General features: G+C 39.2%; 1 protein-coding gene, 1 non-coding gene and 2 pseudogenes across 2 annotated transcripts; 1 reads left to right on the top strand and 3 right to left on the bottom strand.

Annotated features, from left to right (window-relative positions):
• Nucleotides 1–8,297: 8,297 nt before the first annotated feature.
• Nucleotides 8,298–8,402, bottom strand: LOC139030978 (U5 spliceosomal RNA; annotated as a pseudogene).
• Nucleotides 8,403–10,759: 2,357 nt separating this feature from the next.
• Nucleotides 10,760–15,892, top strand: LOC110148166 (lysozyme C, milk isozyme-like; annotated as a pseudogene).
• Nucleotides 15,893–29,331: 13,439 nt separating this feature from the next.
• LOC110148164 (lysozyme C, tracheal isozyme) lies at nucleotides 29,332–34,677 on the bottom strand. Its single transcript, XM_020910075.2, has 4 exons — nucleotides 34,482–34,677; nucleotides 33,131–33,295; nucleotides 31,375–31,450; nucleotides 29,332–30,211 (listed from the first exon to the last, which is right to left on the bottom strand). Exons 1-4 carry the CDS (start codon nucleotides 34,615–34,617, stop codon nucleotides 30,145–30,147), a joined length of 444 nt encoding a protein of 147 aa, XP_020765734.2. The 5' UTR covers nucleotides 34,618–34,677; the 3' UTR covers nucleotides 29,332–30,144.
• Nucleotides 34,678–58,241: 23,564 nt separating this feature from the next.
• On the bottom strand, nucleotides 58,242–58,345 carry LOC139031004 (U6 spliceosomal RNA). Its single transcript, XR_011483434.1, has one exon. It is a non-coding gene; the product is annotated as a U6 spliceosomal RNA (small nuclear RNA).
• Nucleotides 58,346–60,953: the final 2,608 nt, after the last annotated feature.

Raw genomic sequence — 60,953 nt, 5'->3', positions numbered from 1 at the left:
TTGTGTGTGTATACCACAGCTTTCTTATCCATTCATCTGCCAATGGACATCTAGGTTGCTTCCAGGTCCTGGCTATTGTTAACAGTGCTGCGATGAACATTGGGGTACACGTGTCTCTTTCAATTCTGGTTTCCTCAGTGTGTATGCCCAGCAGTGGGATTGCTGGGTTGTATAGCAGTTCTATTTCCAGTTTTTTAAAGAATCTCCACACAATTCTCCATAGTGGCTGTACTAGTTTGCATTCCCACTAATACTGGTTTTAAGTCATGAAAAGACTCACTGGTTTGAAGTCAGAACTGAAATAGTTATACTGAAGATTTGGAGTTTTATACCTAAAACGATTTTTAAATTTTTATTTATTTATTTATTTATTCATTCATTTATTTATTTATGGCTAAACTGGGTCTTCGTTGCTGCAAGCAGGCTTTCTCTGGTTGCTGCGAGCAGGGGCTACTCTCTAGTTGTGGGGGGTGAGCATCTCATTGCAGTGGCTTCTCTTGTTGCCAAGCGTGGGCTCCAGACCCCCGGGTTCCGGAGTTGCAGAGTGTGGCCTCGATAGTCGTGGTGCAAAGGCTTAGCTGCCCCTCAGCATGTGGATTTTCCCAATCAGGGATCAAACCCATGTGCCCTGCATTGGCAGGAGGATTCCTAACTACTGGACCACCAGGGAAGTGCCTAAAAGGACTTCTTACAACTAAGTTATTTTATTTCTGGCTGTCCTGGGTCTTCATTGCTGCGCGAGCTTTTCCCTCGCTGTGCAGAGAGGGGGCTACTCTCTGGTGTGTGGGCTTCTCGTTGTGGTGGCTTCTCTTGTTTTGGACCACAGGCTCAAGGGCACACGGGCTTCAATAGTTGGGATTCATGGGCTCAGTATTGCAGGTCCCAGCCTCGAGAGAACAGGCTCAGGCACTGTGGTGCGCAGGCTTGGTTGCTCTGGAGCATGTGGGATCATCCTATATCAGGGATTGGACCCATGTATACTGCATTGGCAGGTGGATTCTTTACCACTAACCTACCAGGGAAGACTGATAAAAGGATTTTTCAAAAAGCTCTAATCTGGACTGGTTCAAAACTGGGAAAGGAGTACATCAAGGCTGTGTATTATCACACTGCTCACTTCACTTCTACACAGAGTGATGTGTGCCTGCCTGCTGAGTCACTTCACTCGTGTCCAGCTCTTTGCGACCCTATGGACTGTAGCCCACCAGACTCCCCTATCCATGGGGATTCTCCAGGCAAGAATACTGGAGTGGGTTGCTATGCCCTCCTCTAGGGAATCTTCCCGACCCAGGGATCAAACCTGTGTCTCTTATGTTTCCTGCATTGGCAGGCAGGTTCTTTACCACTAGTGCCATCTGGGAAGCCCTCTATGCAAAGTACATCATGTGAAATTCTGGACTGGATGAAGCACAAGCTGGAATCAAGATTGCTGGGAGAAATATCAATAACCTCAGATATGCAGATGACACCACCCTAATGGCGGAAAGCAAAGAGTAACTAAAGAGCCTCTTAATGAAGGTGAAAGAGGAGAGTGAAAAAGCTGACTTAAAACTAAAAATTTTAAAAACTAAGATCAGGCATCTGGTCCCATCACCTCATGGCAAGTAGAAGGGGGAAAAAATGGAAACAGTGACAGACTTTATTTTCTTGAGCTCCAAAATTACTGTGGATGGTGAGTGCAGTCCTGAAATTAAAAGACGCTTGTTCCTTGGGGAAAAAGCTATGATAAACCTAGACAGTAAATCCAAATGCAGAGACATTACTTTGCCAATGAAGGTCCATCCAGTGAAAGCTATGTTTTTTCCAGTAGTCATGTATGGATGTGAGAATTGGACCATCCGTCTGAAGGCTGAGCACCAAAGAATTGATGTTTCAAACTGCTGGAAAAGATTCTTGAGAGTCCCTTGGACTGCAAGGAGATCAAACTAGTAGATCCTAAAGGAAATAAACCCTGAATATTCACTGGAAGGACTCATGCTGAAGCTGAAGTTCCAAAAATTTGGCCACCTGATGTGAAGTGTGGGCTCAATGGAAAAGACCCTGATGCTGGGAAAGATTGAGGGCAGGAGGAGAAGAGGGTGACAGAGAATGAGAGGGTGGGATGGCATCATCGACTCAAAGGATGTGAGTTTGAGCAAGCTCTGGGAGATAGTGAAGGACAGGGAAGCCTGGTGTGCACCAGTCCATGGGGTCACAAAGAGTTGGACACAACTGAGTGACTGAACAGCAACGACAATCTTAAACAAATGTCCTCTTGGTACCTATAGGAAGATCAGATTGAAGAAAGAGAGAGAGAGAAAGAAAGAAAAGAGAGAAGTACATACAGAATACCTTGGCTAGTGTGAGAAAAACTAAAACACTTCCTTAGCAAGATTAGGAGGGGAATATCAGAGAAAAACTTCAGGAACTGCAAATGGTACCCAAGTAGGTGTAAAACTTATGTAAATATTGATAGCCAGGAAACAGCTTTGACAAAGGTCCAGAGAATGTACAGAAAGGCTTGATAGATTGTCCCTTACTCTGTAAGCAGACCTCATTAGGTCCAGACCCCCCCATATTTGGGGCTGGCGCTACAAAATAAAAATTATCAAGCTATATTATCCCACCATCAAAGAAAAGAAAAACATTATCGTACTTATCCTAGATTTCCGTTAATAGGCAAATATGTCCCTGAGTTCCTTCTTAGATAAAACCTACAATTCTTTCTCAGTCCCTTGGAAATCCTGACCTTACCATATCTTTAAAGTGTAAGCATCCAAAGAGATAAATGCTGACTAAAGCAAACATGGGACTGGAAAAAAAAAGAGAGAAATTTTATAAAGAATAAGTAAATTGCTATTAGGTATTTCCATAATCTCCCTTGCCCTAGATTTTGTTCACAGCTTCCATAAGATTATCTATTAAAGACAAGTAAAAATCTTCAAAGTGCATTTCCAGAAGTGCTGGTAAAATGCTTCAGCCATATGAATGGGTAAACTTAACTTGTTCCATCTGCCAGAAACACTATTTAGATCCAGCTATTCTTTTATAATAATTATAAGAATATAACTATTCTTTTTGTTTTAATTTACAAATCATAGAAGTTTATTTCTCACGGTTCTGGAGGTTGGAAAGTCCAAGATCAGGGCACTGGCACTGTGAATTCTCCTACAGGTTCTCTTCCTGGTTGCAGCCAGGGCCTTGTTGCTGCTGCTCACGTGGTGGAAGGGTCTTTGCGGGGTCTGTTTTATGAGAATACTAATCCCATTCATGAAGGCTCCACCTTTATGACCTTAGAACTGCGCAAAGCCCTCATCTCCTAATATGTCATCTTTGGGGTTTTAGGATGTCAACATCTAAATTCGAGTGAATACAAACAATATAAATATTCTTTTATAAGTTCATCTCAAGGTTCAGTGGTAATGTTTTGAAATTTATTTCTAAAAGGGAGTTAGCTTCTTGCCCTAGAAATTTGCTGCCAGTAGATAATTGCTTAAATGAATATTCTTATGTTGCAGGATTAGTTCTCAAGAATTTTCAGTGTTCTGGGACTCTGTCAAGTGATCTTAATTAGGAGTTCTGGGTTATTGAGAAAAGGGGAAATCTATTAACAGGTCTTCCTTGATTTACTGTGGGGTTACATTCTGATAACCCATCATAAGTCAGAAATAACGTAAGTCAATAATGCATTCTATACACCTAACCTACCAAACATCATAGTTTTGCCCAGCATACCTTAAACCTCCCTGGGACACATTCATTAGCCTACAGTCAGGCAAAATCATCTGACACAAAGCCTGTTTTAGAATGAAGTGTTGAATATTTCATGCAGTATTGAATATGCTCTTGAAAGTAGAAGACAGAATGGTTGTCTGGGTACAGAATTGTTTTTAAGTATATTGGTTGCTTAGCCTTGTAAACAAAAAGCAACACGAGCCTGGGAAAAGATCACATTTCAAACTCCAGGTATATTTTCTACTGAATGCATACCACTTTTACACCATCATAAAGTTGAAAAACCATAAGCCATGTTGAAGTTGGCAGACCTTCTGTACTGTAACAGCAAATTCAGACACAGTGCATGCCATGTTCCAGGCATTATATTAAAAAGCTTAATATGTATTAACTCACTTAACTCCCCTTGAGAAAGGTATTGTCAACATTGTCATTTTACAGATGAGGAAACAGAAATTCACTGAAGTTCAGCAGCTTGCCCACAGCCCCTCTGGGAGTGAGTAAAAGGCCACCCTGCCTGTCCACCTGCTTTTCCTGTAGGCTCTACCCAATACTTCAGTAAAACTATCTATTAAAGGCCCATCAGAATGCCTCTAACAGGAAGTTCATCTGAAAGCAGGCCAGTTAGTAGAGTTGGGATCTCCGGGAAATGGAAGGACAGGCTTGATGTCAGAGTGCTGTTTCATCCTTTTGTTGTGGCTATTCACTTAGCATTCCATTTAAGTGGCTATACTAAGTTACATAGAAGGAGACGCCTACCTGTGTTTTTGTTTATAGGTTCTGTTGCGTGCAAGAGACTGACAGAGCAGATAATTAAACCTGGTGATCATTGTACTCATTGTTACTAGGGTAATTCCCTGGCTCCACCAGAAGAATAGCTTCAGGGAAAAGTCACAGTTCCCAGGAGCCACCAAATACTTGCAAAGGCTGAAGTTTTACTTCCTTACCAAGAAAGAGCCTCTCCAAAGAAACACGGGAAACTAAGTATGCAAATTCTTGAAAGTATACATTTGCCTAGTGTGAATCACTACTTGCTTAATTAGGTGCTTAGTTAAGAAAACAGCTTTGTATAAGGATGGGAGAGAAATAGGGACAGGAGGTGGTGGTGGAGATGGTGCTGGAAAGGAATGGGCAGGATAAATAACTGTTAGGACAAATGTATTGATTCTATCTACAGAGTTTTTTGGTTTTTAATTTTTATTGGTTTGGGAGTTTTGGAGGGTTTTTCAGGTTTTTGTGTCATTTTGGTTTGTTTTTTGGCAGATCTTTCTCTTTAATTCTACAAGGTAAGAATGACCAAGCAGAAGACAGACCCTCTGATCTTAGTGATAGTTTCCAAAGGTATTTGTTACTCACTTGGGGGCTGTTGAACTCTGAAATCTCCTCTTCTACTTTCTGAGAAAGGTGAGAATTCCATTTTTAAAAGTTTGCACACAGAAAACATCAGGATTCTGTAAACTTCATAAGGAGTTGGGTTTTGGCTTTGTGTCTGGGAGAGAGTTCCTTTATCCAGGAGAGCTGGTGTTGATCCTTCTAGGCAACAAGGCTTACCTTGGATGTTCCTCTGTCTTCAGCAGCCACAGGTCTGCTTGTGGCCCAGTGTGTGCTCCCTCCCCCCGTTTTAGCCACCCTGCGTGGACACGGGAGATTAATTAAACCCTGTGCAGCGCCTTTTCTATCAAGTTCTGCTTGAGAGAACATTCTGATTTTCAAGTGAGAAAATTTGTTTAAGTTCTAGTCATTCTGGAGCAGCACCCTGAGGTGTCTTGCCACAAGTTAGAATCCTTGAATTATGGGCTGGGAGGTGACAGCTTAAATTAGAATCTTTTTCTTGCATGTGTGATCTCTCAAGGAAAATGTTCCAAGTCCATGACTTCAAGGTAAAACTGAGCATGTCATTAAATGATGGAGGCTTAATAAAAAATGGAGGCTTCTCTTTGGGCTCAGTGGTAAAGAATTAGAGTCACTTGGACTTCAAGGAGATCCAACCAGTCCATCCTAAAGGAGATCAGTCCTGGGTGTTCATTGGAAGGACTGATGCTAGAGCTGAAACTCCAATATTTTGGCCACCTCATGTGAAGAGTTGACTCATTGGAAAAGACTGATGCTGGGAGGGATTGGGGGCAGGAGGAGAAGGGGACGACAGAGGATGAGATGACTGGATGGCATCACCGACTCGATGGACATGAGTTTGAGTGAACTCCAGGAGTTTGTGATGGACAGGGAGGCCTGGCATGCTGTGATCCACGGGGTCACAAAGAGTTGGACATGACTGAGTGACTGAACTGAACTGAACTGAAAGAATTAGCCTGCCGATGCAGGAGACGCAGGTTTGATCCCTGGGTCAGGAAGATTGCCTGGAGTAGGAATGGCAGCCCACTCCAGTGTTCTTGCGTGGGAAATGCCACAGACAGAGGTGCCTGGTGGGCTGTAGTTCATGGGGTCATGAAGGAGTCAGACATGACTTAGTGCCTGTAACAACAGCAACAATGAAAGATGCTTGTCTGAGAATTTACGCAGCAGCCTTAGAAATCCAGGAACTTGACTGTCATCCTTCAGAAAAGCCCAAGCCTCAGTGCCCTTGTTCCAGATAAATTTCCTGCAGGCATTTGTGTGTTTGGGGAGGGTACGTGCTTCAAGGAAGACAAGGCGCTAGTGTGCAGAGTGTGGGTGAGGCCAGAATGGTGTCCCTGTCCCTTGTGTCATTCCTGTCTCACCCTCATGCCATTATCCACCTCCAGCTTGCTTTTAAAATTTTTCTTCTTTTTCAAACAAGGCGAGCCAAGCAGAGGCACTGTGGTTCTTGGGGGATAAGTTGTTACAAAGCTCATAGTTGGGGAAGGGTGGTGTTTAAGATCTGTTAGATCATATTTCAAGACAAAAGAGAGATAATTACTCTATTTCTTTACGGACCATCTGCAGAACTACTGGAGGTACTGACTTTTAAAAAGAAGATTTTTTGATACTCCCCAAAGTTGATATTAAGCCCTGAGAATCTGCTACTTTAACAGGCACCCCATATTTTCTCAAATATTAACTGTAAATCTTAGAGCTCTGCAGAGTATTTCATAGACTGAAGGGATATATCCATGTGTACAATTCTCTAATCTTTAAAAAAAATTACTTCCATATTGAGAGTAATGGCCAGCCTGCAGAGAGACTCCGTATCCTGCCTCACTTAGCCCTGGAAAGGATTCAGTCCAGTTCAGTTGCTCAGTCATGTCCGACTCTTTGCAAACCCATGGACTGTAGCACGCCAGGCCTCCCTGTCCAATACCAATTCCTGGAGTCTACTCAAACTCATGTCCATTGAGTCAGTGATGCCATCCAACCATCTATCCTCTGTCCTCCCCTTCTCCTCCTGTCTTCAATCTTTACCAGCACCAGGGTCTTTTCAGATGAATCTGTTCTTCCAATCAGGTGGCCAAAGTATTGGAGTTTCAGCTTCAGCATCAGTCCTTTCAGTGAATATTCAGGACTGATTTCCTTTAGGGTAGACTGATTGGATCTCCTTGCAGTCCAAGGGACTCTCAAGAATCTTCTCCAACTCCACAGATCAAAAGAATCAATTCTTCGGCACTCAGCTTTCTTTATAGACTAACTCTCACATCCATACATGATCACTGGAAAAAGCTTTGACTAGACAGATCTTTGTTGGCAAAGTACTGTCTCTGCTTTTTAATATGCTATCTAGGTTGGTCATAACTTTTCTTCCAGGCAGTAAGCATTTTTTAATTTCATGGCTGCAATCACTATCTGCAGTGACTTTGGAGCCCCCCAAAATAAAGTCTGACACTGTTTTCACTGTTTCCCCATCTATTTGCCATGAAGTGATGGGACCAGATGCCATGATCTTAGTTTTCTGAATGTTGAGCTTTAAGCCAACATTTTCACTCTCCTCTTTCACTTTCATCAAGAGGCTCTTTAGTTCTTCTTTACTTTCTGCCATAAGGGTGGTGTCATCTGCATATCTGAGGTTATTGACATTTCTCCTGGCAATCTTGATTCCAGCTTGTGCTTCTTTCAGCCCAGCGTTTCTCATGATGTACTCTGCATATAAGTTAAATAAGCAGGGTGACAATATACAGCCTTGACGTACTCCTTTTCCTATTTGGAACCAGTCTGTTGTTCTATGTCCAGTTCTAACTGCTGCTTCCTGACCTGGTAAGCAAGAATGTGAAGTCGCTCAGTTGTGTCCGACCCTTTGGGACCCCGTGGACTGTAGCCCACCAGGCTCCTCTGTCCATGGGATTCCCCAGGCAAGAGTACTGGAGTGGGTTGCCATTTCCTTCTCCAGGGGATCTTCCCGACCCAGGGATCAAACCCGGGTCTCCCTCATTGCAGGCAGATGCTTTAACCTCTGAGCCACCAGGGAAGCAAGAATAGTTGGATATAAATGGTGTTTCTGGCAGATGGAACAAGTCAAGTTTACCCACTCAGATGGCTGAAGCCTTTTACCAATATTTGTGGGAAGACATTTTAAGGTTTTTACGTGTCTGTTTTTAACTTTTATTTTTAAATGGGGGAAAATTGCTTTACAATGTTGTGTTGGTTTCTGATGTACAACAGCAGAGATCAGCCATAATTATACATGTATCATCTCCCTCTTGAACTCAGAATTATTCTTCTCCACAGAAATTTTTAGTAAAAGGTGAAAGATTTATATGATAGGAAGAGAAAGAGAATGTTACTTGCCTTTAATAGATAACCTTATGGGGGCTGTGGATAAAATTTGTGGCAGTTACGGAAGTTACGGAAATATCAAGTAGCAGTTTGCTTTTTAAAATCTCTCTCTCTTTTTGTTTGGTTTTTTCCCCAGTCCCAAGGGTGCTTTAGCCAACCATATGGATGCTCTATTTCAAAGATATGATAAGATCAGTATCTCCAAGGGACTAAGAATCTTAACTTTTATCTAAGAAGGAAGTCAGGAACATATTTGCCTGTTATCAGAAATCTAGGGTAAGTACTATCATCTTTTTTATTTTCTTTAATAGCCTGTAGATTAATTCAATATTTTTTGTGTGTGAAGTGCCGTCCCCAAATACACAAAGGTCTGGACCTGGTGGGGTCTGCTTACAGAGTGACGGACAATAAATCAAGCCTTTCTGTACATTTCCCGGACTTCTGTCAAAGCAGTTTCCAGGCTATCAATATTTACATAAGTTTTATACTTGCAGTGCGCCATCTGCAGTTCTTGACATTTGTTCTCTGATCTTCCCCCTCTTAATCTTGTAGAAGCAATATAGGCCCCTTATAATGTCTTTATAAAGACAAACTTCCCTGAGACCCAGCGTAGTTAGTTAGACAAAGAAAATATTGCCTGTTACTTCATGTCTTAGGGTCCTAACTAGTTACTGAGGCAAGCCTGACAGACAACCTGCATCCCTCAAGTGGCAAAAATGAGAAGGAATGTTCTCACTGGTTACAAAAGTTCTCAGTACATGAAACAAGACTATGAGATTCTTGTTTGAACGTTTTTCATTCTTATGACAAATGAGAGAGACAAAGGAAACCATGACTCTTTCTGGGAGGCTAGGAATCAGTAGGTGCTGATGACCAAAAACAAATGAACAAGAGGCATGATTAAAGATCTATTTTCACAAATGTTTTTCTCTTGCCAGCGTGAATTTGGAAAGGAACAGAGAAGGAGAAATTTTTATCCTCTCTTGAGTGCACTACAGAGAGCTGGGAGACGGACATGGTAACAATCCTTACCTTCTGCTGGTCTGTTGTTGATTATCCCATATCTCAACTGCAGTTTGAGGAGAGAGGAGTGTTCTAGCCTTTCCCTGTCCATCCTCATCACTAGAAACTGTACAGGAAGAAACATGTTTCCTTTCACCATTTTAGAGTTTTTGTTTGGGTCTCTGTAACAAAAGATTAGCAAGAGAAAAGTAAACAAGTTCATTAACATGTACATCTCATATATACTTATGAGAAATACTAGTAGGCATAACTCAAAAACGTGGCTAGAACTTAGACTTACAGATTATCTTGACCAAAGAACAACATACTTTTAGAATAGCAACAAGACAGGAAAAGAATGCTAGGCTTCAAGGCTGGCAGATTGTGGGATGATAATAAATACATTTAAAACTAATGGAAGATGCTAGCTACTCAGTAAAGGTTGTTTTGTTGGGTCCTCTGGTGCTGTCTTGGGGCTGATGAGAGTCAAGGGTTGTTGGTTATTAATATCTGCACAAATTTATGTTCTGCTTTCAGGAAATTAGGAGAAGGGTGGAGAATTTTTCCTGGATTTGCTTCTTTTCAATTGCCTCAGCTCAAAATAATCCTTGTGCCAAAGGGGAAGATTTTTGGGTGGCATATATGGTTATCCTTCTGTAAGTTTTACTGTTAAGTTCTTTTGCTTTGCAATGACCCTTTATGTTCTAACATGGAAATGTAAAGTAAGGTATTGTCAGAAAGGAGTTAGGAATGTTGTTCTCATGAGCTTACTTATCATAGTAAAACATTGATTTATAAATTAAGAATTTACAATAGACACCAAAAAAGTTAGTAGAGGAATCTGGTTGAACAACATGGAGTGGCGCTACATGCCTATCAGAACACTGGGCAGGATGTCATGTTGTTCTGTGGAAAATATATATAAAATAATTTTAAGTGAAAAAGAAGACAACAGAGTGAAAGCACATAAAGAAATTTAATGAAAAAAAATTAATGAAATATTAGAGTTCATTTTCAGTTGGATAAAATATTCATTCAGTAATCTTTTTCTTTATAGTTACTCAAATTTGTAATAAAATAGGAGGAAGTTCTTCTTTGGGCTATAGTGCTAGTCCCAGTTCTTCCTGCAAGGTCATTAAGCAATCCCATTTTATCATTTTATTATTTTCATGCTGGCTAATACTTAGGATATCAGTATATTCCTTTAAACAGAAGGAAGAAAAGTTTGGTCAGTGGACCAAAACGCAGGCCCTGCTTTCCACATGTCACGAGGGTGGAGCCCCCAAACTAGTCAGAGAAGAGGGAAGTGAAAAGATGTTAAATACCAAGTGCAGCCTGGATATCTGGCTTGTCAGTCAACATGAAGGCTCTCCTTTTTCTGGGCCTTCTCCTCCTTTCTGTCACTGTTCAGGGCAAGAAATTTCAGAGGTGTGAGCTTGCCAGAACTCTGAAAAGACTTGGATTAGATGGCTCTAAGGGCGTCAGCCTGGTGAACTGTAAGTTAACTCTTCTTCCTCCTTCCAAACAGGTAGCCAGGTGTGGAACAGATACTAATAGAGGATGAATAATAAGAAAGAGATGTTGTGTAATAGACTTTCCTTATTTCTTTGAGGTTTTGTGCATTCACAGTGGTTAAAACATCAATGGTTCCTTTAGAATCGGATATACCAGGTGAAGGAATGAGGCATGGGAGGGTCAAATTCTATACCTTTCTAAGCATGCCAGGTACCGCTATACTCCTCTAGAGCCACTGAATTTGCCAGCTGGCATATGGAGGCTGACTATAAGATATATTTCAGCACCTGAGATATGTCTGTCAAGCCCTGGGTATTTGACTCTAGCCATTTCCAGTTTGGAACTTGAGTTCTGCAAGCCTGAGTGAGGCAGTATTTTTCTCATTTTTAATCCCCCTACCATGACGTTGAGCAAAGTTTTTAAAAAATTTCATTGAACTCTTAAAACAGGGGCAAAAGGAACCTATTTCCCCTCAATCAATATCTATATAAGGACCCATGAAATGCAGTATGAAATGACATTTTATTATTCTGACTCTAGTTGATGAATTATTTTTCATTTTCTTCCACAAAATTCAAGATGTGTCCGAAGGAAAAGTGACTCTGTATTTGAGTCCATATTTGTCAGTCATCACTGTATTTTTCAGATTGAATTCAGACATTTCTCCTCCATAACTATTTTTAAATGAATGAGTAACTGGCTAGAAGGATGGATGGATAACATAGTCTTTCCTATTCTATGACTCTTTTCAGTATTCTAATTTGATATCCAAATTCAACTTTAAGCATCATAAGAAATTATTTTTTCGCCCAGAAAAAAATACTTAAGAATGTTTTTCCCTAATAAAAGTATTTTTCCATTAGCATATGTATATGCCACTAATTGGGATTTCCAGATGGCTCAGTAAAAAGAAACCATCTGCTGATGCAGGAGACTCAAGAGACGTGGGTTCAAGACCTAGGTTGAGAGGAGGACATGGCTACCCACTCCAGTATTCTTGTGTGGAAAATCCCATGGACGGAGAGCCTGGCGGGCTACAGTCCATGGCGTTGCAAAGAGTCGGACATGACTGAAGAGACTTACCTCACACATATGCCGCCAATGACTGAATCCACTCAACTCTGTCGATTTTTCTATTCTAGGCTGAGTCTTACGTGAGGGATGGGAGCAGGGGAAAGATAATAGCAATGGAAGAAACATCTATTTTAATACTTTTGAAAATATGTTACTTGTTTCATTAGTATTAACAAATGTTTTGCTAACAAAAGCATTCTTTTAAGGGCCCTTTAACACGAAAGTGTTAAAATCTTTTACAAGTAAAATACATCTTTATACTTATAAAACAAGTTGTTAGTAAAGTAGAATTAAATAGAACTAATTATGCTGTGACGTATAAGTTATGTCATGTTGCTGTTTATTACTATTTTTTTCAGGGATGTGTTTGGCCAGATGGGAAAGCAATTACAACATACGTGCTACAAACTACACTCATGGAGACAAAAACACTGATTATGGGATATTTCAAATCAATAGCCACTGATGGTGTAATGATGGCAAAACCCCAAAAGCAATTAACGCCTGTCGTTTACCTGCAGCGGTAAGACAAGATAATGTGGAATGATGGCACAGGACCCCTCTGGCTATACCTGTTGGGTTATCCAAAAAGTCCGTTCAGGTTTTTCTGTAAACATCTTAGGGGAAAACTGGAATGATCCTTTAGGTCAAGAGTCAATAGAAATAAAAAGCTCTTGAAGGGCTCATCAGGGACCTAAAACAACTCCATCTTAACTTCTAGAAGCTCTTTACTTTGCTCTTCATAATTCCTCAAGTAAGAAATTAAAGAGCTGGTATCATAAAAGTTTGCTGTTTGCTAACATACAAAAGTTTCTGGAGTGACCTATCACTTCATCATAACTGGACTTGTTGGTGCTTTGTAAAGAACAATCCCATTCCTCCTACTTGCCTTGTTTGTGGAGGTTTAGGGATAATTTGGTTGTGTGGGAATTTGGTTTTTTTCCAATGTACCCTCCTTTATTGAAAAACAAAAGTATTAGTGGTTAACCAAAAAAGAGGAATATGTGTGGTCTTTTTAAAATGTAACTTTTACTTTATATTGTGAAATGCTTTAAATATTTGGAAAATTAGAAACATTAGCATAATAAACACTTTGCTCATTGTATAGTTTTACAGTTATTCACATTTTGTCATATTTGCTTCTTTTATGTATATCATATATATGGGATTGTTTGCTGAGTGATTTTAAACTGATTTAGAAACATTGTGACATTTCATTTCTAAATTCTTTGGTTTGCATCTTCAAAAAATCCAGTGCCTATATAAGGATAATCATTCTAACAAGCTAATTTACAGATTTGTGTAATTGGGGTGAAAAAAATATTCTATTGAGTTCCTTTTAAAGTAGAGACAACATATGAATCTTTAGTGCATGAAATATTGAAGAAATATTGCAAAACTGATAGTTATTTTTTTAAATATTCAAAATCCTAATAAAAAGATCAGTCTTTAGAATATGATTTTGTATCCAGTTAATTTATTTTATACAAATATTTTACATTATAGAATAACCTGTGATCACTGAATAGAAATTCTTACTACCAAGAGATGCACGAACACTGGTAACTTTTGGTATCTGTGTCTTCTTTCAGAATCTACATCACTCATGTAAATGAATTAAAGCTATATTATGCACATTTGTATCCACATATGAACATGTAAGCAATGGGTTTCAACATAGAAGAAATTGTACTAAATTTACAGCTTCACAATTTGCTCTTTATTACACAAGGCTATTTTTGTTAACAAATACCCATCTTTATTACTTTTTAAGATGAATAGACTTGTACTGTGTAGATATTCTATAATTTATCAATCCACTTCTTTTTTAACATTTTTTTGCCTATTTTTGGCCATGTGAAGTCTTGGTTGCCACAGGCAGGATCTTCATTGCCCCACGCAGGCTTCTCTCTGGTTGGGATGTGTAGGCTTAGTTGCCCTGCAGCATTTGACATCTTCCTTCCCCCACCAGGGATTGAAGCAGCATCCCCGGCTCTGGAAAGTGCACTCTTAACCACTGGGCCGCCAGAGAGTCCCTCAGTCTATCTCTTACTGTTAAGCACTTGGGCTGTTTCCATTTTCTCCTTTTATATTAACTGCTATGAAACATTTTCTACACACGTCTTTGGGTACATACCATGATTTCTTTAGGATAAATTTCCATTAGGAGAATTGCTGAGTAAAAAACTGCTAGACTGTTTCTGCTTGTTCGTTTTGTTTTTACACTGCCTAGTAAAGAGTCCCTTGTATCACATTAGTTAATAGTTCCTGAACATAAAATGACTTTGGTAAATGAGAAACAGAATGCTTTATTTCATACCAAAGGGGATGGAATGAAGAAAGAGTTTTCCTCCAACATTTGCAGATACACGGACTCTTAAAAAATAATATTAGTTGTTCTTTCCTCGGCCTAAGAGAAAGTTGACTGAACCTAAACTTAAACTGAAATTTCCATGAAGATTGTTTTCTTTTTCACCACTTCTTTTTCAGCTTTGCTGAAAGAGGACATCACTCAAGCTGTAGGAAGTGCAAAGAGGGATGTCAGAGATCCACAAGGTGTTAGAGCATGGTATGGTTTCTTTCCCCTTTCCAGTTTTACTGAGATGTAATTGACATAAAGCAGTGTAAAAGTTTAGGGTGTACAGCATACTGATTTGATTTATAGTCATCATGAAATAATTATCACAATAAGTTTAGTAAACATTGATTAACTCATACGGATACAAAGTTAGAGAAATAGAAGAAAAAAATTCTGTGTGGGATGAAAAGTCTTAAAATTTACTCTCAACATCCTTTATATACATATAACATATAGCAGTGTTAATTATATTTATCATGTTGTGTATTGTATTGTTGTGGTTGTTTAGTGGCTAAGCCGTGTCTAGTTCTTTTAGGACCCCATGGACTGTAGCCCACCGGGCTCCTCTATGCTTGGGATTTCCTAGGCAGGAACACTGGAGTAGGTTGCCATTTCCTCCTCCAGCGGGTCTTCCCGACCCAGGGATCAAACTCGTGTCTCAAGGACTGCAGCCACAATCTTCTGCCACTGGGCCACCAGGGAAGGTCTGTTGTACATCACATCCCTGCTATTATCTTATACCTGGAAGTCTGTAGTACCTTCCACTGCCTTTGTCCAGGTCCTCACCCCTCACCCCGCCCTCAAGCCCCACTCTAGCTAAGCACAAATCTGACCACTCTTCTATGAATTTCTTTGTACGTTTGTGTTTGAAATATAACGGACCTACAACACTGTGTAGATTAGTCTTTAGATCAAGACTAATCTTATTCGTCTTTAGTTCCTGTTATAGAGCACAGTGTGTGTTAAGCATGAAAGAGGAGAACTGATTCATCCTGCTGTGATGAGAGAAGTGAGGGAATATTCCCAAAGACCAGGGTAAAACTGCAGCTTGAGATTGATGCTAAACAGTGTATTACATTGAAACAATATTTTACCAGATTCAGAATCTTACTCTTTTACTACTCATTTTTTTTTAGGGAATTTCCAGAGGCTTTAAGATTCTCCACACAGTACTAATACCTTGTTATATCTTGAAATTAGTTTTGGATGAAGTAAATGTGGACTGCATTTGGCAGAGCTGGTGTGGACTGCACAAAACTCAACATTTGTGCTCAGCATTCTGTGCCCTAGTGAAGGCTTGGGGGAGATGTGAAGTCCTCAGTATACATATCTCCAGTTAAACAGCAATACTTGCAACTGTCTATAACTTGTATTTCCTATTGGTAAACTATTTTGTTCTCTCAAAGGACTTGAAGTACCTATAAGACAATGAAGATATGTTTCAGGCTTCTTACCATATGTTTCATCTTATTCTTCAGGGTGGCGTGGAGAAACAAGTGTCAAAACCAAGATTTCAGGAGTTATGTTCAGGGTTGCAGAGTGTAACAGTGGAGTTTTCACTTCAGCTCATTTTGTCTCTTTTTGATATTAAGGAAGCAATAGTTGGGTAAAAGGTTACACTACCACTCTTCAAACAAATAATGTTTTCATAGAAGCAGGAGCATGCAGTCTTTCTTCTAAGAGGCTTGATGTTTACCTCACATGTTTATTGTTTGATATTAGGTCTACAATATTTTTCAGCTTGCTAACAGAACTAATGCTGGTGAATATTTGTCTAAGATCTTCATTATCAAATGTATCTCTAGTACATTCAGTTCTTAGTCAAAGAAATAACCCAGACTTAATTTTGAATGATACAAGTATGCTCCAGTATTCAACAAAAATATAACAGAAGAATATCTTTAAACAAATTGATCTTAGGCAAAGTCCCACCTGTGTAGGCATGTGAATCTTCATCTGTTCAGTCAAAAGGAACAGAATGTCAAATGGCTAAAAATGAAAACAGCTCAAATTAAGAATTTTGTCTTCAACAGTGCGGCCTTTGGTTTAAATGTTTTAGTAGAAATGTTGCATTTACACAGCTTTTAAAAATAAACTCACAATTTATACATCAGCCTATTTTAGCCTTTGTGAAGAACTCATTTATGCATCTTGCTGATCCTGAAGGAATATAAAGAAGGATTAGATGAGCCGTTGATTTTCCTTAGTCTTATTAGCTTAAATTCATGCATTATGACTAAATTCAGAGGCAGATGAGTTTGCAAGCATTGAATAAATTGCTATTAAACAGATGTGACTTTATGTATGCTTTAAAATAATTCCTTTTTTCATTAAAAGCTTTGCAACTCATACCTTGTCTTGTCTTTGTTTAGAGCCATTTAATGTTTCTGAAGAAATACATATGCATATATTTGGGAAATAATGATCTGACACTTATTATTTCCTACATCCTCACCTGTACTGGAACAGCTGGATATTGCTAGAGAAATCCATAGCATGCTGACATATCTCACTTAATTAAAAAGAAAAACTTTTTTGGCCGCACTGTACAGCCTCTGGGATCTCAGTTCCTCAACCAGGAGTTGAACCCACCCCCTGAAGAGTGAAAGCACGGAGTCCTAACCATGGGTGTTTGTATTAGTCACTCTGTCTGGTCCACTCTTTGCAACCCCATGGACTATAGCCCGCCAAACTCCTACGTCCATGGAATTCTCCAGGCAAGAATACTGGAGTGGGTTGCCATTTCCTTCTCTAGGGCCTAACCATGGAACCACCAAGGCATACCCCTCACCTTAGATTCATGAACATAGATTTAAATGGGCCCTCAAGTCTGCCTAGTCATCTTAGTCACTTCTCTGCAATCCTTCTGTGTTGGTGTCCCCACTCTCCAAAGTGACGGTCACTATTTTCTTTTTCTTTTCTTTTTCTGTCACTATTTACTTCTCTCTTTTCAAAGTCCCAGCACACACCACTGGCCTTCTGCACCTGCACTCACTAGATGATCTAACCTCATTTTACACCGACAGAACAGAAGCAACTCATACACATTTTGACCCTCCCGGCCACCATAACAGAGTTCACGTCTTTCCCTGGGCCCACCTTCCCTTCCTTCCCCTTTATTACTAGGATGAAGGGCCTCTGCCCCTGCCGATGGCAGCGTCCCCACATGCAGTCCATCACCATACTGCCCCGGTAACCTTGCTTGTTACACAGAACTCTCCGTGGGCGCTACATAACCCTCCAACCACAGCATCATTCTCTGCTCCCTTTTCCAGTAACACTTCTGGGATGAGATATCTGTATTCACCCACTCCACGTCCTCACCTCCCTTTGTGTTTTCACTTCTTCTTAATCTGACTGCTGTCCTCACTCAGCTGAAAACGCTCAAACACGACTCCTCCCAGCATGCACTGGGGCCAGTTCTACTGATCACCTGATTTCTGTTCAATCTACTTGATCTCTCAGTAGCATTTCACAGAGCAAACCACTTCCTATTTCTGAAAACTCTTTCTTCCTCAGCTCTCCTCCTTTATATTGTCTCATTGATGGTTCCTACTCAGCCTTTCTTGGCTGGCTGTTTCTCTGCTGACTGATTTTTAAGTGCTGGAGTGTCCCAGGGCTCAAACCTGTAACCATTTGATACACGTTTTACTGATTCTTTTATTTATTCTTTTTGATGAAATATAACTTTCAAAAGAATAGAGTTTTCCCCACTTTTTAAAGAGACTGAAATAATCTCAATCTTTCCCCAAATTTGCAAATACAATACAACCTTTTATGTTTTCTGAACAGTTTGAGAATATACTGTCAACACGGTGCCGTGGCTCCGAACCCTTCGGAGTTTAACTCCTGCAGACCGTCCAAACACCATCCAAATCATGAGGTGAACACTGGCAAAATTAAGACCGCCTAGTCATCTGATCTATGCAACTTCATCGATTGTTCCATAAACCCTTAATTAAAAGGTTTAATGCAGAATCACATGTCATATGTGGTTGTTATGTTTTCTGTCGGGGTCCAGCGTCGGCAGGATCCAGGGGGTACCCTCAGGATGAACAGCTTCGGCGAGAGAGAGAGACGTGAGACCAGCCTAGATAGGGCCAAGTCTCAGGATGAACGGCGAGAGAGAGAGACGTGAGACCAGCCTAGATAGGGCCAAGTCTCAGGATGAACGGCGAGAGAGAGAGAGAGAGAGAGAGAGAGAGAGAGAGAGTGACCAGACGGGGGTGTTTGCAGGGTCTGGCAATGCTTTATATTTTACCGTAGCTTTTATACCCTAAGTTAGTACATTTCTAAGGGGAAGATAGTTTAACATTACATCAGCTTGTCCCTCACGAAACCAGGGTGTTTTCTGCATACTTCTTTGTTTATGAGAGTCTTGTATACTATCTTCCGGCCTTGGGGCCTATTAACATTTTATGCAAATCAGGTGAATGTAAACCTATTTTCTGTTTCTATGATGACCTTAACTGAAAGGTAGCAGTCTCATAGGGCAACAGTATAGAGTAGAAGTATAACCTTGTTAATATAAAAATTAATCCTTCTGCAGAAGTTGTCAGTTGCGTTTATCTAAGACGTTTACCCCACACTGACTCTGCGACTTTGGTGAGGCAGCCTCTGCCTAGCACTCCTGGGTGACAATTAGCAACCATCTCATTGTTACCACACTAGGGCTAAGCTCTTATTTCTCTAGATCTTTAACTATATTAACAATGGTTTCTAAAACACAACCTTAGCACATTAAAAGCAAAAACACAGCAAGCAAAACACAGAAAGCAAACGTCAACCCAATAACCACCTTTAGAATAATTTTTCTTATGTTTTCTAATAGGACTCCTTCACCCCTCAAAAAGGCTCTATGTCTATTAGGGCTTTTATATAATCAGGTTCTTTATGCTATTTTATGATTAGGGTATTATAAGCAATCATGCATATTAGTACCAAGGGCATAAATGCATTTGCTAAACAAACTAAAATACCAGCAAAGGAATTTAAATTAAAACACTCCTTTCACCCTGGATAATCTCATAAAATACCACCACCCGGGAAACTTATAGATTAAAGTTCTAAATTGATTCTTATTTGAGAAGAGATGGGGGAAGGCCTTCTGCCTGTGTCACAGAAATTAGGGAGTAGTCTATTGAAGCAAGCATCAGAAAGACAGATATCATCTTTAAGGTGAGTGCCGGGGGCAGCTTTTCGAAATCCCTGAAAACCTGATCTACCTTGCCTGTCAGGTTTTCTCCCTCATGACCTTGTCATGGGTAGGATCTCATGTGTTGGCTCCCGGCAGTTTTCCAGTTTCCTTCAGTCTAGATCACTTCATGCTTCCCATGACTTTTGTGACTTTAATCCTTTTGATGACCTCAACCACTGATGGTGTCAAATGGCCTAAGGTTTTTCTGATATTCTCTGGAGTAGATTAGGTTATGCATCTTTGGCAAGGATGCCACAGATGTGATATTGTGCACTTCTCATTGTGTCTCATTGTGTGTTTCAGGTGACATGCAGTTTTGAAATGTTCTGTTAAGGGTGATGTTCACATGATCATTTGATTAAGGTGATGTCTGCAAGTCACCTCCACTGTGAGGTCCTCGGGAGAGGATGAGGTACTTTGACCTCGGAGAAATTTGAGCAATTTTCTTCCTCATCAAAATGTCAGTTTTTACATGTACTTATTATATCAGTATTGACCCCTGGCTTCCTACTTTATTCCAATTATAATGAATCAAATCCATTGCTATCATTTATTTTGATGTTCATATTGTTCCTTAATTTTCTCCTTTCAGAGAGCCTCTGCAAGCTAGCTTCTGTGTCATCTTTGCATGACCGCATCGTTCTCTGGGCACTTTCTTGTTTTCTGGCACAAGTTGTTCTAATGCTCACCTTGTTCTCTTCCTGCTTTAGCCTAAAAACAGCTATTTCTCCAAAAGCTCTTAGCCCTCACAGTGGATAACGGTATTTAAAAAACCAATTCTGGGCACTAGAGTGGCACTGTTCCTATACCCCATCAAAGGAAAGAGCTAGGGGATGTATGTATTTGCCTAATTTTGTCTACTCAAATTGAGTTCATAGAATACCTCCAATGCCAATGCCATACCACAAGGTTAATTGTAGATTTTCTTTTCTTTTCTTTTATGTTAATAACTTCCTTGTAATACTGTCAGAAAGCAGGTACCCATTTTTCTTAAAATTCTTAAAGCGTATCCTGATCAGTTTGCCTGTATGTAACCAGTCTCCCAACAGTGCCACACAATGGAATAGATGGTCTCCATTCAGGCTTTGATACCCCTCAGGCGGTCACCCCTTCTTCCACACTGGGACGTCTTTACTGCGTTTCATCCCTGACATACCATGACTGGGACACTGTTTTTACAGCAAGGAGGGCAGAAAGTTTTTCCTCTTGTTTATGCCCATATTCCCAATACCTAGAACAGTGCCTGCAACATGATACATGCTCAATAAAAACCAGCTGCTTGAATGACTCTCCCTGATGATTTAGTATATTCCCCCACGCTGGGCATTCTGAGAGTTTTCTTACTCTCCAATCTCACATAATTCTAATAACAGCAGCTTCTGCAGCTCCAAAGGTCAGGTCTCAAATCTACGTGACCGGTTCCCTGGAGGACAGCAGAGGGGCCCAACTTAGGTGCATCCTCAGATTTCGGGATTCTGGAGCCATTTTGATATGAATCAACAGGAAAGAATGTGGGTTCATTCATATCAGGATATCCAGAGGTGCACAAAGAATGAGTCAAGGTAGGGGAGAGAGGCTTGAAGAATAAGAGCTCAGATGCAGAGATAAGAAATATCTGAGAAGCACCAGGACTGACCCACAACAATGAATGACTGCAGACACAACCAGAGATTAGCAAAAGTTGGCTTAAGAGAGAAAGCAATTCTTCTTGGAGATTTTGCTTAGTATTTTTGATAAATGTCATGTCTTAACTTATACCTGTTATTTTAATACAATCAAGTTCCCAAACCAAATTCTCACTCTTATTTAGAGAACAAAGTAAAAACCAATATGAAAGTTTCATCATTTTTAAAAGAAACTCAATTCTGATGTTGCTTAGTTTCACATCAGGATATTACTTGAAATGCAGAGTGATATTCCAGATTAAAACTGGGCTTTCGTGTGGCACTAATTATAGTTGAGCTCTGAGCACATTTCTTCCTCTTGTATTTCAGTTCAGTTCAGTTCAGTTCAGTCACTCAGTCATGTCTGACTCTTTGCAACCCCACGGATTGCAGAATGCCAGGCTTCCCTGTCCATCACCAATTCCTGGAGCCTACTCAAACTCATGTCCATCGTGTCAGTGATGCCATCCAACCACCTCATCCTCTGTCATCCCCTTCTCCCGCCTTCAGTCGTTCCCAGCATCAGAGTCTTTCCCAATGACTTGTATTTAAGAGACTTGAAAAATATTTTTTTATAAGTTGCTAAAGGGCTTCCCAGGTGAATCTGTCTGCCAGTGCAGGAGACGTAAAAGATGCAGGTTCAGTCACTGGATTGGGAAGATCCCCTGGAGGAGAGCATGGCAACCTACTCCAGTATCCTACCCAGAGAATCTCATGATTAGAGGTGGCTGGTGGGCTAGAGTCCATAGCAACACAGAGTCAGATATGACTGAAGCGACTTAGCAGGCACAAAGGGAATTACTAAAAGTTATAATCATGAGTGACTAATATCATACATAGATACAGTGTTTTCAGTTAAATATATGTATATTAAACAAATTATATTTTAAATCATTTAAAAATTTTATGAGGTTATAAGTTAATGTTTGCAGACAGATACTTCTACAAGATTTTTATGTAACTCCCCATTTTTCCCTCTTCACATGCAGCAGTGTTCTACTTTTTAAACTTAATTTTAGGAATCCTAGGCAGCAGGCACCACAACTACAGAGCCCTGGGCTGTAACCACTGAAGCCCACGTGCCCTAGAGCCCAAGCTCTCCAACAAGAGCAGCCACTGAAATGAGAAGCCTGAGCACAACTGGACTCTAGTCCCTGCTTGCTGCAACCAGAGAAAGCCCCTGCGCAGCACAAAGACCCAGCGCAGCCAATAAATAATTTAATTAATTTAAAACAGAATCCTAGGACGTCCCCTGGTAGCCTACCTGTTAGGTCTGTACCTTCAGTGCCATTGCCTGGATTCAATCCCTGGTCTGGGAACTGAGATCTCAGAAGCTCTGAGACATGTCCCAAAAAAACAAAAAAAGAATTCTACATTTTCTCCCATGGTTTTATGTATCAGGCTTGTATTGTTCCTGATGTTGGTTCCCACAGTGGAAGTTCTATTTCCTCCTCCTATATGTCATCACACATGGCACCTTTCCGTAAAACCCATCCTTCCAATGAAATTACGTATCTTTTTAAGATCAATACTCAGTATTTGCATAGCCATAAATACAATTACTTTCTTCTCTTATGCAAGATTTTATTTTCCCTAGAGCCAGTAACTGCATAATTGTTATATTGGCTTACCTTTATTTGTATCTATCATTAGTTCAACTCCCAAACTCCAGGTCTCTTTTTTCTTTATTGAAGTATGGTTCATGTACAATATTACTAAGTTTGAGGTGTACGGCATAGTGATTCACATTTTCATAGGTTATATTTTATTTAGTTATTATAAAATATTGGGTATATTCCCTGTATGGTGCAATATATCCTTGTAACTTGTTTGTTTTGGACTGTGCTGCATAGCTTGTAAGATTTTAGTTCCCAAAGCAGGGATCAAACACATGCACCCTGCAGTAGAAATGATGAGTCCTAACTACTGGCCAAGGAAGTCTCAGTGTATTTTATACATGCTAGTTTGTACCTTGCAATCCCTACTGCTATCTACGTCTTCCATTTAAATCTCCTCTCAGGTCTTCAGAGGCAGCTAGAATGTCATTAGTCTAACCTTGCTCTGAGTTTTTTTTTTCATTTCTGTTATCATAGTTTTAATTTCTAACATCTCCTTTTCATTTTTGAATATTCTTTTCTCCTTGCATCATGTTTGCTATTTCTTATTTTGTATACAGTATTAATACAGTCTACATTTACTATATTTTGGATATAGTAATAATAAGGTCTTCCCTGGGAACTCAGCTGGTAAAGAATCCACCTGCAATGCAGGAGACCCCAGTTTGATTCCTGAGTCAGGACGATCCCCTGGAGAAGGGATAGGCTACCCACTCCAGTATTCTTGGGCTTCCCTGGTGGCCTGGATAGTAAAGAATCTGCCTGCAATGTGGGAGACCTGGGTTCGATCCTTGGGCTGGGAAGATCCCCTGGAGGAGTGCATGGCAACCCAGTCCAGTATTCTTGCCTGGAGAATCTCCATGGACAGGGGAGCCTGGTGGGCTACAGTCCATGTGAGTCACAGAGTTGGACATGACTGAGCGACTAAGCACAGCCCACAGCATCAAAATAATAACACTTTGGTTGTTTTTGGTTTCAGTTGACTTCTCTTTGTTTCCTTGTTTGTTTACTTTGGATTATATCTTTCATACCAGAGGCATTTCTGTTATTTGGCAATCCTTGGTTAGCTACTTAAATTTAAGATTGGGAAACACTACTGTTCATAAGGAACAAAAAAGTAATTCTGTAAATGCTATTGGCAAAACTGATAACTTTTGGGAGGAAAACTTCATTTAGACTGTGCTTCATAGCACTTACCAAAACAAATTCCAGTTTTATTAATGATAGTTAATTGTTCTGGGTTTTCTTGGTTTTTTTGCCATACCACATGGCATACAAGATCTTCTTCCTCAACCAGGGATCAAACCCATGCCCTGTGCATTGGAAATGCAGTTTTAACCAATGAACTGCTAGGGGAGTCCCTAAATGTTTCTTTAAAATCTATTAACCTGTTAAAAAAAAGTTAGAGAAATGATTATCTGTCGTGGCTGGGGCAGACTTTCTAAATTTGAGGTGTTAGAAGAAATTATATTGAAAGAAAGACCAGAAAAAATTTTTGCAAGATATGTATAACTTACACATTTCAAAAGGACAAAAAAAAAAAGAAAGAAAGAAATTTGTAGAAAATATGAGAAAGGATTAATATCTTTAAAACAAAAAATAAAAAAAATAGAATCAAGTTTTAAACTGCAGTTGATAAATGGACAAAAGACATGGACAGACAAATGAAAGAAGAGCTGGCTAGTAAATAGAAAGGGATAGTACTTGACCTTGCTAGTAATTCTTAAAATGCAAAACAGATAATAATGGGTGGTTATATTTGTATCAGATAAGCAAAGAAATGTTTCATAGTTGTGCTGGTTAAGGATGTGGTGAAACCTGTGTTCTCATGAATTGTTTGTGAGTAGACCTTTTGGGAAAGCAATTTGGGAATGTTAATTAACGGTCTAAAAAAGATAGGTGCACTTTTGCCTGATTTTTTTTTGAGTAGACCTTTTGGGAAAGCAATTTGGGAATGTTAACTAATGGTCTAAAAAAGATAGGTGCACTTTTGCCTGTATGAAAGCATTATACTCAATATTTGATAATAATATCAGATTTATTGAGTGCTTACTGTTTGGCATCATCTAAATCTGTACATGTATAAACTCATTTACATCTATAATAATTTTATTAGGTTATCCATTTAGCAAAGGAAACTGAGGCTTAGGTTGATCAGAAGCCTGTAGATGTTAACACGAGTTAATGATAGAGCCAGGACTCCTGGGCAGTCCTCAGAACTTAGGTTCTGAAAACATTGTAATATTTTTAGATAGAGCAATAGTCAGGATGCAGATTGCTCATTATAAAGCAACATTAAAAGTCTGTAAAGGTATTTTTATTGGTAGACCTGTGGAAATCTACTTAAGCACCAATTATCTAGGTTTATTTGAAATTGCTTCACAAGGAATAACTAAAGTGATAGGGAATGCTTAATGAGAGCTTACCTGTACTAAATAAGTGCTTTTACATTCCTTAACTTGTTGAATACCTTTAACAACCCTTGGAGGAAGGTACTGTCAGCCCCATTTTGCATAGAGAGATTTGATATCTTGCCTCAAGTTACTCAGCAGAGCCAGGATTTAAATCCATATAGAGTCTAGACTCTTAACCAACATACAGAGTTGTATCTCTTCTTAAAAAGCCTTACAGTCCAGTTACATTGTAAGTTACATTAACATTGCAAAAATAACAATTCTTCTTTGATTTACTGTAGATTGAGGCTTCATTTGGAAATCTGAAACTTTTATATATATTTATAAACATATACACATATATACATACATATATATGTATGTAAGCATTTAATCTACAGAAGCAGAAAACTAAAATAGGCTAAAAGAAGTTTTTAAATGTTTTCCCCTAGGATTTCATTGCTATTTAACCCAGTTCTTCCAATATATGGTACCCTTTAGAATCTTCTGATTTGTTGAAAATAAAGTGTAGTGACTAAATCAAACAGCAAAAATCCATATATGTAGTGAATGCAATCCTCTGACAAATGAGTTAAAATCAGGTCTTCCTGACTAGATTTAAAACTACCTGTTACACTCAGGCAGTCCTTGTTGTCTCCCAAATCTTTCTGTACTATTTCCAAGGCCTGCTATGTCTACTTCATCCAATTTCTTTCTTATTCTTTAAAACTCAGTTCAGATTTTACTACTGCCAAGAAGCCTTCCTTAATGGATACACACACCATTTGCGCTTTGGTATGAATCCTATCTGCTCTCTTAGCTCCCTGATTACCTCATGACACTATAATGCATTTTTCCTTCTTATCTGTCTGCTATCTCTGCTGTACCTGCTAAATCCCACCCAGCATCTGACAATGTGTCTTTACTCGGCATATGCTTTTAATTGATATGGGGGAGGGGGGCATTGAGGGGAAACAGGAAGATAAAAATTCCCACATACTAAAAAAGCATTGTCAGCAAAGTCTATAGACAGATATACCATGAAGAAATAGTGTATTCATATCCCACATGACTTTTTTCTTTGACACATAAACAGCTCCTGCACATCAGTAAAAAAAAGTCCACTAACCAATAACTAAAAAACCTCTGCAGGTCAAAGGAAACCATCAATAAAATGGAAAGGCAGCTTACTGAATGGGAGAAAATATTTGCAAATTATGTATCTGATAAGTCCAAAATATATTTTTGTTTTTATCAAAAGTACATAAATGCATGCAACTCAGTGGCAAAAAAAAAAAAAAAAGGCATAAAATTCAATTAAAACCGAGCAGAAGAGTAAAATAGATATCTTTTTAAAGAAGACATGGAGATGGCCAACAGATACACAAACATGCTTAATATCACTAATCATCAAGGAAATGTGAATCAAAAACACAATGCAATATCACTTCATATTGGTTAGAAAGTCTACTATCGAAAACACAAGAAATAACAAGGTTGGCAAGGATGTAGACAAAAGGAAACCTTTGTGCAGTGTTGATTGGTACAGCCACATCTAGACTGTATATTGTCTGTGCAGAGTACATCATGCGAAATGCCAGGCTGGATGAGGCACAAGCGAGAAGCAAGATTGCTGGGACAGATATCAACAGCCTCACATATGCAGATGATACCACTCACATGGCAGGAAGTGAAGAGTAACTAAAGAGCTCTTGATGAGGGTGAAAGAGGAGGGTGAAAAAGCTAGCTTAAAACTCAACATTCAAAAAACAATTTCATGGCATCTGATCTCATCACTTCATGGTAAATAGAAGGAGAAAAAGTGGAAGCAGTGACAGATTTTATTTTCTTGGGCTCCAGAATCACAGCGGACAATGACTGTAGCCATGAAATTAAAAGACAATTGTTCCTTGGAAGAAAAACTATAACAAACCTAGACAGTGTCTTAAAAAGCAGAGACATTACTTTGCAGGCAAAAGTGCATATAGTCAGTGCTGTGATTTTTCCAGTAGTCATGTACAGATGTGAGAGTTGGACCATAAAGAAGGCTGAGCACCAAAGAATTGATGCTTTCAAATTGTGGTGCTCGAGAGGACTCTTGAGAGCCCCTTGGACAGCAAGGAGATCAAACCAGTCAATCCTAAAGGAAATCAACCCTGAATATTCATTGGAAGGACTGATGCTGAAGCTCCAATACTTTGGCCACCTGATATGAAGAGCTGACTCATTGGAAAAGACCCTGATGCTGGGAAAGATTGAGGGCAGGAGGAGAAGGGGGTGGCAGATGATGACATGGTTGGATAGCATCATTGACTCAATGGACGTGAGTTTGAGTAAACTCTGGGAGATAGTGAAGGACAGGGAAGCCTGGTGCCCTGCAGTCCATGGAGTTGCAAAGAGTTAGACTTTCCCTCCATTCTTTTTTTCTAATCTATCCCCAGGCCCTTCCTTACAGCATGGGCCCTGGGGTAAGAGGTAGGGGAAAGTCGAATGATGCCTGGCACAACTAGAGATGCCATCTCGAACCCCACAGAGGTCCTCTGGCAGCAGTTTCAGACCACAGAGAGAGCTTTGTACACCCTCCATAATGCTTATAAAGATTGCAACACAAAACATAAAGTGACAAAGTAAAAGTTAACAGCCCATCAGGGGAAAAAATTAACAATCCATCAGGGCAGACAGATAAAAAGTAGGTAGAGTGGCTAGTTATCATTCTACAGTAGGCACAAGCATGTATCTGCATTAGACACAAGCATGGTGTCCATTTTTAGGAGCTTTCTAACATATTAATATTACATGATTTCCAAAATAGTTTCCTACTTACTGTTGTTCCTAGGTCACCAAAATGGGACAGCCAATGTGGCCTTAAAAATTAATCACTGGGAGGGGGATTCAGCGTGGGGAACACATGTAAATCCATGACTGACTCATGTCAATGTATGGCAAAAACCACTACAATATTGTAAAGTAATTAGCCTCCAACTAATAAAAATAAATGAAAAAAAAAAGTAAAAGATTAACTTCTTAAAAAAAAAAAAAAGATAGTTTAAAGTAATCTATAAAATGGAAGACATGACCAGGAACAAAGGAGGCTGACTTCATCGTCTCACAACAGATACTTTCTGCTTGCCAAGACACTAAATAAAAGTGATGTGGCTCGGAAGAACAGGGCTCTTGATCTAAGAGGCCTTGAGTCCCCCGGTCCCATCTTTAAGACTTTAACTCTGACTCTAGTCTCTTTTTCCCAAACTGTGCGTCGACCACTTTCGATCCCTACCTGCTGCACTGGCCGCAGCAGTCAGAGGGTTGTGTGGAGCCTGCAGAGAGCAGCTCATGCAGTGATGGGGATGATCCAGCACAGAGGGAGAAGCTCGGGATGCCGGAAACCCTCAGCCTAAACTGGAGCAGTGAGAGGGCTGTGAGGAGGACTGCATTTGGAGACACGGCCAGTTGAGGAGCAGAGGCCCTTCATCCCAGTGATAAAGGGGAAGGAGGGGGGTGGGCCAGGGAAAGATGTTAGCGCTGCTTTGCTGGCCAGGAGGGGAGGATTTTGTATGAGGTTCCTTCTGTTCTGTCGGTGTAATAGCATCTGACAGATGACTTAAGACTGTAAGACAGACTGTAAGGTTATCTGCTGAGAGCGCAGTATGGAAGGCCAGTGGTTGGTGTGTGTGCTGGGACTTTGAAAAGAGAGAAGTAAATAGTGACAGTCATTTTGGAGAGTGAGGACACCAACACAGAAGGATTTCAGAGAAGTGACTACGATGACCAGGTAGACTTGAGGGCCCACTTGAGATCTGTATTTATGAATTTTAAGTGAGGGGAAATCCTTGGGGGTCGCATGCTTAGGACTCCGTGCTTTCACTGTTTAGAGTAAGAATTCAAGCCCTCTTGGGGAACTAAGGTCCCAGAAGCTGTGTGGCACAGCCAAAAAACCTTAAAAATTTAAAACATTAAGTGAGATACCAGCATGCTTATGGATTTCTCTAGCAGTATCCACCTGTTTCAGTACAGGTGAGGATGTAGGAAATAATAAGTGTCAGATCATTATTTCCCAATACATACATATTTCTTCAGAGACATTAAATGGCTCTAAACAAATGAAGACAAAGTATGAATTGCAAAGCCTTTAATGAAAATGTTTGTTTTTCTTTTACAACATGCATCACTTCACATCGGTTTAATAGCAATTAATTCAATGCTTGCAAACTTATCTGCCTCTGAATTTAGTCATAATGCATGAATTCAAGCTAATGAAACTGAGGAAAATCAACAGCTCATCTAATCCTTCTTTATATTCCTTCAGGATCAGCAGGATGCATAAATGAGTTCTTTGCAAAGGCTAAAATAGGCTGATGTATAAATTGTGAGTTTATTTTTAAAAAGCTGTGTAAATGCAGCATTTCTACTAAAACATTTAAACCAAAGGTCACACTTATGAAAACAAAATTCTTGATGGGGCTGTTTTCATTTTTAGCCATTTGACGTTCCGCTCTTTTTGACTGAACAGATGAGAGTTCACATGCCTACACAGCTGGGACTTTGCCTAAGATCAATTTGCTTAAAGATATTCTTTTGTTATATTTTGTTGAATATTGGGGAGTACTTATATCGTTCAAGATTAAGTCTGGGTTATCCCTTTGATTAAGAACTAAATTTACTAGAGATACATTTAACAATGAAGATTTTAGACAAATATTCACCAGCATTAGTTCTGTTAGCAAGCTGAAAAATGTTGTAGGCCTAATATCAAACAATAAACAAGCGAGGTAAACATCAAGCCTCTTAGAAGAAAGACCACATGCTCCTGCTTCTGTAAAAGCATTATTTGTTTGGAAGAGTGGTAATATAGCCTTTTACTCAACTATTATTTCCTTAATATGAAAAAGAGACAAAATGAGCTGAAGATGAAAACTCCATTCCACAGTTACACTCCACAACCCTTAACATAATTCGTGAGATCTCGATTTTTACAGTTGTTTTTCCATGCCACCCTATGGAGAAAAATGAAACAAATGATAAGAAGTTTGAAACATATCTTCATTGTCTTATAGATACTTCAAATCCTTTGTGAGAACAAAATAGTTAATCAGTACATGAAATACAAGATACAGACAGATCCAAGTATTGCTTATTTGTTAACTGGAAATATGTATACCAAGGACTTTACATCTCCCCAAGGCTTCACTAGAGCACAGAATGCTGAACACAAATGTTGAGTCTTGTGTAGTCCACAAAATAACTGCAAAGCTTATTCCATATTTACTTACTTTCAAAAATAATTTCAAGATATGGCAAGGAACTGGTAGAGTGTGGAAAAACTTAAAAACTCTAGAAGTCCTTAAAATAAATTCAGGTTAAAGTAGATTGTTTCTATGTAATACACTGTTTAGCATAAATCTTAATTTTTTAGATTTTCAATTCTCTTGGTCTTAGAGAATATTCCCACACTTTTCTCATAACAGGAGGATAAAACTGCTCCCTACCCTCCCACACACACCTTTTTTTGGCCACACCACATGGCCTGTGGAATCTTAGTTCCCCAACCAGGTACCAGACCCCCTCCTCCTGCATTGAAAGCATAGAATCTTAACCACTAGGGAAGTCCCCAGATCTCTCCTTTAATGCTTAACCCATACCTTGCTCTGTGAAGGGAACTTACATAGTGTTGAAGGTCCATTATACTTGAAACACAAACAAACTCCGAAATTGTGGTTACCAATTGTGGGTATTGTGGGTGGGGTGAAGGGTGGGGAATTGGATGAAAGCTGTGGAAAGTACTACAAACTTCCAATTATAAGATAAGTAAACACTGGAGATGTGATGTACAACATGATAAATATAATTAACACTGCTGTGTCTTCCATATGAAAATAGAGAGTACATCACAAGATTTTTCATCACAAAATTTTTTTCTTGTTTCTTTAATTTTTTTTAATTTTTATTTTTAAATGAAGGATAATTGCTTAACAGTATTGCATTGTGTTTCTTTAATTTTGTATCCATTGAGATCATGGATGTTCACTAAACTTACTGTGATAAACATTTCATGATGTATGTAAGTCATTATGCAGTACACCTTAAATTTATGAAGTACTGTGTGTCAATTACATCTTGACAACACCGTATGGAACACAAAAACAAAAAAATAACATACCATGCTGTGATGCCTTGCTGACTGACAATCTTCTTCGCACATGCTACAGCTTGAGTGATGTCATCTTTCAGCAAAGCTGGAAAAGAGGTGGTGAGAAATGAGGACAATGTTCACAGAAATTTCACGTAAATTTTAGGTTCAGCCAGCTTTATTCTCTTAGGCTGAGGAAAGAACAACTAAAATTATTTTTTTAAGAGTCCCTGTATCTGTGAATATTGGGAGAAAATTCTCTCTCTCCATTCTATCCCATTTGGCATGAAATAAAGCATTCTGTTTCTCATTTGCCAAAGCCACTGGAAGCTCCAAAACTATTAACTAATATGATAGAAGGTTCTCTTTTCACTGGACACTTTGAAAACAAAACAAAAACAAACAAGCCAAAACCAGTCTAGCAGTTTTTTGCTCAGCAGTTCTACTAGTGAAAATTTATTCCAAAAAAAGAAAATTAATAAGCGATGTACCCAAGACGTATACATTAATACAAGAGTTGGATTAATAAATTTTAGAATATTTAGTGAAATTCTATTCATCCAGAAAAATTAATAAGATTGATATTTGTTGAGAAAAATGATATTGTGCAATGATGAGCAAATTGTAAAGTAGGAAATATAGTACAGTTTCATTTTTGTTGAAGCATATTGCTTACGTGTTTGTATGTGGGTACAAATGTGAATTATATAGCTTTACATCCATGTACGTGAGTGATGTGTATTCTGAAAGAAGATGTGGATACCACAAGTTACCATGGTCATAAGTCTCTGGGTAGTAGAACTCTTATTCAATGACCACAGATTATTGTATAATACAAAATAATTTTTAAACTAAACTAACTGTATATAAAAGATATGTCCAGAAGCTAATCTTCTTTACTAGGAATTTTAATATTAAAAATTAAACAATATCAAATTATCAATATTTCTCCAATATTTTATGCAATAAATATTGCATGTGCACACGTGCATGTGTGACTCTTTGCGACCCCATGGACTGCAGCCCTCCAGGCTCCTCTGTGCATGTTGATTCTCTAGTCAAGAATACTGGAGTGGGTTGCCATGCCCTCCTTTGGAGGATCTTCCCAACCCAGAGATCGAACCTATATCTCATGTCTCCTGAACTGTCCAGAGGGTCCTTTACTACTAGCCCCACCTGGGAAGCCCTAAATATTGCATATGTTTTCTCAGTTTTAAAAGGAACTCAATAGAATATTTGTTTTACCCCAATTAAAAACAAATCCATATATTAACTTTTTAGAATGACAGTGATTAAATAGGAGGTGTATTTTTTAGATATGCAAACTAAAGAATTTAGGAATGAAATGTGATAATGTTTCTAATTCACTTTAAAATCACTCAGCAAAAAAAACCCCTACGGTAAAATATATACATAAAAGAAGTAAATATGACAAAATTTTAAAAAAGACCACACAACCAAATTATCCCTAAACCTCTCCCAAACCAGGAAAATTAGTAGGAATGGCATTGTTCTTTACAAAGCATCAACATGTCCAGTTATAATACAGTGATAGATCATTCCAACTCTTGTATGTTGGCAAACAGCAACCTTATATGATACCAGCTTTTTAATTTCTTACTTAAGGAATTATGAGGTAGATGCTAAAGCAGTTTCTAGAAGTTAAGATGGAGTTTTTCTGGTCCCTCATGAACTCTTCAAGACTTTTTCATTTGTATTAAATCTCTCTTCTTATAGGTACCACCAAATGGGACCTGTGCCATCACTCAACATTATTTTATCTTACCACTGCAGGATACACCACAGCCATTAACTGCTTTTGGGGTTTTGCCATCATTACACCACCATTTGCTGTTGATCTGAAATAGCCCATAATCAGTGCTTTTGCTTCCAGGATTGTAGTTTTTAACTTGTGTGTTATAACGGCTTTCTCCATAGGTCAAGCACATCCCTGAAAAAAAATGTATTTTTAGTAATAGGAACATCATATGACTTATATTTCATAGCACAATTCTATTTTACTAATGACTTATTTTAGAAGCATAAAGATATATTTATCTTGTAAATATTTTAACACTTGGTGTTAAGGGCCCTTAAGAGAATTCTTTTGTTAGCAAATCATTTGAAAATACTAATGAAGTAAGATAACATATTGCAAAAATATTAAAATAGCTGTGTCTTCTATTACTATTACCCTTCCCCTGCTCTCATCCCTCAGGTAAGATTGAGCCTCAAATGGAAAAATCAACAGAGTGGTTAACTGGGTTTGGTCACTAGTGGCAGATGCATATGCTAATGTAAAAATACTTATACTAGGAAAAATAAGGATATACTAAGAGAATCTTATGATACCTAAAGGTGAATTTGGATATCAAATTAGAATCCAGACAATAAGAATCATAGGATAGGAAAGACTATGTCATCCATCCATCCATCTAGCCATTTGCTCATTTATTAAAAAATAGTTATGGAGGGGAAATGTCTGAATTCACTCTGAAAAATACAATGTTGACATTGACAGGTATGGACTGAAATACAAAGGAACTTTTCCTTAGGGCACATCTTGAATTCTGTGGAAGAAAATGAAAAATAATTAATGAACTAGAGTCAGAATAATAGAATGCTATTTCATGCTACATTTCAGGAATCCTTATGTAGATATTGATTGAGGAGAAATAGGTTCCTACAGTCCCTGTTTTAAGAGTTCAATGTAATTTTTAAAAAAATTTGGCTATTAAAAACCCAGCATCTTTGTAGGGGGATTAAAAATGACAAAAATACTGCCTTAGTCAGGCTTGCAGAACCCAAATTCCAAGCTGGAAATGGCTGAGGGCTGAAATATATCTTGCAGTCACCCTACAAGTGCCAGCTGGCAAATTTAGCGGCACCAGAGGAGTAAAGCAAGATCTGGCATGCTTAGGATGGTATAGGATTTGACCCTCCCATGCCTCAATCCTTCCCTTGGTACATCTGATTCTGAGCTGATGTTTTTGAACCATTGTAAATGTACAAACCCTTCAAAGAAAGAAAAAAAAAAAAGCCATTCACTCAAAGTCCCTTTCTTATTCTTCTTCCTCTATTAGTATCTGTTCCACAGCTGGCTAACTACTTGGAAGGATGAAGAATAGTTAACTTACAGTTTGCCAGGCTGACTCCCTTGTAGCCAGCCAATCCAAATTTCTTCAGAGTTCTGGCAAGCTCACATCTCTCAAATTTCTTGCCCTGGACAGCAACGGAAAGGAGGAGAAGCCCCAGAATAAGAAGAGCCTTCATGTTGACAGAAGCCAAATGTCCAAGCTGACCAGGCTGAGCTGGGCTTGGTATTTAACATCTTTTCACTTCCCCCTTCTCTGACCAGTTTGGGAGCTCCACCCTTGGAGACACGTGGAAAGCAGGGAATGTTTATTGCATCACTTACACTAAAAGGTTTGTTCTGTATGTTTTCAGAAGGGTATTTTGATGTCCTAAGAGTTAATTGCGAGAAAATAATGAAATGATATTGCTTGAAGACATTGCTCAGAAAGAACTGGGATTAGTCCTATTGCCCAAAGAGGAACTTCCTCCTGTTTTATTGTGAATTTGAGCCACTATAAAGAAGAACCTGAATGAACATATTACACAATTGAAAATGTGCTCCCATCTTTGATTAACATTCATTTGCATTAAGTTTTTTATGTGCTTTCATTATGTTGTCTTCATCTTTTTCACTTAAAATTATTTTATGTACATTTTTCACAAAGAATGTGACACACGGCCTGTTGTTCTGATAGGTATATAGCAAAACACCACATTGATCACAGATTCCTATGCTGACTCTTTTGGTTGTTTCTCAATTCTTAATTTGTAAATCAATATTCTACTGTTATAAGTAAGCCTCGTGTGAACATTCCTAAATCCTTTCTGACAATGTCTTACTTCACTTTTTCATGTTAGAACATAGTCATTGTAAAGTGAGAAAACAGTATAGTAAAACCTACAAAAGAGTAACAGAATTATGCCACCCCAAAATCTTCACCTTTGGCACAAAGATTATTTTGAGCTGAAGGCAGTTGAGAAGAAGCAGATTCAAGGAAAGTCCTCTTCCTCCCTCTATTTTCCTGAAAGTAAAACATAAATTTGTGTAGAAATTAATCACTTAAAACTCTAGACACCTATCAGCCCGGAGACAACACCTGAGGATTCTGCAAAACAGCCTTTACTGACTAGCTATTATCTTCCGTTATCTTCTAATGTGTTTATTGTCCCACAATTTGCCACTCATGGAAGCCTAGTACTCTATTCCTCTGTCTTGTTGCTCACTGAAAAATATATTGTTCTTTGGTTAAGATAATCTGTAAATCCAAATTCTAGCTTCTTCCTTGAGTTAGTCATCCCTGCATTTCTTACAAGTATACATGAGATGTATATGTTAATATACTTGTTTGCTTTTCTCTTGTTAATCTGTCTTGGGTTACAGAGCCCCAGCGAAAAACTGAAAAGTGTAAAAGGAAATAAATGTTTCCTCCTGTACAGTTTCTAGTGATGAGGATGGGACAGTGAAAAGCTGGAACACTCCACTGTCCCTGGAGACTGCAGTTGAGATATAGGATAACTGACAGCAGACCAGCAGAAGGTAAGAAATCTTACCATGTCAGTCTCCCAACTCTCTATCTGTAGCGCATTGTCAAGAGAGAAGGATAAAGATTTCTCTTTGTCCCTTTCCAAATTCACAGCGGCAGGAGAAAAACATTGGTGAAAATAGATCTTGAATCATGACTCTTGTGAATTTTATTTTGGTAATCAACATCTGTGGTTACTGATTCTTGGCCTCCCAGATACAGTCATGTTTTCCTTCGTCATAAGGATGAAAAACTATAAAATGAGACTCTCCATTTGTATTGTTTTATGTATTGAGAGCTTGGCTTTGTAACCAGTGAGAATGTGCCCTTTGGTTTCTGCTCCTTGGGGGGTACAGGTTGCCTGTCACACTTGCATCAGCAGCTAGCCAGCTAGGAGCCTAAGAAATGAAGAGACAGACAGCATTCTCTGTCCAACCATGCTGGCTCTCAGGGAAGTTTGTCTTAATAAAGTGTCCAAATTCATTCAGGGCCTTTTTGGTCTCTACCTTCGTTGCCTGGTTTTGAGGGGAAAATTCTCATAGCATCATCACTTTTCTGATAACACGGGTTAGGAGGTCAGTGATTTAAGATGTCTCACTTTGTGGGAGATAGAGGTTTATTTGTCACCTGAGACAAGGAAGGTCTTTGCTTTCTTAGGCTTTCTCTGCAGAGGCTCTGCATCTTGAGAAGGCTGCATTTCTTAGAGAACACCACTTGTGTCCATGGGTAAACCCTAATAGTGGTTTTAAGCCGTAAAAATACGCACTGGTTGGAGTCAGAACTGAAAGAGATATGTTGAAGATTTGGACTTTTACACCTAAAAGATTTTTTACATTTTATTTGTTTATTAACTTATTTATTTATGGCTGCTCTGAGTCTTTGTTGCCGTATGCAGGCTTTCTCTAGTTGCTGCTAGCGGGGGCTGCTCTCTAGTTGCAGTGGGTGAACTCATTGCGGTGGTTTCTCTTGTTGCTGAGCATGGGCTACATCCAGGCTCCCAGGTTCCAGAGTTGGGGAGCATGGACTCAGTAGTTGGGGCACATGGGCTTAGTTGCCCCACGGCATGTGGAATCTTACCAGATCAGAGATCAAACCCATGCCCCCTGCGTTGGCAGGGTTCTTAACTCCTTTACCACCAGGGGGGTCTCTAAAAGGATTTTTTTTTTCATAAATCATATAGTAAGTGTTTAATTAAAAAATTAAAATATGTATATTCATGTTTGGTATTTACATTCAGCAAAATTCTTCAGAGGTAGGGTGGGGTTAAAAATGTCCCAAGATTGGTCTCAGATATACTCACAGGAGTAACCAGGTGTTTGTCTGCCAACTCAGGGGTAATCTCATTAAAAGGATTTCTTTTAATTAATTTATTTTATTTCTGGCTGTCCTGGGTCTTCACTGCTGCGCGAGCTTTTCTCTAGTTGTGCAAAGTGCTACTCTCAAGTGTGTGGGCTTCTCATTCTTGTTGTGGCAGCTCCTCTTGTTCTGGACCACAGGCCCTAGGGCACACAGGCTTCAGTAGTCGGGATGCATGGGCTCAATACTGCAGGTCCTAGGCTCAAGAAGATGGGCTCAGTCATTGTGGTCCACAGGCTTAGCTGCTCTGGAGCATATGGGATGTTCCTGGATCAGGGATCAAACCCATGTCTCCTGCATTGGAAGGCGGATTCTTTACCACTGAATCACTAGGGAAGCCTGCTGAAAGGATTTTTAAGAGACCTCTAATCTTAAACAAATGTCCTCTTGGTGCCTATAGGAAGATCAGGTTAAAGAAAGAAAGAAAGAAGAAAAGAAAGAAGAGAGAAATATATACAGAACACCTTGGCTGTATATACACAAAACACTTCCTTAACATGTTTAGGAGGGGAAAATCAGAGAACCAAATGTCAAGAACTGCAGATGGCACTCAAGTTGGTGTGAAACATATGGAAATATTGATAGTGAGGAAATAGTTTTGAAGGTCAAGAAAATGCATAGAAAGGCTTGATAGACTGTCCCCTCCTCTGTAAGCTGACCCCACCAGGTCCAGACCTTCCCGTATTTGGGGCAGGTACTATAGAAAAAAAAAAATTATTGAACTATCTTACCCAACCATTAAAGAAAAGAAAAACATTGTGGTAATAATCCTATATTTCTGTTAATAGGCAAATATGCCTCTGAGTTCCTTTTTCGAAATTCTTTCTTAGTCCCTTGGAAATACTTACCTTACCATGTCTTTGAAATGTAAGCATCCAAAAAGATAAATGTTGGCTAAAGCAAACATGAAACTGGGAAAGAACAAAAAAAATGAGAGATTTTTTTTAAAAAAACAAATTGCTATTTGATATTTCTGTAAGCTCCGTTTCTTCAGATTTTGTCCACAGCCTCCATAAGATTATCTATTAAAGACAAGTAAAAATTTTTTCCACAAATATTGGTGAAATGCTTCAGCCACCTGAATGGGTAAACTTAACTTGTTCCATCTTGCAAGAAACACCAGAAACATCTTGCCAGATCCAGCTATTCTTTTATAATAGCTATAAAAAATAACTATTCTCCTTTTATTTTACACTTATAAACCATAGAAGTTTATTTCTCACAGCACTGGGGGCTGGGAAGTCCAAGATCAAGGCACCAGCACGTTGGATTCTTCTGCAAGTCCTCTTACTGGTTCAACACCAGCGCTTTCTTGCTTTTTTCACAAGGTGGAAGGGTCTCTGTGGGGTCTGTTTTATGAGAACACTAATCCCATTCATGAAGTCTGCACCCTCATGACCTGAGAACCTCTCAAAGGCCGCACCTCCTAATATATAATTTTTGGGGCTTTAGGATGTCAACATCTGAATTCAGGGAGAATATAAACAGAATATAACTACTCTTTTATAAAACTATTCTTTTGTAAGTTCATCTCAAGGTATAGTGGGAATGTTTTGGAATTTTAAATCCCTTAAAAGGTGTTAGCTTCCTGCCCTAGCAATTTGATACCAGTTGATAATTGTTTAAATGAATATTCTTATGATGCAAAATTAGTTCTCAAGAATTTTCAGTGTTCTGGCACTCTGTCAAGTGATCTTAATTAGGAGTTCTGGGTTATTGAAAAAAGGGGGAATCTATTTACAGGTCTTCCTTGATTTACAGTGAGGTTACATTCTGATAATCCTATTGTAAGTTAGACATATAGTAAGTCAAAAAATGTATACTGTACACCTAACTTACCAAACATCATAGTTCTGCCCAGCATACCTTAAACTTTCCCGGGACAGATATATTAGCCTACAGTCGGGCAAAATCATCTGACACAAAGCCTATTTTAAAATAAAGTGTTGACACAGGCTGTCCAAAGTCACACCTAACACAAAGACCCATTGCAAAACTCATTACTGGACAATCCACTGCACTCCAGAGAGAAGAAATCCAATTCCACACACCAGAACGCTGACACAAGCTTCCCTAACCAGGAAACCCTGACAAACCAATCATCCAACCCCACCCACTGGGTGAAACCTCCACAATAAAAAGGAACGACAGACCACAAGAATATAGAAAGCCCACTCCAGACACAGCAATCTAAACAAGATGAAAAGGCAGAGAAATACCCAACAGGTAAAGGAACATGGAAAAAGCCCACCAAGTCAAACAAAAGAGGAAGAAATAGGGAATCTACCTGAAAAAGAATTTAGAATAATGATAAGAAAAATGATCCAAAATCTTGAAAACAAAATGGAGTTACAAATAAATAGCCTGGAGACAAAGATTGAGAAGATGCAAGAAAGGTTTAACAAGGACCTAGAAGAAATAAAAAAAGTCAATTAAAAATTAACAATGAAATAAATGAGATCAAAAACACTCTGGAGGGAACCATGAGTAGAATAACAGAGACAGAAGATAGGATAAGTGAGTTAGAAGATAAAATGGTGGAAATAAATGAAGCAGAGAGGAAAAAAGAAAAAAGAATCAAAAGAAATGAGGACAACCTCAGGGACCTCTGGGACAATGTGAAACACCCCAACATTCGAATCATAGGAGTCCCAGAAGAAGAAGACAAAAAGAAAGGCCATGAGAAGATACTCGAGGAGATAATAGCTGAAAACTTCCCTAAAATGGGGAAGGAAATAGCCAACCAAGTCCAAGAAACCCAGAGAGTCCCAAACAGGATAAACCCAAGGCGAAACACCCCAAGACACATATTAATCAAATTAACAAAGATCAAACACAAAGAACAAATATTAAAAGCAGCAAGGGAGAAACAACAAATAACACACAAAGGGATTCCCATAAGGATAACAGCTGATCTATCAATAGAAACCCTCCAGGCCAGAAGGGAATGGCAGGACATACTTAAAGTAATGAAAGAGAATAACCTACAACCTAGATTACTCTACCCAGCAAGGATCTCATTCAGATATGAAGGAGAACTCAAAAGCTTTACAGACAAGCAAAAGCTGAGAGAATTCAGCACCACCAAACCAGCTCTTCAACAAATACTAAAGGATCTTCTCTAGACAGGAAACACAGAAAGGTGGTGTAAATGTGAACCCCAAACAACAAAATAAATGGCAACAGGACCATACCTATCAATAATTACCTTAAATGTAAATGGGTTGAATGCCCCAACCAAAAGACAAAGGCTGGCTGAATGGATACAAAAGCAAGACCCCTATATATGCTGTCTACAAGAGACCCACCTCAAAGCAAGGGACACATACAGATTAAAAGTGAAGGGCTGGAAAAAAATATTCCACGCAAACGGAGACCAAAAGAAAGCAGGAGTCGCAATACTCATATCAGATAAAATAGACTTTCAAATTAAGTCTGTGAAAAGAGACAAAGATGGACACTACATAATGATCAAAGGATCAATCCAAGAAGAAGATATAACAATTATAAATATATATGCACCCAACATAGGAGCACCGCAATATGTAAGGCAAACACTAACGAGTATGAAAGAGGAAATTAATAGTAACACATTAATAGTAGGAGACTTTAATACCCCACTCACAACTATGGATAGATCAACTAAACAGAAAATAAACAAGGAAACACAAACTTTAAAGGACACAATGGACCAGCTAGACCTTATTGACATCTATAGGACGTTTCACCCCAAAACAATCAACTTCACCTTTTTCTCAAGTGCACACGGAACCTTCTCCAGAATAGATCACATCATAGGCCATAATTCTAGTCTTGGTAAATTCAAAAAAATTGAAACCATTCCAGTCATCTTTTCTGACCACAGTGCAGTAAGACTGGATCTCAATTACAGGAAAAAAATTATTAAAAATTCAAACATATGGAGGCTAAACAACACGCTTCTGAATAACCAACAAATCATAGAAGAAATCAAAAAAGAAATCAAAACATGCATAGAAATGAATGAAAATGAAAACACAACAACCCAAAACCTATGGGACACTGTAAAAGCAGTGCTAAGGGGAAGATTCATAGCATTACAGGCCTACCTCAAGAAACAAGAAAAAAGTCAAATAAATAACCTAACTCTACACCTAAAGCAACTAGAGAAGGAAGAAATGAAGAACCCCAGGGTAAGTAGAAGGAAAGAAATCTTAAAAATTAGGGCAGAAATAAATGCAAAAGAAACTAAAGAAACCATAGCAAAAATCAACAAAGCTAAAAGCTGGTTTTTTGAAAAAATAAACAAAATTGACAAACCATTAGCAAGACTCATTAAGAAACAAAGGGAGAAGAACCAAATTAACAAAATTAGAAACGAAAATGGAGAGATCACAACAGACAACACTGAAATACAAAGGATCATAAGAGACTACTACCAGCAGCTCTATGCCAATAAAATGGACAACTTGGAAGAAATGGACAAGTTCTTAGAGAAGTATAACTTTCCAAAACTGAACCAGGAAGAAATAGAAGATCTTAACAAAATGATCACAAGCAAGGAAATCGAAACTGTAATCAGAAATCTTCCAGCAAACAAAAGCCCAGGACCAGATGGCTTCACAGCTGAATTCTACCAAAAATTTAGGGAAGAGCTAACACCTATCTTACTCAAACTCTTCCAGAAAATTGCAGAAGAAGGTAAACTTCCAAACTCATTCTATGAGGCCACCATCACCCTAATTCCAAAACCAGACAAAGATGCCACAAAAAAAGAGAACTACAGGCCAATATCACTGATGAACATAGACGCAAAAATCCTTAACAAAATTCTAGCAAACAGAATCCAACAACATATTAAAAAAATCATACACCATGACCAAGTGGGCTTTATCCCAGGAATGCAAGGATTCTTTAATATCCACAAATCAATCAATGTAATACACCACATTAACAAATTGAAAGATAAAAACCATATGATTATCTCAATAGATGCAGAAAAAGCCTTTGACAAAATTCAACATCCATTTATGATTAAAACTCTCCAGAAAGCAGGAATAGAAGGAACATACCTCAACATAATAAAAGCTATATATGACAAACCCACAGCAAGCATCACCCTCAATGGTGAAAAATTGAAAGCATTTCCCCTGAAATCAGGAACAAGACAAGGGTGCCCACTCTCACCACTACTATTCAACATAGTTTTGGAAGTGTTGGCCACAGCAATCAGGGCAGAAAAAGAAGTAAAAGGAATCCAGATAGGAAAAGAAGAAGTGAAACTCTCTCTGTTTGCAGATGACATGATCCTCTACATAGAAAACCCTAAAGACTCTACCAGAAAATTACTAGAGCTAATCAATGAATACAGTAAAGTTGCAGGATATAAAATTAACACACAGAAATCTCTTGCATTCCTATACACTAACAATGAGAAAACAGAAAGAGAAATTAAGGAAACGATACCATTCACCATTGCAACAAAAAGAATAAAATACTTAGGAATATATCTACCTAAAGAAACAAAAGACCTATACATAGAAAACTATAAAACACTGATGAAAGAAATCAAAGAGGACACAAACAGATGGAGAAATATACCGTGTTCATGGATTGGAAGAATCAATATTGTCAAAATGGCTATACTACCCAAAGCAATCTATAGATTCAATGCAATCCCTATCAAGCTACCAACGGTATTTTTCACAGAACTAGAACAAATAATCTCACAATTTGTATGGAAATACAAGGAACCTCGAATAGCCAAAGTAACCTTGAGAAAGAAGAATGGAACTGGAGGAATCAATCTGCCTGACTTCAGACTATACTACAAAGCCACAGTCATCAAGACAGTATGGTACTGGCACAAAGACAGAAGTATAGATCAATGGAACAGAATAGAAAGCCCAGAGATAAATCCACGAACCTATGGTCACCTTATCTTCGACAAAGGAGGCAAGGATATACAATGGAAAAAAGACAACCTCTTTAACAAGTGGTGCTGGGAAAACTGGTCAACCACCTGTAAAAGAATGAAACTAGAACACTTTCTAACACCATACACAAAAATAAACTCAAAATGGATTAAAGATCTAAATGTAAGACCAGAAACTATAAAACTCCTAGAGGAGAACATAGGCAAAACACTCTCTGACATAAATCACAGCAGGATCCTCTATGACCCACATCCCAGAATTTTAGAAACAAAAGCAAAAATAAACAAATGGGACCTAATGAAACTTAAAAGCTTTTGTACAACAAAGGAAACTATAAGCAAGGTGAAAAGACAGCCCTCAGATTGGGAGAAAATAATAGCAAATGAAGCAACAGACAAAGGATTAATTTCAAAAATATACAAGCAACTCCTCCAGCTCAACTCCAGAAAAATAAATGACCCAATCAAAAAATGGGCCAAAGAACTAAACAGACATTTCTCCAAGGAAGACATACAGATGGCTAACAAACACATGAAAAGATGCTCAACATCACTCATTATCAGAGAAATGCAAATCAAAACCACAATGAGGTACCATTACACGCCAGTCAGGATGGCTGCTATCCAAAAGTCTACAAGCAATAAATGCTGGAGAGGGTGTGGAGAAAAGGGAACCCTCTTACACTGTTGGTGGGAATGCAAACTAGTACAGCCGCTATGGAAAACAGTGTGGAGATTTCTTAAAAAACTGGAAATAGAACTGCCATATGACCCAGCAATACCACTTCTAGGCATATACACCAAGGAAACCAGATCTGAAAGAGACACGTGCACCCCAATGTTCATCGCAGCACTGTTTATAATTGCCAGGACATGGAAGCAACCTAGATGCCCATCAGCAGATGAATGGATGAGGAAGCTGTGGTACATATACACCATGGAATATTACTCAGCCGTTAAAAAGAATTCATTTGAATCAGTTCTAATGAGATGGGTGAATCTGGAGCCCATTATACAGAGCGAAGTAAGCCAGAAAGATAAAGACCATTACAGTATACTAACACATATATATGGAATTTAGAAAGATGGTAACGATAACCCTATATGCAAAAAAAGAAAAAGAGACTCAGATGTATAGAACAGACTTGTGGACTCTATGGGAGAACCCGAGGGTGGGATGTTTCAAGAGAACAGCATCGAAACATGTATATCTAGGGTGAAACAGATCACCAGCCCAGGTTGGATGCATGAGACAAGGGCTCAGGCCTGGTGCACTGGGAGGACCCAGAGGGATGGGGTGGAGAGGGAGGTGGGAGGGGGGACCGGGATGGGGAATACATGTAAATCCATGGCTAATTCAATGTATGACAAAAACCACTGCAATGCTGTAAAGTAATTAGCCTCCAACTAATAAAAATAAATGGAAAAAAAAATAAATTAAAAAAAAATAAAATAAAATAAAGTGTTGAATATCTCATGTAATATATTGAATACACTTCTGAAAGTGGGAGACAGAATGGTTGTCTGGGTACAGAATCATTGTAAGTATATTGGTTGTTTACCCTTATAAACAAAAAATATCACTAGCCTGGGAAAAGATCACATTTTATATTTTCTACTGAATGCATACCACTTTCATACCGTTATAAAGTTGAAAAGCCATCAGCCATCATGAAGTTGGGGACCTTCTGTACTGTAATAGCAAATTCATACAGTGCTTGCCATGTTCCAGGCATTATTCTGAAAAGGTTAACATGCATTAACTCACTTAACCCCCCTTGAAAAAGGTATTGTCAACACTCCCATTTTACAGATAAGGAAACAGAAGCCCACTGAAGTCCAGCAACTTGCCCACGGTCCCTCTGGGAGTGAGTACAAGGCTACCCTGCATGCCCACTGGCTGTTCCCGTAAGTTCTACCCAATTTGTAAGCTCTACCCAATTTTTCAGTAAAACTGTCTAATATAAGGTCTCATCAGAATGCTTCTAACAGGCAATTCATCTGAAAGCAAGCCTGTTAGTAGAGTTGGGATCTGTGGCAAATGGAAGGACAGGCTTGATGTCAGATTGCTGTATCATCCTTTTGGTGCTGCTATTCACTTAGCATTCCATTTAAGTGATTGTTCTAAGTTACGGAGAAGGAGACGCCTACCTGTGTTTTCGTATATAGGTTCTGTTTCCTACAAGAAAATGACGGGGCAGATAATCAAACGCTGTGTTCATTGTGCTCATTGTTAGTAGGGGAATTCCCTGGATCCAGGCGAAGCATAGCTTCAGGGAGAAGTCACAGTTCCCAGGAGCCACCAAATACTTGCAAAGGCTGGAGTTTTACTTCCTCAGCAAGAATGAGCCTCTCCAAAAAAACACAGGAAACAGTATGCAAACTCTTGAAAGTATCCACTAGTCTGGAGTGAATCACTACTTGCTTAATCAAGTGCTGAATTAAGAAAACAGCTTTTATAAGGATTGGGGGAGATATGGGGCTGGAAAGGAGTGGGCGGGATAAATAACTGTCAAGTGAACTATATTAATTCCATCTGCAGGGTTTTTAGCTTTTAATTTTTGTTGGATTTGAGGAAGTTTGGGGGTTTTGGTTTCATTTTGGTTTGATTTTCGGCAGATCTTTCTCTTTAATTCTACAAGATTAGAATGACCAGGTAGAGGACACACCTTCTGATACTAGTTACAGTTTCTGATCTTAGTTATGGTTTCCAAAGTTATTTGTTACTCACTTGGTGGGGAACTTAGAAAGCTCCTCTTCTACTTTCTGAGAAAGGTGAGAATTCCATTTTTAAAAGTTTGCACACAGAAAACATCAGGATTCTGTAAACTTCATAAGGAGTTGGGTTTTGGCTTTGTGTCTGGGAGAGAGTTCCTTTATCCAGGAGAGTTGGTTTTGATCATTCTAGGTTTTGATCCTTACCTTGGATGTTCCTCTGTCTTCAGCAGCCACAGGTCTGCTTGTGGCCCAGTGAGTGCTCCCTCCCCTCACTTTAGCCACCCTGCGTGGACACGGGAGATTAATTAAACCCTATGCAGCGCCTTTTCTCTGAAGTGGAGTTCTAGGAGACTCTGCTCGAGAGGACGTTCTGATTTTTCAAGTGAGAGAAAATTTGCTAAACTTCTAGTCATTCTGGAGTAGCACCCTGAGGTGTCTTGCCACAAGTCAGAATCTTTGAATTCTGAGGCGATAGCTTAAATTCAAATCTTTTTCTCCCATGTGTGATCTCTGAAGGAAAATGTTCCAAGTCCATGACTTATAGGTAAAACTGAGCATGGCATTGAACGCCTGATTAATAAAAGATGGAGGCTTCCGTGTTGGCTCAGTGGTAAAGAATTAGCCTGCCGATGGAGGAGACGCAGGTTTGATTCCTGGGTTGGGAAGATCCCTTGGAGAAGGAAATGGCAGCCCACTCCAGTGTTCTTGCATGGGAAATGCCACAGACAGAAGAGCCTGGTGGGCTGTAGCTCATGGGGACATGAAGGAGTCAGACATGACTTAGTGCCTGTAACAACAGCAACAATGAAAGATGCTTGTCTGAGAATTTACGTGGCAGCCTTAGAAATCCAGGAACTTGACTGTCATCCTTCAGAAAACCCCAAGCCTCATTGCCTATGTTCCAGGAAAATTTTCTGTGGGCGTTTGTGTGTTTGGGAAGGGTACGTGCTTCAAGGAAGACAAGGCGCTGGTGTGCAGGGTGTGGGTGAGGCTGGGATGGTGTCCCTGTCCCTTGTGTCACGCCTGTGTCACCTTCGGGCCACCCTCCACCCCTGGCTTGCTTTTAAAATTTCTGTTGTTTTGCAAGCAAGGTGAGCCAAGCAGAGGCACTGTAGTTCCTGGGGGAAAGTTGTTATGTAGCTTATAGTTGGGAAAATGTGGTGTTTAAGAACCATTGGATCATACTTCAAGACAAAAGTGAGGTGATTACTGTTTCTTCATGGACCACCTGCAGAACTACTGGAGGTGCCAACTCTTAAAAGGAAGATTTTTCTGTACCCCACCCCAAAGCTGCTACTAAGCCCTGAGAATCTGCTACTTTAACAAGCACCCCATGTTTTTTCAAATACTAATAACTGTAAATCTTAGAGCTCTGCAGAGTACTTCATAGACTGAAGGGATATATCCAGGTACAGTTATCTCTTGTTACACAAATTACTTCCACAGTTTGAAAGCAATGGCCAGCCTGCAAAGAGACTCCCTGTCCTGCCTCACTTAGCCCTGGAAAGGATAGTTCTATGTATATGTTACCCTGTGCCTGACTATGGCTAATTGGATTTTAGTTAGACCTCAGTTGCAAGGCTGTTGATCAATTAGACTTTCTTAAAATTTCAGGTTAAGAAACAAAGCAATTTTAGTTAGTGCGTGATGGGTACTCATAAACCAGTGGGCCTTGTATCAGGGGCAGAGACAGGCTGCAGACAAATTTAGCCTCTACCACTGGATAGCTTTGCCCTGTCCAGGTACCTATAATCAGATAGGTTTTGGCAAAAGTTTGTCCCAGTTTCTCTTGGTAAACCAGGTTTGCTCACTATATTAGTTATACATTGCCAAAGCTAGTTACAAAAACTTTTTTTTTCTTGGGATGAAGATGTTAAACATGTACTCTCAGCAGATTTTAAACATGCAACAGAGTATTGTTAACTATAGTCACTGTACTGTATATTACATCCCTGTGACTTGTATTATAACTGGAAGTTGGTACATTTGGACCTCCTTCACCTATTTCTCCCACTCCCCACCCACTTATCCCACTTCTGGCAACCATCCCTCTGTTCTCCTTATATGAGCTTGGTTTTCTTCCCTGTTACTGCTATTGTTTCTTTTTAATTCTGCATATAACTGAAATCAGTCTTTCTCTGACTTATTTCACTTAACATAATGTCCTCAAGGGCTATCCATATTGTCACAAGTGGCAAGATTTCATTCATTTTTTCACGGCAGAAAAGTATTCTAATGTATGTATGCATTCTATTGTATTTGTATGTATTCTTTATCTATGCATCCATTGATAGATACATAGACATTTTTCTATACTTTGGCTATTACAAATAATGTTTCAGTGAAAGTGGAACTTCAAATTGGCATTTTATTGTTTTCAGATAAATACCCAGTAGTGGGAATGCTGGATCATATGGTAGTTGTATTTTTCATTTTTTGAGAAACCTCCATACTGATTTCTGTAGTGACTATATTCATTTATATTCTCACCAAGAGTGCACAAGCGTTCCCTTTTGTTCACATCCTTGTTTTTTGTTTGTCTGTGTTTGTTTTTTGTTTTGGCCATACCACATTGCACAGCTTGCAGGATCTTAGTTCTCAGACCAAGGACTAAACCCAGACCACTGTAATGCAAGCTCCAAGTCCTATCCAATGGACTGCTGGGGTAGCCATTTTAACAGGTATGAGGTGATATTCCAGTGTGGTTTCGATTTGCATTTCCCTGAGGAGTAGTTGGGTTGAAAAGGTACCTGTACCTTTTCATGTACCTGTTGTCCATCCGCGTGTCTTCTTTGAAAAAAATATTCACATCCTCTGCCTATTTTTTAATTCTTTGTTTTTTGCCATTAAGTTATATATATTCTTCACATATTTGGGATACTAACCCCTTCTCATATATGATTTCTAAATATTTTCACCCATTCAGTAGGCTGCCTTTCTATTTTGTCAGTGATTTCCTTTTGCTGTGCAGAAGCTTTTTAGTTTGATGTAGTTCCACTTGTTTTTGTTGCTTTTGCTTATGGAGTCCGACCCAAAAAAATCCTCATCAGGACTTATGTCTAGCAACATACAGCCTGTATTTTCTTCTAGGATTTTTATGGTTGCCAGTTTTGCATTCTTAATTCATCTGAGTTAATTTTTCTGTACAGTGTAAGATAATAGTCCAGTTTCACTCTTTTGCATGTGGTTGCCAGTTTCCCCATAGCTGTTTATTGAAGATACTCTCCTTTCCCCACTGTATATTCTTGGCTCCTTTGTCTTAAATTACTTAACCATATATGCATGAGGCTCTCTATTATGTTCCATTGTGCCATATGTCTGTTTTTATGTCTATAGGAAACTATGACAAACCTAGACAGTGTATTAAAAAGCAGACACATAATTTTGCTGACAAAAGTCCATATAGTCAAAGCTATGTTTTTTCCAGTAGTCGTGTACGGATATGAGAGCTGGACAATAAAAAAGGCTGAGTGCCAAAGAATTGATGCCTTCAAACTATGGTGCTGATGGAGAAGACTCTTGAGAGTCCCTTTGACAGCATGGAGAACAAACCAGTCAATCCTAAGAGAAATCTACGCTGAATATTCACTGGAAGGACTGGTGCTGAAGCTGAAGCTCCAGTACTTTGGCCACCTGATGCAAAGAGCTGACTCACTGGAAAAGACCCTCATGCTGGGAAAGATTGAGGGCAGGAGGAGAAGGGGGTGACAGAGGATGAGATGGTTGGATGGCATCACCGACTCAATGGATGTGAGTTTGAGCAAACTCTAGGAAATAGTGAAGGACAGGGAAGCCTGGCATGCTGCCATCCATGGGGTCGCAAAGAGTTGGACACGACTGAGCAACTGAACAGTCATGACTGAGCTACTTAAACAGCAACCATAACATTTTGATTAATGTATCTTTGGTAGCTTGAAATCATGAAGCATGATGCCTCCAGATTTATTCTTCTTTCTCAAGATTGTTTTGGCTGTTGTTTTGGAGTCTTTCATGGTTTTATCCAAATTTTGGATTGTTTGTTCTATTTCTTTGAAAGATGCTTTTGGAATTTTGAAAGGGATTGCATTGAACCTGTAGATTAGTTTGGGTAGTGTGGATATTTTAACAATATTAATGCTCCAGTCCATGAGCACAGAATGTCTTTCCATTTATTTGTGTTGTGTATTCTTCCATTTCTTTCAAGAGTGTCCTTTAATTTTCAGTATGCATGTGTTTCACCTTCTTGGCTAAACTCATTCCTAGGTATTTTATTCTTTTCGGAAGGCAGCTATGCTCACCTTATTGGTTTGCCAAAGCTGCACTATTTTATCCAATTATAAATATGAATATTAAATTTTATTTATTAAATTCCTTAATTTTATGATAGTTTATTACTATATAGAAACAAAAAATTTTTGTATATTAATATTTGTATCTTGCAACTGTACTGAATTCACTTATTAGCTCTAGCAGTTTCCTTGTTTGGAGTCTCTGGGATTTTCTGTATATGTCATCTGCAAATAATCACAGTTTTGATTCTTCATTTCAAATTTGGATTCCTCTTATTTTTTTCTTGCCTCATTGCTCCAGCTAGGACTTCCAATACTATTTGAATAAAAGTGATGAGAATGGACATCCTTGTCTTTTTCCTGATCTTAGAGGAAATACTTTAGCTTTCTGACACTGAGTATGATGTTAGCTGTAGGTTTGTCATGTGTGACCTTTACTGCGTTGAGGTATGTTCTCTCTTCTGGAGAGTTTTTGTCATAAATGGGTGCTAAATTTTGTCAAAAGCTTTTTCTGCATCTATTCAGATGATCATATGGTTTTTATTCTTCAATTTACTGATGTGGTATATCACACTGATTGGTTTATGAATACTGGAAAATCCTTGCACCCCTGGAATAAATCCCATTTCATCACTTGTGTATGATCCTTTTAACATATTGTTGGATTCAGTTTGCAAGTATTTTTTTTTTCCTTTTTTCCATTTATTTTTATTAGTTGGAGGCTAATTACTTTACAATATTGTAGTGGTTTTTGCCATACATTGACATGAATCAGCCATGGATTTACATGTGTTCCCCATCCCGGTCCCCCCTCCCACCTCCCTCTCCACCCAATCCCTCTGGGTCTTCCCAGTGCACCAGGCCCAAGCACTTGTCTCATGCATCCAACCTGGGCTGGTGATCTGTTTCACCCTTGATAATATACATGTTTTGATGCTGTTCTCTCAAAACATACCACCCTCACCTTCTCCCACAGAGTCCAAAACTCTGTTCTGTACATCTGAGTCTCTTTTTCTGTTTTGCATATAGGGTTATCGTTACCATCTTTCTAAATTCCAGATATATTCAGCTTGCAAGTATTTTGATGAGGATTTTTGCGTTCAGGTTAATCAGTGATATTGGCCTGTAATTTTCTTTTTATTTTGTGGTATATTTCTCTAATTTTGGTATCAGGATGGTGGTGGCCTCATAGAATGAGTTCCTTCTCCTGCAATTTTTTAAAATAGTTTTAAATAAATAGGCATTAACTCTTCTCTAAACGTTTGTTAGAATTTGCCTGTGAAGCTACATGGTCTTGGACTTTCGTTCAATGTGAGTTTTTTAAACACAGTTTCAATTTCGGTGCTTGTGCTTGTTCATATTTTCTATTTCTTTCTGGTTCAGTTTTCCAAGATTGTACCTTTCTGAGAATTTGTCCGGTTCTTCCAGGTTGCCCATTTTATTGGCATATAGTTACTTACAGTAGCCTCTTCTGATCCTTTACATTTCTGTGGTGTAAGTTGTAACTTTTTTTTCATTTCTAACTTTATTGATTTGAGCACTCTGTTTTTTCTTGATGAGTCTGGCTAAATGTATATAAATTTTGTTTATCTTCTCAAAGAACCAGCTTTTTTGGATTCATTGATGTTTCCAATTTTTTCTTCATCTCTATTTCATTTATTTCTGCTCTCATCTTTATGATTTCTTTCCTTCTTCCAACTTTAGGTTTTATTTGTTCTTCTTTCTGTAGTTGCTTTAGGTGTAAGGCTAGGTTATTTGAGATTTTTCTTATTTCTTGAGGTAAGATTGTTTGGCTGTGATCTCCTTTAGAACTGCTTTTGCTGTATCCCACAGGTTTTGTATTGATGTGCTTTCATTTTCATTTGTCTCTAGATATTTATTTCCTCTTTTATTTCATCAGTGATCTGTTGGTTGTTTTGTAGCATAATGTTTAACCTTCACATGTTTGTGATTTTTACAGTTTTTTTCTCTTGTAGTTAATTTATAATCTCATTGTGAAATAAAGAGAATCATGAGTTGTGAACATAAAAGATGCTGATTTCTATTTCCTTTAATTTACTGAGGCTCTCTTAAACTTATTGATCCATGTGATCAATCATGGAAGACATTCCACGTGTACTTGAAAAGAATGTGTCTTCTGCTGCTTTTGGATGAAATGCTTTATAAATATCAATTGAGTGCATCTGATCTAAAGTGCCACTTAAGGTCTGTATTTTGTTATTGATTTTCCATCTGAATGACCCATTGATGAAAGTGGGATGTTAAAGTCCCCTACTATTATTGTGTTAACAGTGCATTTCTCCTTTTATGGCTGTTAGCATTTGTCTTATATATTTAGATTCTCCTATGTTGGCTACATATATATGTTTACAATTGTTATATCTTCTTTTTGGGTTGATCCCTTGATTATTATGTAGTGTCCTTCTTTGTATTTTGTAACCATCTTTATTTTAAAGTCTGTCTTGTCTGATATGTCATAATTTTCATGGAATACCTTTTTGTCATCCCCTCACTTTCAGTTCTGTGTCCCTATATTTGAAATGGGTCACTTATAGACAGCATATGTATGGGTCTTGTTTTTGTATCCATTCAGCCAGTCTATGTCTTTGGTTGGAGCGTTTAATCCAGTTACATTTAAGGTAACTATTAATATGTATATGCTTACTGCCATTTTGTTAACTGTTTTGGACTTATTTTTGTAGGTCTTTGTTTCTCCCCTTCCTCTTTTTTTCTCTTCTCTCGCGATTTGATAACTAACTTTTTAGTGTTGTGTTTGGATTCCTTTTTGTGTGTGTGCATATGCACTGTAGATTTTTGGTTTGCATTTACCATGAGGTTTGATACAGTAGTCTGTATATAAACAAGATGGTTTTAAGTTGCTAGTCTTTTAATTTCTAATGTTTTTCCAATTTCTGCTTATAGTCTTCTCACTGCTTCTGGTTTTGATATTATATTTGTATATGGATGATTTTCTACCTTTACTCTATGTTTGCTGTGATCAGTGAGCTGTCTCATTTGTAATTTTCTTGTTTCTAGTTGGGCTCTTTTTTTCCCACCTAGAGAAATTCCTGTAGCATTTATTGCAAGATAGTCTGGTGGTACTAAATTCTCTTAGCTTTTGCTTGTCTGTAAAGCTTTTGATTTCTCTGTCAAATCTGAATAAGATCTTTGCTGGGTAGAGTATTCTTGATTATAGGGTCTTCCCTTCCATCACTTTAATATATTGTGCCACTTCCTTCTGGTCTGAAGAGTTTCTGCTGAAAAATCAGCTGATAACCTTATGGGAATTCCATTGTATGTTATTTGCTGCTTTTCCTTTGCTGCACTTAGTATTGTTTCTTTGTCTTTAATTTTTATCAGTTTGATTAATATGTGTCTCAGTGTATTCCTCCCTGGGTTTGTCCTGTGTGGGACTCCCTATGCTTCCTGGATATGGGTGACTTTTCTTTCCTATGTTAGGGAAATTTTCAGCTATCTCATCAAATATTTTCTCCGCCTCTTTCTCTCTCACTTCTGTTCCACAGGCTTCAGGGTTGCAGTTTTTCTTGCTTCTGCTGTCTGCCCTCTGGTGGATGAGGTCTAAGAGGCTTGTGCAAGCTTCCTGGTCAGGGAGGCTGGTGCCTGCCCAGTGGTGGGTGGAGCTGGGTCTTGTCCCTCTGGTGGGGGTGCGGTGTGTTTAGCGGGCAGCTATAGGCTCAGGAAGACTTGAGGCAGTCTGTATACTGATGGGAGGGGCTGTGTTCCTGCCAGGTTGGTTGTCTGGTCTGAAGTGTCCCAGCACTGGAGCCTATAGGCTGTTGGGTGGGGCCAGACCTTGGTGAAAAAATGGCGGCCTCTGAGAGGGCTCATGCCCGTGAGTACCCCCCAGAACTATTGTCGCCAGTGTCTTCATGCCTGCAGTGAGCCAAAGCTGCCCCCCGCCTCTGCCAGTACCAGCAGGAGACCCTCCAATACCACCCGGTAGATCTTGCCCAGACTCCTATGAGGTCACTGCTTTTTCTCCTGGGTCCTGAGATTGACCTTCAGCCAGTCTGTGATCCTTATGTCTGCTATGTCTCAATTTAAGTTACTTGAGACCTTGTATGCACCCTCCAAAAGTGGAGTTTTGTCTCCCCAGTGCTCTGGAATTCCTGTGATCAAACCCTGGCGTTGAAAGACAAATGCTCTGGTGGCCCCTCCTCCTGATGCCAGAACCCCAGGCTGAAGAGTCTGACACAAAGTTCAGAATTTTCACTTCTGTGGGAGAACCCCTGTGATACAATTATTTTCCAGTTTGTAGATCACCCACATGGTAAATGTGCAATTTAGTTTTATCACAGTTGCACCCCTCCTACTGTCTTGCTATGGTTTCTTCATTGTCTTTGGGTGTATAGGATATCTTTTTAGTAGGTTCCAGTATTTTCTGGTTGTTTAGCAATTAGTTGTTATTTGGGTGTTTTCATGAGAAAGGATGAGGTCATATCCTTCTATTCTGCCATCTTGTCTCCATTCTCAAAACAACTGTTGATCTTCAGCACATTATCTTACCTCAACAAGCCTCAGCTTCCTTCTTTGAGAGGCTTGTCTTAGGCAGCCCCAAGATAAGTAGATCTCTGCACCCACTCAATGGAATCCTAAGGCCTATATAGAGGCTTGAATGGAGCTCCATCCCATACATAGTCCAGATGGTCTCAACACCTTATCTCTCAAGCCCTTTTCCATGAATCTTGTTTGTTTGATTTTTAGGGTCTGTTTATTTATTTGGCTGCATTGGATCTTGGTTGTCGCCTGGGTGCTCAGTAGAAGGGGCATGCTGGCTTAGTTTCCTCGTGGTTGATGCCCAAACCAGGCATCAAACCTGCTACCCCTGAATTTAAGACTGATTCTTTAACTAAAACCACTGGACCACCAGAGGAATCACTGTTTTTTTAAATCATAACTAACTGTCTTGCTCACATTCTGGCAGTTTATAGCTAAGATTCTAGATTCTGGCCTTGCTGATGTTAGCCTGAGTTATTTAAACTCCACCTGGTTTTCTTTTAAATTCCTTAACTGTAGCTTATTCTTACCTACCAAGCATTTAGGCTTATAGAAAGTTCTAGAGTTGGAGTCGGCAGAGTAGATATCACAGGCCCGCTGCAGCCACTACCTGTTGGAACACACACATTCATTTATGTATTGCCTGAGACCACTTTTACACTTCAGCAACAAAGTTGGTTAGCTGGAACAGAGTCTGTGTGACCCACAAACCCTAAAATACTTATTATCTGGTCCTTTTCGAACAAAGTTGGCCAACCACTGCCCTAAAATAATGCTAAGAGAGTTAGTTTGTCCGGCAAGGTAGCAGATAAAAATAAAATAAATGTTATTTCCAGACCACACAACCTCCAGCTAGTCTGTGTTCTTTATGTCCACCAGGTCTCTACTCAGGTTACCATCAGCATAGACTCTGATATCCCCTCAGGTGAGAAATAAGTGCTTTTATGTGCCAGACATTTTACATGAATTGCCTTCCTGCTTTATCGATGGCCGGGAGAGGTCAATGACTTACCTAAGTTCATAAGGAGCCAGATTCAAGCTCCTGTCCGAGGTTCACGCCTGTACTCGTACCTACCACAGTCTGTGTGTCTAAACTGTAAAAGATGACAGGGCTTTGAAAATACCAGAAGGACTTTAAGCAAGGACTAGACTCTTCCACCAGGCTGTTTTATACTTTAGGGATTGCCTCCCCCCCACACGCATACACACACAAAAGCTCAGACCTTTCCTCCTAATACCTTTCAAGATTAGCTTTCTGTTTTTCCACTCCTCTTCACTTTCATTATATTTGCTGACTTATGATGGAATTGCTCTTAATTACTAACTCCTGCTTTGTACTAGACTTCCCCACTAGATCCTCTTCAGGTGATTTAGTAGCTCATTTTGTATCCCTTCCTGCCAGTCTTTCCAGTGGCTCATGACAATTAATGTCACATTGCTTTTTTCTTTTTCTGTCCCCAGGTATAGGTTTGACCCTTGTTTCATGTTCAGCGATCATGGCAGTGTCAGGACTCAAAGGTTTTCAAAACACCTTCTGCGGTTGGATCCCTGCTCACCTCTTTCTGATGAAGTGATTGGAGTACCTGTTTATAGCTAGTTTTTAAGACCATGACTGGAAGGGGTTTCTTAACTGGCTTTAAGTCCTGTTTGAAAAAGCAACCCAGTCAGCTGACTTTCTTGTGTAATGTGTTAAACCATGAACCTTGCTTGAGTGTCAGGAGCGGCTGACCCTGGTCCCTTTATTCAGCTGATGACAATACTCCTGAGTATGGTCATACTCCTGAGGTCTTTGATCTCACCAAACCCTTTTTGTCCTGGGGCCAGTTTTTGGTTATTCCCCATGTGGTCAAAGTCTGGACTGGTAAATCCATTCAGATAAATGACAGTGCTTTTGGGGCAGCGGGGAATGTTTTTGGTTTCCAGCTTGACCTAAAATCAAGAGGACCTGCATAGCATTCCAGATTGAGCACTTCACTATCAAAAATACTAACATCACATGGCTTGAAGAACCATCAGAGTTGAACTATCTGATTAAGAACAAAGACCATTGTTTTTTACATTAATAAATATACACTGTTTATAATATCCATTAAATGTGGAAGGTCACAAATTCAAAAATTTGTTTGTTTTGGGGGAATTCTGTACTGGTGCTGTGTTAAAATAGAACAGTAGCAATCTCTTGGTACAGGCTAATTCCAGGTAGTTACTGAAGGTAATGGACATCTACTTGCCAGTGACTGCCAACCACATGGAGTGCCAGTTAACACCAGGGGTATCAAAGGAATGCTGTCTTCTGAGATCTGAAAAATAAAGTGGGTTAAGTATTTCAGCAGAGAAGAACTTCCAAAGGTTGATGAAAGCTGTGTTTTAGGGCTTTTAACAGGCTGATGAAGGGCTGTAAATTAGGTGTAGTAAGTGCCTGCCCAGCAGGTAGCCATGTGTGAAATTGTGACACTCCCTCTGCATTTTGCTGACATTCAGTTCATTTGTTAAAAGATATAAGAATTTCTTAGGGTTGATGTAAAGTACCAACTGGTCTTCCCTGGTGGTTCAGTGGTAAAGAATCCACTTGCCAATGCAGGAGACCCAGGTTCAACCCCTAGGTCGGGAAGATCCCTTGGAAAAGGAAATGGGAACCCACTCCAGTATCGGTGCCTGGGAAATCCCATAGATGCAGGAACCTGGTGGGCTCTAGTCTGTGGGTCACAAAGAGTCGGACACAACTTAGCGACTAAACACAATACCAGCTATGTAGCTTCTTCCCTTTCAGATAACTTCTTCCTGAGTTCTTGGAGCCTTGTGTAATTTGGGCCTCATTCACTATTCCTCTGTCAAAACTAGATCTTGACATTTTATCAGTATTTAGAACGCCTATATTTCTGTCTCTTGGCTTGAAGTCCATTTCTTATATTGTCTTCACAAGAAGGCTAATTGGTGGTGGGTCAGCAGGGGAGAGGAGGAACTGTGGTTTATAACCTGACCAACACAAGCAGTCATTGATTTTAGCTTTATGTAAGGTCCTAGGTTGAGCATTTAGCACTTTGTAAGACATGGCCATAAGTAACTTTCTATCACAATTTCAGATCGCCATGTTGGGTTAATACCCATTGGGTTTATTTCTTTACCTCACACAATCCCAGTAACCCTGGTAGTATTTAGAAGTGAAATGAATACCTCTGCCATGAACATTTTAGGAAGAGAAATTCTAACAGTTTTGTAACTAAAAGCATACAACAGTGTTGAGTATGGGTATTGACTTTATTCTATCCTTTGATTCTTAACATTAATCAGTCAGCTTCCACATTAATGAAAGTTGGCCTAGTTATTCTAGAATAAAAGGAACCAACTCTTATCAGGTCTTGTACTGTGATGTCATATTATTCAATTTTATGATGCTGGTTCCTGAAAGCAGATGAAATCATAAGAGTGACACAGATCGGCTGCTCTTACATTCAGCAGACTTCTGTTTTTGTTGAGGGGGTGGGGGGAGGCACTGAAGCCATTTTTTTGTATCTCTAATTTTTAAAAAGTATGGAACATTTCACTAATTTGTATGTCATCCTTGTGTGGGGGCCATGCTAATGTCTATATCATTCCAATTTTATTATATGTGCTACCAAAGCGAGCACTATACCTCTCATTTTTGAATGGCCTCTAATGTGACTTTCTTTTGGACTGGTTTCATTCTGGATCTACGCTAAAATCATCTTTCATAAAAAGGCCTCAGTTAAAAATTTATTTACATGTCCAGCAGACTACACAATGTACCGAAATTTTTCAAAATGGTATGTTCAAGAGCCCCACTGCAAGAGGCTTGCTTTATTTCTCTCTTAATTGTACTGATTTGAATTTTGGTTATTTTTCCTTTTAGGAAGGCCAGGTCCATATGTATTGGTGATAGGAAACTGTGACCATTAGGAATAAACAGAGGTCCTGGGAATGAATAGAGATTTTGCCTTATAAGATTTCCTATTACAAAGCTCTTCCTCCCTCAGATTAAATAAACATTCCCTACAACTGAAAAGTAGAAAATGCCTTTTGAGCATCTTTGAATTTGACCAACAAATATATATTGCAAAATATATTTTAATTGACAGCATTAGGGTTTTTGTACAAAGTAGTAATGGTATTCATGGAAAGTTATTCCTTAATCTGTGAGAAATGTTCTTAAATTTGTTTTTAAGTGTCTAAGGACTAGTGTTGTTAATATAAGAAGATATATTGTCCAGGATCCTTATTAAGAGAAAGCAAAGAGTATTTAAACTGATTCACCAGTGGAACTTGGTGGGAATATTTGGCTCTTTCATTTCACCCCCATTTAAGTTCCACTGACTTTGCAGAATTCCTGTGTTTGCATCATCTGTTCCTGGAAGTTCTTCTGTCCTGGCTCTGTGTCATCTCAGTCATTTAACTTAGAAAGTGCTTTTCATAGGACCCTGTTCCCTGCTGCACTTTTCAATGAATTAAAATTTATTTCTGTTCTAGTGGGAATGTGTCCTTTGTTTTATTCCACAAGTAGTAACTTTGACAAGATGTGGGTTTTTTTCCTTCTGTAAACTGTTTAATGCTTAAATCACTCACCAATACTGGAGACAGGCTGTTTCCATGGGGTACTATAGTCCCTACCTGGAAAGCTCATGTATGTGTCCCTGCTGACAAGTCTCCTTGATGAGCACCATGCAGAAAATCCTTCCTGATAAATCTTTATGCGTTTATAGATTAGAGGGGAAAAAAAAGAAAAAACTTAGCTTCAGTTCAGTTCAGTTGCTCAGTTGTGTCCGACTCTTTGCAACCCCACGAACCACAGCACACCAGGCCTCCCTGTCCATCACTAACTCCCAGAGTCCACCCAAACCCATGTCTGTTGAGTCAGTGATGCCATCCAACCATCTCATCCTCTGTCGTCCCCTTCTCCTCCTGCCCTCAATCTTTCCCAGCATCAGGGTCTTCCAACTTTAGTATATGTGCTGCTGAAGCGAGCACCTCGCATCAGGGTCTTTTCCAATCAGTCAGCTCTTTGCATCAGGTGGCCAAAGTATTGGAGTTTCAGCTTCAACATCAGTCCTTACCTTGACCAACTTTAATTAGATAAACTAAGCTCACCTTCATATAATATCAAAGATGGCAGAGTAGAAGGACTTGCACTCATCTTCTCCTGCGAGAACTCCAGAATTACAAATTGCTGCTTAACAACCATCAACAGGAAGATGTTGGATCCCACCAAAAAAAGATGCCCCACATGCAAGAGCAAAGGAGAAGCCCCAACAGATGGCAGGAGGGGTGAACTCTTGTTTAGAATCAAACCCCATGCTGCCAGAGATGCTCAGAGGGCTCAAACAAAACCTTGTGCACACCAGGGGAACTCACAGAGACTGAGCCAGACCTGCCTTTGAGTGTTTGAGTGTCTCCTGTGGAGGAATGGGTCAACAGTGGCCTTACATGGGCAGGGACTCTGGGTGCAGCAGACCTGGATATGGCATAAGTGCTCTTAGAGGAGGTCACCATTAACCCCACCACAGAGCTGCCAGAACTTACACAGGACTAGGGAAACAGACTCCTGGGCACAAACAAAACCTTGTGTGCACCAGGACCCAGGAGAAAAGAGCAGTGACCCTGCAAGAGACTGACCCAGACTTGCCCATGAGTGTCCAGGAGTCTCTGGCAGAGGCATAGGTCAGAGGTGGCCTGCTGAAGAGTTGGGGGCACTGAGTGTAGCAGTGTGTGCATGGGCCCTCTTGAAGGAGGTTGCCATGATCTTCATTACCTCCACCATAGTTTAACCTCAGGTCAAACAACAGGGAGGGAACACAGCCACCCCACCCCCCATCAACAGAAAATTGGATTAAAGATTTACTGAGCAGGGCCCTGTCCATGAGAACAAGACCCAGTTTCCCCCTCCGTGAGCCTCTCCTATCAAGAGGCTTCCATAAATCTCTTATCCTCATCCACCAGAGGCGACAGAATGAAAACCACAATCACAGAAAACTAATCAAACTGATCACATGGACCACAGCCTTGTTTAGAGTAGATCTGATAGAGTGCCTGAAGAACAATGGACAGAGGTTTGTGACATTGTACAGGAGGCAATGACCATCCCAAAGAAAAAGAAATGTGAAAGGCAAAATGGTTGTCTGAGGAGGCCTTACAAATCACTGAATAAAAAGAGAAGCGAAAGGCAAAGGATAAAAGGAAAGATCTACCCATTTGAATGCAGAGTTCCAAAGAACAGCAAGGAGA

Source organism: Odocoileus virginianus, chromosome 24, assembly GCF_023699985.2.
Source record: "Odocoileus virginianus isolate 20LAN1187 ecotype Illinois chromosome 24, Ovbor_1.2, whole genome shotgun sequence".
NCBI lineage: Eukaryota > Metazoa > Chordata > Mammalia > Artiodactyla > Cervidae > Odocoileus > Odocoileus virginianus.
The sequence above is the reverse complement of the archived record's forward strand: the minus strand, read 5'-3'. Positions and strand labels throughout refer to the sequence as shown.

Excerpts from the sequence above, each read along its gene's own strand:
- LOC110148164 (XM_020910075.2), bottom strand. The coding sequence starts at position 34,617 with ATGAAGGCTCTTCTTATTCTGGGGCTTCTCCTCCTTTCCGTTGCTGTC. Across the intron at positions 31,451-33,130 it reads CTGTGGTGTATCCTGCAGTG|CTTTGCTGAAAGATGACATC; the intron begins GTAAGATAAAAT and ends CCTCTTTTCCAG. Across the intron at positions 30,212-31,374 it reads CAGCAAGGCATCACAGCATG|GGTGGCATGGAAAAACAACT; the intron begins GTATGTTATTTT and ends TTTTCTCCATAG.